The 71,008-nt window shown below is 35.6% G+C and overlaps 8 protein-coding genes across 8 annotated transcripts; 4 read left to right on the top strand and 4 right to left on the bottom strand.

Moving 5' to 3' along the window:
* Positions 1 to 3,563: 3,563 nt before the first annotated feature.
* LOC133333343 (mpv17-like protein) lies at positions 3,564 to 8,216 on the top strand. The gene is made up of 4 exons (XM_061541657.1): positions 3,564 to 3,709; positions 3,779 to 3,912; positions 3,975 to 4,106; positions 8,013 to 8,216. The coding sequence occupies exons 1-4, from the start codon at positions 3,565 to 3,567 to the stop codon at positions 8,214 to 8,216; spliced, it is 615 nt and encodes a 204-aa protein (XP_061397641.1). The 5' UTR covers position 3,564.
* Positions 8,217 to 8,462: 246 nt separating this feature from the next.
* LOC133333346 (chymotrypsin-like protease CTRL-1) lies at positions 8,463 to 8,867 on the bottom strand. Its single transcript, XM_061541658.1, has 2 exons — positions 8,802 to 8,867; positions 8,463 to 8,741 (listed from the first exon to the last, which is right to left on the bottom strand). The coding sequence occupies exons 1-2, from the start codon at positions 8,865 to 8,867 to the stop codon at positions 8,463 to 8,465; spliced, it is 345 nt and encodes a 114-aa protein (XP_061397642.1).
* A 2,025-nt stretch (positions 8,868 to 10,892) lies between these two features.
* On the bottom strand, positions 10,893 to 11,913 carry LOC133333347 (chymotrypsin-2-like). The gene is made up of 3 exons (XM_061541659.1): positions 11,785 to 11,913; positions 11,370 to 11,723; positions 10,893 to 11,309 (listed from the first exon to the last, which is right to left on the bottom strand). Exons 1-3 carry the CDS (start codon positions 11,911 to 11,913, stop codon positions 10,893 to 10,895), a joined length of 900 nt encoding a protein of 299 aa, XP_061397643.1.
* A 449-nt stretch (positions 11,914 to 12,362) lies between these two features.
* LOC133333348 (uncharacterized) lies at positions 12,363 to 15,191 on the top strand. Its single transcript, XM_061541660.1, has 4 exons — positions 12,363 to 12,492; positions 14,610 to 14,692; positions 14,768 to 14,950; positions 15,006 to 15,191. The coding sequence occupies exons 1-4, from the start codon at positions 12,363 to 12,365 to the stop codon at positions 15,189 to 15,191; spliced, it is 582 nt and encodes a 193-aa protein (XP_061397644.1).
* A 2,230-nt stretch (positions 15,192 to 17,421) lies between these two features.
* LOC133333342 (uncharacterized) lies at positions 17,422 to 21,119 on the top strand. The gene is made up of 4 exons (XM_061541656.1): positions 17,422 to 17,516; positions 17,780 to 17,988; positions 20,561 to 20,756; positions 20,819 to 21,119. Exons 1-4 carry the CDS (start codon positions 17,438 to 17,440, stop codon positions 21,103 to 21,105), a joined length of 771 nt encoding a protein of 256 aa, XP_061397640.1. The 5' UTR covers positions 17,422 to 17,437; the 3' UTR covers positions 21,106 to 21,119.
* A 1,743-nt stretch (positions 21,120 to 22,862) lies between these two features.
* Positions 22,863 to 30,309, top strand: LOC133333349 (trypsin eta-like). Its single transcript, XM_061541662.1, has 5 exons — positions 22,863 to 22,938; positions 29,153 to 29,345; positions 29,543 to 29,828; positions 29,895 to 30,120; positions 30,185 to 30,309. Exons 1-5 carry the CDS (start codon positions 22,863 to 22,865, stop codon positions 30,307 to 30,309), a joined length of 906 nt encoding a protein of 301 aa, XP_061397646.1.
* Positions 30,310 to 35,640: 5,331 nt separating this feature from the next.
* LOC133333350 (ras-related protein Rab-27A-like) lies at positions 35,641 to 43,660 on the bottom strand. The gene is made up of 2 exons (XM_061541663.1): positions 43,468 to 43,660; positions 35,641 to 36,174 (listed from the first exon to the last, which is right to left on the bottom strand). The coding sequence occupies exons 1-2, from the start codon at positions 43,630 to 43,632 to the stop codon at positions 35,641 to 35,643; spliced, it is 699 nt and encodes a 232-aa protein (XP_061397647.1). The 5' UTR covers positions 43,633 to 43,660.
* On the bottom strand, positions 39,752 to 41,985 carry LOC133333341 (NADH dehydrogenase [ubiquinone] flavoprotein 1, mitochondrial-like). The gene is made up of 2 exons (XM_061541655.1): positions 41,938 to 41,985; positions 39,752 to 41,251 (listed from the first exon to the last, which is right to left on the bottom strand). Exons 1-2 carry the CDS (start codon positions 41,983 to 41,985, stop codon positions 39,752 to 39,754), a joined length of 1,548 nt encoding a protein of 515 aa, XP_061397639.1.
* Positions 43,661 to 71,008: the final 27,348 nt, after the last annotated feature.

Raw genomic sequence — 71,008 nt, forward strand, 5'->3', positions numbered from 1 at the left:
AAGATTTTTTAAAAGTTTTTTTCTTAAAAGTTGAAAATATGATCCCTGAAAAAATATTCTTTAATAAATCCACTTCTTCCTTGAAAAAATATTCTTTAATAAATCCACTTCTTCCTTGAAAAAATATTATTTAAAAAATCCACTTCTTCCTTGAAAAAATATTATTTAAAAAATCCACGCCTTGTGTTACTTACTTACTTAGCTAGCATACGACCATAACCCGAGCTTACAAAAAGATTTCCAGACGCGTCGCAAATAGTAGCATCTGTTGGCCTACACTACTCTCCTCCGTATTGTTTATGGCGATGCCGAGATATATAAAATCGTTCACTACCTCGAAGCTGTAGTTTTCATGTTCCACAGTTGGTCCGAGTCTATCAAATTCGGCTTTATAGTCGACGAATAGGTGGAATGTGTCGATGTGTTTTTCGTGGGGTTTTCCAGGATCTGGCACAGTGTAAAAATCTGGTCAATGGTGGATTTGTCAGGGCTGAAGCCGCATTGGTATGATCCAATAATGTCATTGACCATTAGCTTCAGTTGTTCACACAGCACGCTGGATAGCACTTTATATGCAATAGGAAGGATACTTATTCCACTATAGTTGGCACATATCTTGTCTCCATTTTTGTGCACGGGATACAGAGAATGTTGTAGTTCCAATCATGCATTCCACTAGCCAAATTTTACAAATGTACAGCTGGTGCATGCTCTTGACCAGCATTTGACCACCGGTCTTGAATAGTTCGGCTGGTAATCCATCAGCACCTGCTGCTTTATTGTTCTTCAGCCGATTAATTGCTTTTCTGACCTCATCTTGGCTAGGTCGTATATACTGTATACCGTCATCTCATATTGGTTCTGGGGAATCTTCTTCACCGCCACTATTTTATACCAGAAGCTTTTCAAAATGCTCTTTCCTCAACACGCTGTCTGTATATGTAACCAGATTTTCATCTTCATCTCTACAGGAGGATGTGTCTGCACCAAGGCATTTGGTTTGGTGTTTTACTTGTTGGTAAAATTTCCGGACTTCATTCTGACTCCTGTACATCTAGATTTGCTCACGCTCACGTTTTTCTTGTTCTTTTTTCTGAAAATATGTTACTCCTCTCTCCTTTTCTCCCTATAATTCTCCATTGCATTACGTGTTGCTACTGTCTGCAGGGTTGCCCTATACGCTGCATTTTTCACATCAGTAGCATTACGACACTCCTGATCGTACCATGGATTTCTTAATGATGGTTTTTGGTACCCAAATGTTGCTTTTGCTGCAGTTTGTAGGGAGTGGGAAATTCGTTTCCATTGTGCTATTATCGGGACAAGTAGTGCTTTCGTCAAACAGGTGGGTAAGTTGAGCGGAGTATGCTTCTGCTATCTGTTGTGTTTGCAGCTTTTCGACGTCGAGTTTTCGTGTTGTTTTAGATCGCATCTTTGCTGCTACATTAAGACGGGTGCGAACCTTGGCTGCTACAAGGTAGTGGTCCGAATCGATATTCGCTCCTCGTATCGATCGAGCGTCTAATACACTGGATAAATGCCTTCAATCTATCACAACATGATCAATTTGATATCTCGTTGCTTGATCGGGAGAAATCCAGGTGGCCTTGTGTATATCGATATGTTTGAATCTGGTGCTGCTAACTACCATGTTTTATGCTGCTGCGAAGTCAACCAACCTCATGCCGTTGTCTGATGTTTCTTCATGGAGACTGAAATATTTTCTCTTCCGATTTTTGCATTAAAATCTCCTAGCAGAATTTCAATGTCATGGCCAGGGCAGCGGTCATATGCGCATATGCGTAAAATATGTCTTTGGTCTTTTCATCTTTGTCTTCCATCGGAGCATGGACACAAACAAGACTGATGTAGAAGAACTTCGCTTTTATACAGATTATAGCAATTCGCTCATTGACTGGAGTGAATCTGGAGACGAGGTCTTTTATTCTCCTATTTTTTTATAGTTCTTATGGGTGAATTCGGGGCACATATCAGCTCACTATTTTTCAATGGATGATAAAAATAGTTACCCCAGGTAACACCGCGGGGTCAGTGTCTACAATTGAGATTAAAGAGGGACCAAGTTAAGCCTGGGCTTCGCCATGTTAAAGCCAATCAGAGTCGTTGCATGTGTTGGTCCTTGAAAAAATAACCTTTAAAAAATCCACTCCTTGTATAGGTCCTTGAAAAAATATTTTTAATAAATCCACGCCTTATATGGTCCTTGAAAAAATATTCTTTAAAGAAAATTAATTTTAATAATCCTTAAAAAATATTCTTTACAAAATCTATGGTAACAGACTTAATAGGGTCTAATCAGTGAATTTCTAATTATTTACAAAATTATTCTGTATCTCTAGACAAAGATATAAATTACCCAACCGGCACCCCAAATAATGACTAAGTGATCGCGATAGCCATTTACATATGCCAGCTTGTATCTATGTATGTAAATCCCACAACTGTTTCTCTGTTTTATTTACAATTTTTTTTTTCAAAAATACACTGCAACTAATGACGTTGCAAGATCATTACGCCACCACCGCCGATCTCCTGCAACAATTGCATCTGTACAAATATATAAAAAATATATTTTACAGAGAATTAGAACTTTTGATCACAAATTGCAATTTAGTCTACGCTCAACTATTCTAGCATTTAGATCGTGGAAAATCATAGCCAAAAAATTTCAATACAATTTCAAATTTAGAGAAGTGAAGTGAACAAAAAAAATACAAAACTGTATACGGAAATCTATTTGTGAGACGTTTGAGACGTTTTGGGTTCTTTCTGTAAAAAGCAAGTATTATGTAAAGAAAAAAATAGAATTGAAAAGATTATTGCCTCAAACATTGACCTGATTTTTTGCAACGAAAATGGCGACCTTGAACTTGAATCAATTTGAGAAAAAAATAGTTTCGGTCGGTCAACTTTGTTGTTGTTGTTTTTTTAATATAAAATCTAAAAATAGTTCTCTGTACACGCTATCTATTGGCGAAGTATCAAAATGTTTGTGCCTATTGTGTTGTGTCATGCAATGCAAGATCTAATGGTGGTGGCGTCTTTTTGTCTAATACAACCGATCAAATTGTGTTTGGAGGTAAAAACATATGTTTTGGGTTTCCTCATTCTACGAAGACCTTCGAATATTGAAATCATCATATAAAAAAATGTTACAGGAAAATTCACATACATATTTACGATCGACATTTTAATAAACATAACTTTGGGGTGGTGCTGACATTATGGAATGCGTCCTTCTTCTCAGGATTTTTGTTACAGAATTTGGTTCTTCTTCTCGGGCTTTTGGTACAGCATTTGATTTACTAGCGTATAATACTATTACTTAGTTTTGTGTTAAAAAATTTAATTATTAATTGTATTTTAAAACAATATCATCTGCTAATAAATCATCAAACAAATTTATTATGGAACACCTTTTGTATTTGGTTCGAAAGTGATTTTATTTATTCAAAAAAATTGCATTTGCCCAGTTTAAGTGAAAATCAAAATTGAAAATCATAAAAGAAAATAAAAATTTGTTCCAGCTCCCATATATAGCCAATGATGCCTTTAAGTATACATGTCTTAAGAACCCAATGGAAAGCCTTTACATCGGCTCATCCATTGCTGAGAGGGGCATTGTCATATGCCGTTCTGTGGCCCACAAGTAGTTTAATACAACAAACAATAGAGGGTAAAAATATAAGTAAGTATACAATCAACTTTATAAAATTATAAAATAAACCAATATTTTTCACCACGCTACCCCCAATAGAAACCTATGATTATATGCGTGCCTTAAGATTTGGCATCTTTGGTGGATTGTATGTTGCACCCACATTGTATGGCTGGGTAAAACTGACATCGGCCATGTGGCCACAAATGACATTACGCGTTGGACTTATAAAGGTGAGTATTTTAAATGAATAGTATTTATATGGAATTGTTTTAATTGTCATTCTTGTTTTTAGGCTGCCATCGAACAATTATCCTATGGACCATTCGCTTGTGCCAGCTTCTTTGCTGGCATGTCTTTACTGGAAGGTAAAACAAAAGAGCAAGCTGTCCAAGAGGTGAAAGACAAATTTGTACCAACATTTAAGGTAAGTACATATATAGTAAATTAAAAAAATAACTTGTAAAGTCGTTAACAAGTGCAAGTTCGGCCAGGTCAAAATTTTTACACCACGAAGAACCAAACATGTTAATATTGACATACATATCTTCACTCTGTGGTGAGGGAGTTGTGTCTTTGCATTTATGATCGGAATTAAATGAAATTTGGCACAGCTCATTTATTTGGCCCAAGGACGAACCCTATTGAAATTGAGGAAAAAAGGTATCTTTCGATTTGCACGAAATTTGGTATTGCATATTTAATTGAGTCTAGAATGATGCGTGCTAAGTTTCGTGAAATTAAGTTCAGATTTAGATATAGCTCCCATAAATATTTTCGTCAAATTTTAGGTTAATGATGCACCAAAGCTCCTATATATCTTTCGATTTGTACAAAATTTGACATGGTGTACTGAATTAAGTCTAGAACGATGTATACTAAATTTTGTGAAAGTCTGTTCAGATTTAGATATAGCCCCATATATAGCATTTCCACATTAAATGAAACCTTTTACAAATTAAATGAACCCTTTTCCAAATTAAATGAAACCTTTTTCAAATTAAATGAAACCTTTTCCAAATTAAATGAAACCTTTTCCAAATTAAATGAAACCTTTTCCAAATTAAATGAAACCTTTTCCACTTGAAATGAAACCTTTTACAAATAGAATGAAACCTTTTCCAATTGAAATGAAACCTTTTACAAATAGAATGAAACTGTTTCCAAATTAAATGAAACCTTTATTTTATCTAAGGAAATATAATATTTGCACTAATTTTAAACCAATATTTGAAAATTAAATCAAAGAATATTAACAAATATAGTTGTATGGCTATGTAATTAACATAAATATTCTTTAATTCGGTGTGATTTCATTTAATATCTTTACTACATAAAACTAAATAAATAGTAATACAGACTGGGGTATTTCTTGACATTTTAATAAATAAATATTTAAGAACAAGAATTGAACACCCGGTCCTAAATGCGAAATACATATTTGACTTAATAAATTGTTGATGATAAGGTAACTGCTTGTCTTAATGAAGGGGTTCCCGACTTGCAGCTTGTGGGATTTTCAAAACCATGTCCATAACGTAGTTAGAACAATCTTGCCGAGTAAGCTTTTGAATACTTCGCTCGATTACATCAACAATGTTATGTTCCATTGAAACGTCACACAGCTCAGCTCTTGCACATAATTTTATTTTTGAAAATGCATTTTCGATTGGATTTAGCATTGGAGAATAAGGCGGTAAGAATTTAAGGTTGCATCTTTTGGATTCGATCAAATTTTTTATGTCATGTCGCTTGTGTATTTGAGCGTTATTTTCCAACTCTGGATTGATTTTCTCAAAAAAAAAAATTCTATAAATAATTTAAATCTGTCTGCATTGACACTGGAATTAGAAACAATTGTGTGATGTACAACTCCCGCGTTGTTTATTGCTGCAATTATAGTGACATTACGACCTCTGACCGTAGGCAACACAATGTGTGCTCTTGTTCCTTGTCTTGAACGGGCTTGGGTTCTTCGTATGTGAAGATTAAATCCACACTCATCAATGAATATAAATTTTTCTCCTTGTTGGGGTATCCATTTTGTAAAGTCTTGAGCATTTTTTGTCTCAAGCCTAATGTTCTGGAGTCATTCTTTCGTTCTATTTCAATAGAGGCCATCTTAAACGTAATTTTTAATTTCCGTAATCCATATTCTATGCAGCTTGTGGAAATATTTATATCATTTTCTCTCAACAGTTTAGTTTTTATGGCTTTGAGGGTAATTCCAGGTTGACTTTCTATATAGAACTCGATCAGACTTAAAACTTGTGGTGTCAACAACTTAGTTCTATTTCCTCCACGCTTATTTTCCTTCACTGTTCCAAAATTTTGTTTGTATCTTCTTATAAATGTTTTTTCGGAATTTATTTTTATGCAGGTTAAATTTGCAGTAATTTTAAACCAATATTTGAAAATTAAATCAAAGAATATTAACAAATATAGTTGTATGGCTATGTAATTAACATAAATATTCTTTAATTCGGTGTAATTTCATTTAATATCTTTACTACATAAAACTAAATAAATAGTAATACAAACTGGGGTATTTCTTGACATTTTAATAAATAAATATTTAAGAACAAGAATTGAATACCCGGTCCTAAATGCGAAATACATATTTGACTTAATAAATTGTTGATGATAAGGTAACTGCTTATCTTAATGAAGGGGTTCCCGACTTGCAGCTTGTGGGATTTTCAAAACCATGTCCATAACGTAGTTAGAAAAATCTTGCCGAGTAAGCTTTTGAATACTTCGCTCGATTACATCAACAATGTTATGTTCCATTGAAACGTCACACAGCTCAGCTCTTGCACATAATTTTATTTTTGAAAATGCATTTTCGATTGGATTTAGCATTGGAGAATAAGGCGGTAAGAATTTAAGGTTGCATCGGGAAGCTCTCATCGGGAAGCTCTTTACATACGAAGAACCCAAGCCCGTTCAAGACAAGGAACAAGAGCACACATTGTGTTGCCTACGGTCAGAGGTCGTAATGTCACTATAATTGCAGCAATAAACAACGCGGGAGTTGTACATCACACAATCGTTTCTAATTCCAGTGTCGATGCAGACAGATTTAAATTATTTATAGATTTTTTTTGAGAAAATCAACCCAGAGTTGGAAAATAACGCTCAAATACACAAGCGACATGACATAAAAAATTTGATCGAATCCAAAAGATGCAACCTTAAATTCTTACCGCTTTATTCTCCAATGCTAAATCCAATTGAAAATGCATTTTCAAAAATAAAATTATGTGCAAGAGCTGAGCTGTGTGACGTTTCAATGGAACATAACATTGTTGATGTAATCGAGCGAAGTATTCAAAAGCTTACTCGGCAAGATTGTTCTAACTACGTTATGGACATGGTTTTGAAAATCCCACAAGCTGCAAGTCGGGAACTCCTTCATTAAGATAAGCAGTTATCTTACCATCAACAATTTATTAAGTCAAATATGTATTTCGCATTTAGGACCGGGTATTCAATTCTTGTTCTTAAATATTTATTTATTAAAATGTCAAGAAATACCCCAGTTTGCATTACTATTTATTTTGTTTTATGTAGTAAAGATATTAAATGAAATTACACCGAATTAAAGAATATTTATGTTAATTACATAGCCATACAACTATATTTGTTAATATTCTTTGATTTAATTTTCAAATATTGGTTTAAAATTACTGCAAATATTATATTTCCTTAGATAAGAATAAAGGTTTCATTTAATTTGGAAAAAGTTTCATTCTATTTGTAAAAGGTTTCATTTAATTTGGAAAAGGTTTCATTTAATTTGGAAAAGGTTTCATTTAATTTGGAAAAGGTTTCATTTAATTTATAAAAGGTTTCATTTAATCTGGAAATGCTATATATAAAAGAAACGCTGCATTCAATACTTTTATAAATATGGCACGAGGCGGACAACAAAATTAAGCGAACCTGGCGCATAGATCTTTCTACTACTAAAGGAATATTTACGATACTATTTATGCCTGGCACTTTTTTACTAGTTTTTGCTTTTAAATTTTTAATCTATGTGGCTACTGAAAATTTGACGATGTTCAACAGTTCCTGAGCTAAGACTTCGTATACTGTGATTAACGCATTTTTTGTCCCTCATTCCTGATGATTGTTTTTTTAACTCCTGTATTTTTTTACAACAAATTCCGAATACTTATTATTTACTTACAATGACAATGAATTGTTATCAGTCATCCATCCCGTGAAAATATCTTATCTTGTTAAAAAAGAAAAAATAAATAAATAGGTCATCACCATGTAACTTTGAATTTAATCAAAAATTAACCGATTTTCTTTTGTATTGCAGGTTGGTATTTGCATATGGCCCATTTTACAGACCATCAACTTTTCCATGGTACCCGAAAGACATCGTGTAGTGTTTGTAAGTATTTGTAGTTTAATGTGGACCACCTTCTTGGCTTACATGAAGACAATGGAAATTCATGAGGAGGAAGAACAACAACAACACTACGATGACGATGTACAACGGGGGAAGGCTTTGACCATGTAAATACGTCTACTGAACCTTAGAATAATTTTTAGTGCAATTTATTATTTTTTTTTTTAATTTTTAAGTGTTATTATAATTTTAGGGTGTTATGATGTTAAATGTGTAAAAAATGAATAAAATGCATTTATTTGTTTGTAAAATAGAACAAAAATGTTTTTTTAATTATTTAATATGATATTTTGATCCAATCTATGTAATATGAAATATTTTTAAAAATGTATTTATTTTTTATTATTATTATTTTACTTATTTAATATGTTCTTTGATCCAATCTATGTAATACGAAATATTTGTAAAAACTCCCGGCTTTTGTCCACAAGGTTTAATACTCCAAGATACCAAACCAATTTGTTTGTTGTTTAGTAATAAGGGACCACCAGAGTCTCCAGAACATTGACCCTTACCATAACCTCCGGCACAAAGATTAGTTCTGTGTATTACAGATAATAACGATAAACGACATTCGGTTAGGGTTATGGTTTTCAATGAGACCTTATGTAGTCTGGGGGTAAGTGTACCCATGGTCTGAAAGTCATAATGAAAATAATTATTTAAATTATTGAATTTGAATCATTTCAATCTCACCTCATTAAGGCCCCATCCAATCAGTGTTACTTCTTTATTTTCATATGATGCCATGGATTCTTCCATTATTTGGACATGTCCTATGTTAGGGAAAAGTGGTAAAGGATTTGCCAATTTCAATAGGGCAATATCATGTATTGCCACAGTCGGATTATAGCCTTCATGTTTGATAATCTCTTCTACATCTTTATATAGTGGAATAAGTGGTTTCAGTTCATTACTTCCATATTGTATTACAATATCCTTGGGAGACCAGATAAATGTAAAACAATGAGCTGCTGTCAAAATCCATTGTGAATTCAATATTGTTCCCGCACAAAAATGTTGTTTGTCTTTGGCGCGCCGCAATGAAACCTAAAATGATAAATTCGGGATTATATAAAGAAACATTTAAAAATATTGAAAATGTTTTATATTTAACAAAAAAAACATTAAGTTCCGACCGGGCCTAACTTGTCATACCAAGAAAATTAAAGATACGGACATTTATTTGCAGTAAAAGTTCAAACTTTCGCTTGGGGTTAAGTGCGAGTTAAATGACCCACCATAAACCAAGTTAGCAAATAAGGAAGATCTTGGCCGATTACATTTATCCTAGTTCATGTCCTAGCTATGTATGTACAGAATAACGTGTTAAAATTTGAAACGTTTTAGATTATTAGTTTTTGAGTTCTCGTGTCCGCCATTCGTAAAAACACTGTTTTAAGAAAAACGCGTTTACAGTTTGAGAAGCACTATTGCCGTCACTTGATGTTAACACAATTAATCGGCTATATCTTCAAGAGTTTTTTATAATTTTACCTGAAATTCTTGAATTAGCATAGGTTCGAATTAAATTAAAACACAAAATTCAATTTTTTGAAATCGAGAATTGGGGGTCCCCTTTAGATCTGACTCAGCCACACTATTTATAACAAAATAAAAAAAATACGCATCTATACAAAGTTCTAACTTTCTCGCTCTATTCTTAAAGACATTCACGTTTTTTGGTTCGGATTAATTGAATATAAGTTTGGATGAATTTCGAATGGATATAAAATTGGGATATCGAAAATTGACCTTCGATTTATTTACAATTGGTATTTCAAGTTTTTTTTAATGAGTTGAGGCGTTGGGTTATTTGTCCACACTCGGAAAACCCCTCCTACTATGAAAAAGCAACGAAAAAGAAAACCAAAATACAAAAGGTCACCTTGATATCTCCTTATCAAGCAACGAGAAATCAAATTGATCATGTTGTGATAGACGGAAGGCATTCATCCAGTGTATTAGACGTTCGATCGATACGAGGAGCGAATATCGATTCGGACCAGTACCTTGTAGCAGCCAAGGTTCGCACTCGGACAACACAACACGGAAACTTGACGTCGAAAAGCTGCAACTTACCCACCTGCTTGACGAAAGCCCTTCTTGTCCCGATAAAAGTCAACAGGAGTCAGAATGAAGTCCGGAAAGCCTGTTGACAGACACAGACAGCATGTTGAGGATCTGGAAGGAGCATTTTGAAAAGTTTCTGGTATCAAATAGTGGCGGTGAAGAGGATACCCCAGCAAAGATGAGATCAGAATAACAATCAATCGGCTGAAGAGTAATAAAGCAGCAAAACTAGTGGTCAGCAGCAAAACTAACGACTACGGTGGCTAGGCCATGTTGTGCGAATAAATGAGTATGCCCCAGCTCAAAAGGCTTATAAAAGAGGGCCTACTGATAGTTCACTCAGAAGGGGAAGGCCACGAATTAGATGGAAAGACCAAGTAGAAGTCAACGTCTCGTAACATGTTCTTTTAAATTGGAGGAGATGCTTATGGAACAACCGTTCTGTAACAAGCGAGCTAAGTAAGTTTCAAGTTTTGGACACTACAATACGAAATACACAAAACGATTTGCCAGACAATTAGCGGTACGATCAATTTTTGTTAATTTTATTCCCCTTGCCCCTCGTTCCTACAAACATAGACTTGCCGCAAGTAAACTCGCCTATTCTTAATTGGGATTTTATCATGGGGGCAAAAAAACTACTTTATTCAATTCTAAAAAAAGAAAAGTTCACTTTGATTTTTAATTCATTTTGAATATTTCGATTAACCACATTTATTTCAATATTTTCTTCAAGAAAGCCAAACGCTTCGAGCCAATAACAATTAAATTTCCACTTAATATACCATCAATACCGCTCAAACCCTCTTGACTGTCACCGAAATCTTCCTCATCTTCAGCATCCAATATGGTTTCCAAAATCCAAGCAACATATGCTGATACCTCAGTGAAAACACCCGGATATGGATAGGCTGTGCAGGGTTTACGTGACCACGACACAATACCAACTTGGGTATTTTTAACAATCAAAGGACCACCAGAATCACCACTGCACTGGCCTTTGCCACCCTCCGGTACACCAGCACAAATATTTGTCGGATGGATATCGATGCCATGTCGACGGCTACATTCGGCATCACTGAAAATTTCTAAATCGACTTTCTGGAGATGTTGCTGAACCACACCACCAGTCTGTAAGGAAAGAGGGAATTTTAAAGAAAAATTATCTTGTCCTCTGTTTTCAGGACTTACCGCATTGAGACCCCAACCAACTAGCGTGGCTGGAGTTTCAGCATCAGTTTGCAAATTAAAATCAGGCAACCGAATGCCCAGAAAATCTTTTTCCACATTAATCGGTTTATCCAAACGCATCAAGGCTATATCATGAATATATTGATTCGAAGGATCATAGCCTTCGTGAACGAAAATCTTCGTAACATTGGAAATGTTCGTGGAGTTACGATCCAATTCATTGCTGCCATATTGGATGTTAACTTGGTGAGGTTCCTGCTTCACCACACAATGGGCAGCCGTTAATACCCAAACACGATTTAACAAAGAGGCACCACATGCATGGCGACCCGAAGAGGCACGTCTCAGAGATACCTTTTTTTATTTGCGGATTATTTTGAGGATAATTTTAAAGGAAAATAATTTACCAACTTACCATATATGGATACTCTCCAGGTAAAGCCACACTGCCATTTACGATTTTTGTATGAAATGCCAGGCTACAGCTGAACAAAGCCCCGAATACGCTGAAAATCAGCAAATAATCCAAATTCTTCAGCTGCATGTTTAAACTTCCGATTCCACTATACGATTGATGTACTATTCGCTTCAAACTCTTGCATTTAAATATTAAAATGGATTTGGCCTTTTGATTTTCGTTACACCATGCTGTTTTCATTAACACTTGGTGTGTGTGGGTGTTCATTCGGTAACGGAAAACCGATAAAAAACGTTTATGTGAAATTTCAATTTCGTTTCATAGTTATGTATGAGTGTTTTTACTTTTCCACAAACATTTTTCTTTTTTGTATGATTAACTAACAGTGAAAAATATCCGCGCCAATATCTGCAAATCAAGGTCAATGTTTGTTAAAAGTTTTGCAAAAAACAAAGGTAATTCGCTTGTCTACTACCCTTTGATGCTCATTATATGTGGGTGATTAATAAAACATTTTCCTATTTCAGTATTTTCACTTTTTTTACGAGCCGCATCGCACATCGTTACACATAACAATGTCTACATTTTTGCTAAAATTCAAAGCAATACTTACGAAATATCCGGTAACACGGGGTATGGTCTCCTACAGTTTGATATGGCCCACCAGCAGTTTAATTCAGCAAACATTTGAGAATAAAGAATTTGGTAAGTATGGAAAAGAAAATTAAACTTTATACTAACTAATCAACTGGCCGATAAATTTTTCATTTTGATCAGATATACAGATTTTTTGAATATTTGTTGCAAAATACATGAAATGTACTGAAGAGATTATAATTATTATTGTCCGGTCACTCCATTATACACTTTTTCACCCACTCAAAAAAATATTCGAAGCACTTTTAGGCACTTCCAAAAATGTTGGGTTAGGTTAAGGGATGTTCGGCTGCTGATTGCAATCGTTCACTCAGGCACATTTGTCCATTGTGTTCATCCCTGATACCTGAAAAGAGAGGATAAAAGAGAATGGAAAATAGAATAAATAGTGGAAGTTGGATTATAAATTATCAATTTCACATTTGCCGAACTGCCACTCAGCGATGGCAGAGTAAATGTTCAATTGTTTCCAGCTCTTCCTCGTCCTCACATAGACGACAATAATTCACTACGTTGACGTCCTATTTTGAAGTGAGAGATCTAATCTTGCAGTGACCTGTTATGATCCCCACAACGATTTTATCTCTTGTTATGGGATAACAGCGAAGAAGTTGTACGGTGAGAGAATTCTGGCCAGATGGTTTTCGAAATCCTGCATCCAGGTTCGGATGACCATCTGATGCCGACTAACTCTTTCCCTTCTATGTTGGTATATAAAATCGTTAACTACTTCGTAGTTCTCAAGTTCCACATTTGGTCCGAGTCTACTGGACGTCTTGCGCGTTGATACCATCTGGTTAGTCTTTCGCCATTTACCACTTGGGCAGGCTCCTTCCCAATTTGTTCAAAGGGGGCTGTTACCGCTCGCAATGTTCGACCCATTATATCGATGTCATCGGCGTAAGCGAGTAACATGTGTTGTTTGGTGTACAGAGTGCCACTTCGGTTTACCTTTGCGTCTCGAATGACCTTTTCAAGCAGGATGTTAAAAAGGTCACACGACAAACTGTCACTTTGTCGGTATTGAGGGGCTCCGATAGGTCCTTTCTTATCGTTCATAGTCGTATTAATTTTTCAGGAATGCTGAACGCAGATATGGCTTTAAACCCCTCTGAGGACGGACGGGGCTTTCGAATGCGGCTTTGTAGTCGACGAAAATGTGGAATGTGTAGAAGTATTTTTCGTGGGTATTTTTCAGGATTATGGCACAGTGTGAAAATCTGATCTATAGTGGATTTGCCATATCTGAAGCTGCTTTGATAAGATTCAATAATATAATTGACCATTGACTTAAGACGTTCACACAGCACTCTGGATAGAACTTTATATGCGATGGGAAGGAGACTAATTCCTCTATAGTTGGCACATATTGTCTTGTCTCCTTTTATGTGCACGGAACACAGGATGCTGATGTTCCAATAATTGGGCATGCATTCCTCTAGCCAAATTGTACTAATCAGTTCGTCCTGATCAGCATCTGACTACCGGTCTTGAATCTCGACTGGTAATCCATCGGTGTCTGCTGCTTTATTATTCTTCAGCCGATTAATTGCTATTCTGACCTCATCTACAATCTAGACCGTAATCTCTTATTGATTCTGGGGTATCTTCCTCGCCGTTATTACTTCATACCAGAAGCTTTGCAAAATGCTCCTTCCAGATCCTACTCCTTCCACGCTGTCTGTATATGTCACAAGGTTTTCATCTTCATTTCTGAATTAGCAGAATTTTAATGTCATTGCTAGGGTAACGGTCATATGCAGTTTCTAGGCGCAAAATATGTCTTTGGTCTGCTCATCTTTGTCTTCGGCCGGAGTATGGGCGCAAATAAGACTGATGTAGAAGTATTTCGCTTTTTTATATTCGGATTATAGCAATTCGCCCATATACTAGAGTGAATCTGAACAATCTACTGCCACATAATGCAATAACATAGTGCTCAAATAAAATTCCCGACCGATTTAAGGAATTTTGAACATATATTCAAAAATATATACCCCACATATATTTTTCAATATTTGCGTGGTATATTTATATGCTATATGGCTTCATTATTAAAAAATCTTCACCAATCACCTGTCGTTCGATATCTTGGACCAGACTATCGAAGGTATACCTGTCATTTAGGAATGATATGAACTTTCCTTCTTTTTCATTTTAAATAGGACATTTTGATTGGTGGCGTTGTTTACGTTTCAGTTTATATGGTGGGCTTTTTGTGGCCCCTACATTATATGGATGGATTAAGGTATGTTAAATCTATTACATATTAATTTAATTATTATATTTTAATTTAATAATAAGTACATTTCTTTTTCTACAGATATCATCAGCAATGTGGCCCAAGACATCCCTTCGAACGGCAGTTATGAAAGCAGCCGTCGAAACAGTATCCTATACACCGGCTGCCATGACATGTTTTTATTTCATTATGAGTTTATTGGAAATGAAAACATTGGGTGAAGCATCGGCCGAAGTTAGTAAAAAATTTTTACCCACATATAAGGTATGTAGCTATTTTTTCAAATGGGAATATTTATTAACTGTTAGTTTTATTTCAGGTTGCTGCCTCTGTGTGGCCCATTGTGGCCACCATAAATTTCTCTGTGATACCAGAGAAAAATCGTGTACCTTTCATCAGTGTTTGTAGTTTAATATGGACATGCTTTTTGGCCTATATGAAGCATTTGGAACATCACGAAATCGATGATGAAGAGAAATTTATATTGGCCAAGAAAAAAGAATAGTAGATATAAGTGTTGTATTATTTATTTTAGGTATATATTTATTTTGTTGTGTTGTATGTGGTGTAACCTCTTAGTTATTAGACTAAATATATAGTAAATTATTTGTTTATTTTTTAAGATTATTTGTTAATAAATGAGTACGATAACAAAAATGAAAATAATATAAAATATTGATGAATAAATAGGATCATAACTTTAGATGTAAGTTAAAATATATACACAATATATTAGTTAACCCTGCAAAAAAATAAAAAAAAAAAACTTATTAAAATTATTGCTTTCAAGTACTAGTAACTTACACAATCTCTAATCAGTTCCATAAAAATAGTTCTGAGCATGGCTTAATAATAATGCCGCCTGATAAGTCCAGATGATTTTACCCAAGCTGTGAAAATGATTTCAATTTTGACGTAATCATCAATTTTGACTTAATCGCCAATTTTAACTTAATGGAAAACATTAAAAAAAAAATTGACAGTACGTGATTTTCAACCAAAATTGTTGATAATATTCGCTTCTTATACGACCTGTTTATTGAACCTTAGATCTGAGCTTAAATTTATCTCACAAGACCATATCGGCCTTACCCAACCATAATTCTGACGATTTATTTCCCATAAAAAAAGTGATTATACTCATGTTACTGTGACCTTATTGTCTGACCCGCATACATATTGTAGTTCCCCGAAACCAAAAAGCAAACTCCAGACCTGGCATACATACAAATTATTGAGTGATTATAATGCAGCGAAAATAATAGTAGGAAATTGGGTCAATGTAGTTTCATTCAAAAAGGCAGGTAATTTGAATATCATTATCATTTGTGGGTAGTAATATGTAATTACTTCCGATATCATATCAATTGTTTTGCACTCCACACTAAAGATATGATTAAAAAACTCCTAGATTATAGGGCAGATTGTCGTGAAAACAACTATTTTTATAAAGTAAAAACGACACTGAGTTCTACGGGTCGAATACGGTGTGCATAAAGACGTGATCCTATAAAAATGTCTTTAAAAATTTTATCGTCAATATAGGCTGAACCGGTATTTTCAGTATCAAACCCTCTAGAAGTAGTAGCCAAATTTACAGGGTCTTCGAAAAATATTAAAAAAAAATCCTTAGTAATATTCATTGAGTCTATTTTATAAATTCCACGCTTAGTGATAGTCCTGGACCGGTAGTTTCAGTATCAAATATTCTAGAAGTAGCGATTAATGTAAAAATTTAGTCTTTACAAAAAAAATTAAAATAAGCTTAGTGATAGTCCTTGAGTCTATTAAAAAAAGCTTAGTGATAGCCCTTGAGTCTATTAAAAAAATCCACGCTTAGTGAAAAATTAAAATAAGCTTAGTGATAGTCCTTGAGTCTATTAAAAAAAGCTTAGTGATAGCCCTTGAGTCTATTAAAAAAATCCACGCTTAGTGATAGCCCTTGAGTCTATTAAAAAAATCCACGCTTAGTGATAGTCTTTGAGTCTATTTAAAAAAATCCACGCTTAGTCTATTTTTAAAAAATCCAAGCTTAGTCTATTTAAAAAAAATCCACGCTTAGTCTATTTAAAAAAAAAATCCACGCTTAGTCTATTTTTAAAAAATCCACGCTTAGTCTATTTAAAAAAATCCACGCTTAGTGATAGTCCTGCATCTATTTTTAAAAAAAATCCACGCTTAGTGATAGTCCTTGAGTCTATTTTAAAAAAATCACGCTAATGATAGTCCTTGATTCTATTAAAAATATCCACGATTAGTGATAGTGACTCCTAATAATAGACATTAAAAAATAATTTTAAAGATCCACTCCTAATAATAGACATTAAAAAAATACTTTTAAAAATCCACGTTTATTAGAAGTAATTGAAATATTTTTTACAAATTTCACCCCACAAATCCACACCCTTATATTTATTATATATATTTTTTTATTTAATTTTTAAATTCAAATCAAGCTAATTATAAACTGCATAATTTACAGTTTGAATATCATACACTGCCTCACTACACCAACAGTGTTGCATTTTTAGTAGCAACACAAAACGAAAAAGTACCCACATACAACAACACTGTATTTAGGGTGTTGTTTTTCTTCTTCACTCTTTTGACATTTCACGACGCTGCTGAGTCTTAATTTTCTTTTGAGCGCAACGAAACATTCCAAAACTATACACTTTTTATTAATGTTTTTCCAATAAAAATTAGTGATTATTTATTTAAATAAATAGAAACAACAAACGACGAAAGAAAATGCATAATTTTCGTAAACAACAATCGACAGATACCACCGATAATGGAGTGGAAAAGAATGATTACCCTCGTGCCACAAGTGAGTCAAGAGTCAAGCCAGCCCCCATTGAATTTTGTTTGTGTAAATGTGGCTGCGGCGCCGACAGCAAATGAAAACAAAACAATTTAGGGAGTGACACTATATTTAGAAGACATCTTTAAGGCAATTGGAAAATGGGAACATTCTTGGTATTTTGATCTAAAAAAGTGAACCATCCTTCCCTCTTCCAACAAGTGGTTTTATATATTTTGTCGTTTTTCTTTAATTACTAAATGTGTTTTTATCTTCTTTCTCTATTTCAGATGGTGTGGTCTTTGGAGCCATAATAACCTTTGTTGGTTATTTCTTTATGATGATGTCGTTCTGTTCACCCTATTGGATTGAATCGTACGAGGAGACACTAAGCAGCTTTAAGAATATGGGCTTGTGGCAATATTGTTTTAAAGACTTCACATATCCCAACTACCAAATACCACGTAAATTTAATGGTTGCCACAACATTTTCAGCTATGTAAGTTATATATTTTATTACAGCACGTTTATTTTGTTTTAGAATTAGATTAGGTCATAGCGGTTAGAATTTAAGTTAATTGGATTAATTACGTCAAATGTCGTTCCCTATTGAATGTCCTAGTTAATGGAATTTTAATTATAGATTACACCACATTGTAGTTGTGATGATAGTGTGTCCAAAGTTTAAGCAAGTAAAGTAATTTAGACTAGAATGGAAATGACAGGGATTAGGAACTTAAAAAATTTGAAGAAGTGAAGTGTAGTATAACTATAATCAGTATGTTGTGTAATGTTTTGAAAATATGTTATGGCTGTTATATTTTTTATGTGTGAAAATATCCATCCTAGCACAAATCGATGTAGTACTATAGTGTACAAGAGTTTCTAATGTGCTTTTATTGTACGCCAGCGGCAATGGACTTCGTAATGAAATTATAATTTGGTTTCCTTCAAAAGTTAAGGATATAAACTTACAGAGAAGACTGCAGTTACTTCAACATGAACTTGAATTATCTATGTTATGGCAATATTTTCTAGGAGTACGACTAAATTACCGTTTACATATTTGATATCAGCTATCAATTTGTCGTATGCTACCCACATAGTTCTCGAAACCTGAAAAGAAGACAAAATGGAAGAATAATGTTTTCAGAATGAGTGAACTTTAAGGGCAGATTTAACTTCAGTCACATGCCCGACATAAGCATGAATTATACCTATGTATAATTACCCAGTTATTTATGTTTTTGTATTGTTTTTCTGTTTTGGGAGCAGCATATGCCGGATTCCTTTAGTTCGTGCCGAGATCGAACATATCCCCGGTCAGTTTCGGGGAGATGTAATGGGTGCACTTCAGGAAATATTTCGGTTTGACTCAATTGCTAGACTACAGCGAACGCAACGTCCACGACGTAATCTTCTTCGGAGTACGAAACTTCACCGCAGTTTCTTCAACAGCAGCTCTAACACCGCACGTTGCTGTTCCTACTCCTGATAGTGCATCATTTCTGAAATTTAATTACAACAGTTTTCAAGGAAAAATAGATAGTATGGATAGTGGCGTTCATGAATCAGACGAATATCTTGGTTACAGTGGTGCAGGAAACCAATCTCAAAGAAAAGTGGTTGCAACGATTTGAAAAAGGATTGCGCCTGAAGTGAAGGTGGGGGCCTAGCATTCCTTATGCCCCACTCTGTTCAATACAAACCTATCTCGCTTGAACTAGACTCTAGTGACCGATACATTGAATATATAGGGGTAGCAGTGTAATGTGGTACTGCGGAAGTAAAGGTGCTAAACGTGTATATACAGCTGATTAATAGCTGCGAACCGCGTTGTTTGCCTAACAGAGGCTTTCTATTGGAGGACAATAACCGTCTACTCACCTGAGTTTTGGCATTCCTTCCTACGTAATGACTAGAAGAGACCGTGCTGCCAAAGAAAATTGATAGTTCCACGTTCTGCGCGGTAAATGATGATGCCCCCACCAGAATAAGGGGAGAGTGTAACCGTTCGCCAGACAAATACATTGTGTAACTTGGTCTTATAAATAACGTCAACTGTCAGACCGTAATTTCTCTTTGGTCGTCCAATTTTATCACCTCTGAACGCCGCGCTTTCCTTAACCTAGGAAAGCCAACTGTCAAGGATTCAGATAGTTCAACAATCAATGCTTCAGAAAACGTTCCATTAAATTCCGGGACAACATTGCAGCTGCAACCGCAAGATTTATACCTGCTGGTCGAATATCTCAGATGAGACCTAATTTCACAGCAGAGGCAATTGGTCTAGCAAATGAGAGTGATGAGCTCCGTCGAGAATAAATGTTAGAGAATCAGAAGAGTTGTAACATGGGAACCGAGTAAACCGTGGGCAATGGTTAAGCTGTCTCGGACCTTGTTAAGAAGGGTGATAAGTCCTCAGTCACATTGAACGAAGAAATTGTTACTGATCCGAAGAGATACGCAAGATATTTTAACCGACAGGTAGTCGAGCATCACGAGAGCGATGGGGCGAAGAGTAATACGTCGTATAAGATCTCTTCCTGTCGTGGAGGTACCACCACAGTTTGCATGTGTCATCCCTAGCGCAGTCATCTAATGCTTTGAGCCCTGGCGGAATATCGATGGTTATGATGGAACAGCTGGACGAGGTCGGAGTTGATTATCTGACAAAATCGATTCACACCTTACAAGGAACCTTTTTTGTCATGTCCAAAACCCCGTATTTATAGGACTCTCATTTTGTGTCACTCAGAGAGGGTGTCCAAACAAGTACGTCATTAATGGAGATAGAGCGACCGATTGTCTGTACGTCCCTTTTCTCCCAGGAAATGTCTTATAATTATCTTAAGACCAAAATAGTCGGCTTAGATTGTTGTATAAGTCTATTCCAATGATCTTTTTTTCAGATGCATCCTAATTTGATATAATTTTGCCATTAAAAATCCGACCATCTTAGATTATGACTCAAAGAGTATTTCTAATTAATAAAATGTTTATTTAATTTGTTTATTTAAAATAATTTTATTTTGAAATTTTATAAATATTATTTTCTTAATTTATTTCAGGAATACTATGTAATTCGTGAATGGCTTCTACCCGGCTGGTTGATGGCTGTACAAGCATTTGTTACATTATCATTCATTATTGTTTTCATAATATTGGTTATATTGGCGTTAACAATTATTCGTCTACCATTGAAATTTGTTTTGCAATATGAATGGTTATTGGTTCGCATCTCCTATTTTGGAACAACAATATCATGTAAGTTTATTTCGATAATATTCTATTAAAATTTAAAATAAAATTCTTACTCTTCATTACAGCTGTCTTCATGTTCTTGGCCGTTTGTATATTTGGCGGCTGTGCCTATCGTCGTGACTGGCTAATGTATCCGAAATTTAATGTACTCGGCTGGTCATATGCCTTGGCTGTTGTCACATTCATTCTGTTGGGCATGGCTGCATTGATCTTCCATCGCGAAGCGCGTGAGGCCTACGAAATGCGCGGTGAACAAAAGAATTTGGTAATGCAAATGGAAATGCAGGAGCCGGGTTATCACGCTGACCGTCATCATCATAGTACATCAAGAAGTCTGCATGGTTATATATAGGCAGGAGGAAGACAAGTCAATACTTTCATTGTCTATATTTTCTGACTTACTTATCAGCAGCATACATTCCATAATTAGCATTTGTTTGTCAATGTTTATGTTTAGCTTATATATTTTGTTTATTTTATTGACAAAACTCGAAACTAATATTCGAATCTCATGTTTTGTTCTTATAACAACAAGAAACAACAGTTTTATACAAACCGTCCAATTTATTTTATACATTACATTATTAACATCAACAACAACAAAAACAATACCTACAAAAAAGTGCCTTAGTATTGTAGTTGAAACATATATTTTAAACTGCAACACCTTTTGTTGGCGCAATACAACAACATATCGTATTTGTATTTACCACACAAAAATATATAACTTTTTTATATAATCCGTCCACAATATTATTTGGCATTCTCGAATAAGTTTTTAATTTTTTACAATATCTTCGATTTTTTTATACAATAATAAATAATAATTATACACTTTTATGTCGTAATTGTACCAAAAAAATATCAAAATTTTTTCTTTCGATTACTTAAAGGTAGGTAAATGGGAAAATATTAAATATTTTCTAGTTTTTTTTAATAAAAGATTTTTTGATTTGGACGATGAAAACCTATGCATATTGATTTCTAGTCTTTGGCAGCGTATCTAAAATCTTATGAGCGACAATAGTGGAAGGCCAAAAAATTTCGTTTTATTTAAAAAATATTCATCTTTCGATTTGACTGAAATTCAAATCGGACATTCCATTCGCTTGATATTGAATTTATAAATATTGACAATTTTGACATTCCTATATGAAAGTGTCCCTTTGCGGGGGAGATACCAGAAGGAGTGGATCAATGAGTCTCATTTTCGGTTTTGATCTAGGCTAGGTAAAGATAATAGGTTTAGCAATGTTTGGGGAAAATTATAATAATCAGCATAATTTTGACCATTTTGTGGGGGAGGTACCAGAAGGAGTGGACCGATATTCCCATTTATTAACTTAGACTAAGTTTGGAGGAAATATTAAGATGTACAAAATGTGGATGAACTCAGTTACACCCTTTGAGAGTTATAGTGCGCACCAGCCGGCCAGACTGACAGAAATTTGTAAATCGAGTCCAAATTGTCTGAAACGGATTTGGTCCAAAGATATATGGGATCTAATATCAATATTTCCATGGGGCACAATTTCACCATATCATTATCCATCGCGTTGAGGGTATAAAAATACCGAATATTCGCATTTACCCTTATATGAGGCCTGTACCAAAACGTTGACCTATATACCATTTTCAATACCAAAACATCCTAGGAGTAGTCAAAATTTAGTATGTGCAACACTTCATAGTTCTATTTTAAATATTGGAAGCACTATCGAGATGTTAACAGACAGAAGGACGGATTGCTAAATCGACATATAATTTTATTCTGAACAAGAATTTATACGCTTTGTGGGGTCCCCGGTGCACATGACAGATTTTATATACACTCCAACGTATGGTAGAGGCTGTAGAAAGCAAATTTTCCCAAACATCGCCAATTTCCAGCAATTGAAAGTCAAGACAACATCTTTTCATATTTACATGAATTTATTATTAGTTGTGCACACTTTTCCTTATAAAATCTACAGAATCTCCTCTAACCACTGGAGAAAGTTTCATGAAAATACATCCATTATTTTCTGAGTTATAGCCATTTGAAGTTGACCTTGTGTCAAAATATTGCAGCTACGCGATTCTGTTTGCCTATTACCTCAAATGGGAAAAATGAAGAATTTGCATTTGATAAAAACCCAGAATAATGCGGCTGGCTGTGTTGCCAGATCGTGTGCTTGTGCCATATGTAAGTTAGAGAAATATATTTTTAGCATACTTTCAGGCGCTTCAATTCAATAGATTACATTTAAAATATCAATGCAGTGGGTTTTTAATGTAACGCCTAAAAGTATGCTCAGAATTTGTAAACTAACAAACATCAAAAACACAAATGGGGGCTACACACACACTCACAGCTATTTGCATGGATTTTTCGGTTTTTGTCAACTAGCAATTTCGGCATTTGTGGTATTAGGCAAACAGAATCGTGTAGCCGCTATATTTTTACTCGGGGTCAACTTCAAATGGCTATAACTCCGTAACGAATGGATATATTTGCATGAAACTTTCACTAAGGGGTGGGGGAAATTCTGTAGTTTCTATCTATTTCAATAAAATAAACATTATAGTAATGCGAACTTAGAAATTTATGGAAATTCAAAAAATTGTTGTATTGAAGCTAAGCAACTGGAAATTAATGAATTTTAGGTAAATATTGATTTTTTTGACGACGCATTAGGCATTATATATCAACTTTCCGTGATCGTTTCGAACTCAAGTAAACATAAATGGTGTTTGAATAAACATTTCAAAATCGTATAATTATTAGCAGCAAATCAACGTCATATCATAACAACAATACTTATGTAGGGTGTAGACAACATTTGCTAATCTTACCGATAAAGAGTTAACGCCAACAAAAAGGGGAATACCTACCTAGCCCCTTTTAGAAAATCCCATCCCATTTCATCATATGAATCAGAAAATTATAACTTTTCACGGGCTTCAATTCTCCAAAGAGCATTTCTCTCTCGCCGCTCCAAAAGCGAGAAGAACAAATACCAAGATAAGATTTCAATGTGTTCTTGGTTGATATACGACGAGGATGTTCAACCATTGATTAGTTTTCGAACCTTATCATATCAATATTCTGGCATCTGGTGGCAAAACAAAAAAAAAAACCAAACCAATATTTAACGTTTACTGATTGGAACCATTAGTCTAAAATCGAAAAGCAAAGTATACTGTTCGGTTGCTCAAACGAAGAAAAAAGCGATATTTATTGGTGTGCAATAAATTTTGAAATATTTCGGAAAACAAATCGCAAAATCGAATAAACAAATAAAATGTGGAAATTTGTCAATTTATGCATTTTACTGTGCGGAATAAGTATGTGAAGGTTTCAGTGTGATAAGTGACATACATACGTAGTATAATTTTAAATTGAAGAAATATTAATTGCGTGAATGGATTCTAAGATAACAAATTTCTCTTTAAAAATTATTTTTTAGAAATCGCAAAATAATACGTACATTAGAGGAATATAAAATGAAATCATTGTGGCATTTGATATAATTTTAGATAAGTAAAAAATGTGAAAATCGGCCCAACATGCATATTTTTGGGACAAAAACATGTTTGAGTTGGAAGTCCGAAAATTGTGAAATTGTCGGTGTCAAATAATGTCTTCGGTTCGCCATTGATATTTTTAGAACATATTACCTTGAAACCCCGGTTAGAAAATTTAAAATTTTCAATATTTAACTTACCTTAAAATAAGTCGTGCTTTAGTAATTCTCGATTTCAAATTTCGACGGTTTTCAATGCGCAATGAACATAAATTTGACTCCAAGGGAGAAAAGTTCTCGCACATCGGTATCCAAATTCAGGAATGTTTAAATCTCTACACTAAACATTTGTAGACATGAGAATAGGTGAAACGTATAGTGTGTCTCTACTTACTTCTTAGCTGGTTTGTTACAAAATATTTGTTCTATAAGCCGAGCTTAAAAAAGATTTCGAGGCGCATCGATCTTGTGGACAGCTTTTCCAATTTGAAATACCATGTTCCGAGATGTTGTCTCCCACTTGATCTATCCATCGAATTAGTGGCTTTTCCCTTCTATATAATACATCAGTTGGCTCGCTTTTATATGTCTTTTGAGCTGGGACATCCTCAACCATCCTCACAACATGGCCTAGCCAACGTAGACGCTGCAGCTCGATAAGTCTGGCTATGTGGATGTTCGAGAATAGATGGTCGACGCAGATCGGCCCATAGATCATTCGGATAATTTTTCTCTTAAACACTTCAAGAGCTGCTCACCTGCTTGTGCAAGTATCCATGCTTCTGATCCATACAACAGCAAGGGTAGTATCAGCGTCTTGTAGAGTGTGAGTTTGGTCTGGCGAGAGGTGGCCTTTTTTCTGAATTGCTTACTTATACCATAGTAGCATCTGTTGGCCAACACTCCGAATTTCAAAACTGATGTCTTTAGTTTTATTTATGGCGGTACCAAGGTATATAAAATCGTTGACTACCTCGAAGCTGTAGTTCTCAAGTTCCACAGTTGGTCCGAGTCTACTGGACGTCTTGCGTGTTGATACCATCAGCTTGATCTTCCCGCCATTTACTGCCAGTCCTGCTTTGGCACACTCCTTCTCAATTAGTTCAAAGGTGGCTGTTACCGCTTTCCTTTTCCAGCAGGATGTTAAAAAGATCACACGACAAACTGTCACATTGTCTGAATCCTCGTTCGGTATAAAGGGCTCCGGTATGTATTTTTCGACTTTAACTGCAGACTAAAGTTATCCTGCATAGCCCTATTTATTTTGCAGGAATGTCGAACATAGACATGGCTTTAAACACGGATAGGACTGTCGAATACGGCTTTATAGTCGACCAATCGGTGGAATGTGTCGATGCTTTTTCGTAGGAAGTTTTCAGGATCTGGCGCAGAGTGAAAATCTGGTCAATGGTGGATTTGCCAGGGTTGAATCCGCATTGGTATGGTCCAATAATGTCATTGAGCATTGGCTTCAGTCGTTCACACAGCACGCTGGATGGCACTTTATATGCCATGGGAAGGAAACTTATTCCTCTTTGGTTGGCACATATTGTCTTGTTTCCTTTTTTGTGCATGGGGCACATGATGCAAAATTGAACTAATCAGCTGGTGTAAGCTCCTGAACAGGATCTGACCACCGGTCTTGAATAGTTCGGTATAGGTTGAACAGATCAGGAGAAATTGTCCAACCTTGCTCCATGTTTCACTCTGGTTGTTTGGCAGCGGTAATTTCCACTCTATGGTACAATACAATTACCCGAGGTTTGAATCACAGCAAATCTTGCTGTCCATATAATAATGGTGTGTGTTCTTAAATCATTGGTGTGGTTTACGACCCTTCCCTTTTTTTAATTCATACAATTATAATTAATTTTGTATTTTTTCCGATTAATTATGAATCATATACATATGTATATACTGACACATACTTATGGAGATTCCAATGTCATTTCATGGTAATGAAATATTTTTTTGAAACTAAGGTATTATTAATTGATGTTTAATAATCAATCGTATCGTCAAAACAAAACGAAATTCTTTTCATCATTGTCGTTATCATCGAAACATTTTCAGATAAAATGTCTGAATCATTTCTTGTTTATAGTACAATAAAAACAGAACATTTACATAGATAATGGTGTGCATTAGGGAGGATTGGGTTTTATTGATACGAAAACCGCATAAAATTCTTTGATTTTTACCCAACAAACCTATAAGTATATATTATGCATGAAAAATGCGTAAGAAAATATTGAAAAAGATTATAGTAGAAAAATCAAAACGGAACTCTCGAAATATGCTTACTCAGACCATAGTAGCATCTGTTGACCGACACTATTCTTCTCCGGATTTCAAAGCTGATGTTATTAGTTTTGTTTATGGCGGTACCTAGGTATATAAAATCTTTCACCAGCTCGAAGCTGTAATTTTCAAGTTCCACAGTTGGTCCGAGTCTACTGGACGTCTTGCGCGTTGATACCATCAGCTTGGTCTTCTCGCCATTTACTGCCAGTCCCACTTTGGCATTCGTTCAAAGGGGTATCGAAGGGATCCGAGAGGTCCTTTCCTACTTTAACTGCTGATCTTGTGCCAGTTTTAGTTATCCTGCATTGCTGTATTAGTTTCGCAGGAATGTCGAACGCAACCATGGCATTAAACATCTCTGAGCGGATTGGGCTGTCGAATGCGGCTTTGTAGTCGACAAATAGGTCGATTGCAGAGTGAAAATCTGGTCAATGGTGAATTTGCCAGGTCTGAAGCCGCATTGATACGATCAAATAATATCATTGACCATTGGCTTCAGTCGTTCATACAGCTAATATCGTCATGTGCCCTTTTTTGTGTACGGGACACAGGATGCTGAGGTTACAATTATTGGACATGCATTCCTCTAGCCAGGCATTCCTTTAGCCTCAGCACGCTGTCTGTATCTGTCACCAGGTTTCCTTCTTCATCTCTACAGGAGAATGTGCCTGCCTTGGTTTTGGTGTTTTACTCGTTGGTAATATTTCCGGACTTCGTTATGTCTCCTCTACATCTCGATTCTTTTTTCTGAAAATACGTTTCTCCTTTTCTCCCGATAATTCTCTCTCTCGCAATACGTGTTGCTACTGCCAGCAGGGTTACGCTGCGTTTTTCATACCAGTAGCATCAGAAATGGCCTGTCAGAAACAATGACGTAAATGACATACATTTCCGACGTATAAAACATACGTCAGAAACGTCGGAAACCTACCCAAATCCATTAGGTTTTTGACAAAATGGCCATTTCCATTAATCAATTCGGAAATTACGCATGCTTTACTCAAATTAGTATAAAATTTAAAAATTTTCTTCTCAAAAAAATTTAGACATTTTTTTCAGTTCTAGGAATGTATAGTCAGATATATGTATATAAAAATAATATATTTTCTTGAAAATAATTGTATATGCTGATAATATTGAAATAAATGACGTTTAATACATTTATTACATTTCATACAGGTATATGACCTTTTCGACGTTTACACCTTTTTGACAGTCGAAAACCTAAAAATTCGTCACACAGTCCATCCCTGAGTAGCATTACGACACTCCTGATCTTGATGGTGGTTTTTGGTACCCAATTGTTGCCTTTGCTGCAGTTTGTAGGAATTTGGCAATTTGCCATTGTGCTTCTATATTATTATCGAGACAAGGAGTGCTTTCGTCAAGCAGGTGGGTAAGTTGAGCGGAGTAGGCTTCTGCTACCTGCTGTGTTTGCCGTTTTTCGACGTCGAGTTTCGGTGTTGTGTTATTCCCAACATTGCTGCTACATTAAGACGAGTGCGAACCTTGGCTACTACAAGGTTGTTGAAAATTATTTCTTAATGGTCCAGTGATTTCCCCAGAAATTGAACACAGTCTCAATACGGGGGCTTGTTAAACTTTATTTACAGCACTTCAAACTTATCAACCTGAGGGGACAACGTTACTGACTGAGCTTATACTTAAGAACTGAGACGATCGGTAACAACTGAGACGGTCGTTAACAACTGAGACAATACTTAACAATTGAGACCACAATTCTCTGTTACAATTTATTTTATTTACGCGTTGCTTATTCTAGATTATTCTGATGATTACTTATGTCAATATCAATCTCTATTCAAAGTAACCATAAATTACTTATACATCATATTGTAATTGATAAACTTAGGGATCACTAAATAAGATAAAATATATGTGTTGCCAATTGCATAATTCACAATATTTAACAATGGTAGTGGTCCGAATGGATATTCACTCCACTGAATGTATGCCTTCCGCCTATCACAACATTATCGATTTGATCGGGAGAAATCCAGGTGTCCTTGTGTATATCAAGATGCTGCTAACTACCATATTTTTGCTCCCGCGAAATCAATCAACTCCATGCGATTGTCAGATGTTTCTTCATCCGCTTTTATACGGATTATAGCAATTCGCTCATGTACTAGTGTGAATCTGTAGACGAGGTATTTTATTCTCCTGTTAACCATAAATCCGCAGCTAAATTCATGTCTTGTTTCATGGCAGCTATAATACAGTGCACAATCGTCTGATTTATTTACTACTGTCCATTTCCATGGCATTTCCTGTAAGGCAATAATAATACTCAGTACGGTTTGATGTACGCCCATGTGTTACAATCGATCGTGTGGTTTTCGCAGACAAGACAATTCCAAAAAAAAAACTCTTCCACTTGAGCAAATTAGGACGGTCAAATCCGAGTCTAGAGCCTACGATCCATATATCTTCTTAAGAAATGCTTACAAGTCTCTCATGAAATATTTATACCACTTGTCAAATGTTTTTACGATACAATATTTTATACCTATGTATATGAAATTAACAAAAATCCAACTTAATATTTCATTTTACTTCTTCTTTTAGCTTTATTCTTTATCTCATCAACATTGGCTGACCCTCGTATTATCAATGGCACCCAAGCTGTGGCGGGTAACACTAAATATGTGGTCTCTATACGATTGAAACGTTATGAAAGTAGTTTTGGCAGTGGTCATATCTGTGGTGGATCCCTGATTGGTCCTAATAAAGTGCTAACAGCTGCACATTGTCTATACAAGTAAGTGGCGATGACGAAAGATCTCTGCTTTTTCGGCACAGACAGTGTGATAATCAATTTTATTATTTATGTTTTTGGATTGTCACCTTTTCGTAATTACATTGTAATAAATATAGTTTTTTGACACCAAAACATATAACCTTCATTTCTTTCCCTCTCCTCTCTCGTCTCTCTCTCTCTCTCTCTCCCCTTTGTAGTAGTGAGAAAAAACGTTATCGCAAACCAAACGAATTTGTTGTTGTCTTGGGTGCCTTGAATCGTTTTGAACGTGTCAATGGCACAATTGTTTCCGATGTCAAATCGATTGCCTATATGAACACCTTCAGCATGGATACAATGCGCGATGACGTTGGTTTGATGTTTTTGAAAACTGGTTTACCGGCAAATAAGACCCATTTGACAGTGGAACCGATTAAACTTGCCAATGCGTCAACACCAACGGGTGTGGTGTGTCAGGTATCGGGTTGGGGTAAAACGGAAAGGGTAAGCTAAAATAAATCAAAGTAAAAAAAATCTTATCATTAAAAGTTCTCTTCTGTAAATGTTTAGGGTTCCCTATCGCCAATTCTGCTCACGGCCAATGTCACAACCATATCGAAAACGGTGTGTTCCATTTCCTATAACAATGGCATTTTGAATGGTATGTTATGTGCGGGTCATCTTCGTGGTGGCACTGATTCATGTCAAGGTGATTCTGGTGGTCCACTGGTTTACAATAACACTCTAGTGGGTGTGGTGTCATGGGGTTCAGGTTGTGCCCAACCTGGTTTTCCGGGTAAGACATTAATTTATATAAATATTAGTGATTTCTATTTAATATTGGTTTATATATTTTGTAGGTGTCTATGCCGATGTCCAGTATTACTATAAATGGATTATGGAACGCAATGCAGCTATGGGCCGATCTTTAAGCATATTTAGCATAATTTTAGCTGTAGTATTAGGATTTGTAAATTGTTTATAATTTAATTAGACGTTTAAGATAAAATATACTCAATAATTTATTAATGATAAGGTTTTTATTGACTTATAATAACTATTACCTGAAGTGTTATTCGTCTCCAAAATCATATCCATCCAACTTCCTTGAAGATAACTGCAATATATCTATATTTTGATATTTGTTCCACCTGTTACTCCTGTGACGAGCATAGCGCTTCTACAAAGCATTACTATCGTCCCCATCGTTAATCATTTCATTATTTGTATTTTATCTAAGTAGATAAATGGACTGATATTGTCTGTTCTATGTGATGACATGATGACATCTATAGTTCATAGAAACAACGCCTCCTTCAATTTTGTGCAATGGTTTGAGTCCTTGCTTGTTAAGTATTGCCATTTTCCTCTTGGTGGCGCTAGCCACTAAGTAGATGATTGGTCTGTTATTGTCTGTTCTCAGTGATGAGTGATGTCATCTATCGTAGCATAGAAAAACGCCTCCTTGAATTTTGTACACTGGTTGGCTTTCTTGCTTGTTAAGTGTTGTCATTTTCCTCTTGGTGTCGCTAGCTCCAGCTATTTTGTGTTATATCCATGTGTTTATGTCGAGATTGGTTATTACAACATTATTTACAAATATTAAAAAATCACGTTTGAAAAAAAATCTTCATCGCTAAGATTCGAACCCTTTGGTTTGTTAACTGGTACTCTATCCACTGCACATAATTGTTTTGAAATAGAACTCAAATATCTACACGATTATCTACATTTAGAAGGTGTTGCATTTTCCAAAAGTTGAAAAATCTTTTATACACCCAAATATTCAATATGTTTGAGAATTATAGGTCCATCGTTCAACCTATACCACATCTTTGCACAAAACATACTTATATATTTTTTCTTTCAAAATAATATAGAATATAGACAGAATTAGTCAGTTGGTCCGGATGCAGATAAGATTACAAATTAAAAACGAAATATCGATTTTTTTAATAACACTACCTTGAACTTCGTTTGAAAGAGATGATCTTATCATCGATATGTCAACAATCATTGGTGCATGATTAAAAACGTGCATCTTATTTGAGTAAAAATTATACTGATACCAAAATTCAGAGACTTTCTTTTGTCTGAATTAAACAAAAGATATTTTCACATAATAAAAATTTAAACTATATAGTGGGATGAGGTCAAATATGAATAGGGCGCTGATGGAATCTTTAGAGTAATGCTGAAACAGCGGGATGAGCCAGGAGTCGAATATCAGAATAAGTCATTTCTTAATTATCATTCACATCTTTCCCGAAACCGGATGGCTTCCCCGTTAAGGAAGCCAGGTAAGGAGGCAGAAAATGTGAATCGTGCAAGTCAAACTTATACACTGTCGTATAGAACGATATTGGTAGCGCTTGACCTATCAATCGTGCCATATTGTTTAAGGACATCGAGAACACTTCCCTCCGATCATGTTTTAAACTTCGGATAATCAATTATATGTCTGAACATCAGTCGTACGTGGAGTTTCGGATCAAGAAGTCCAAATGCTTATAGTGAAACTGGGAGCTCTCCATAATTCCTGTTTTCAACTTTCCTGCATTCGGAATCTGATGAATGTTTGCTCAGCATGATGTGCACACGTTACATTCTTTTAATTCTCCCAAAAGCATCGTCTATAAAAGGAATCGGTCTGTACTTCAACTATAATGGACAGATATACACAGGTCGATCGATAGATAGATATATCTTACAAACTCTTGTAGTGTCAAAAATAGGAAAAGAGCAAAAGAGCAGAGCTAAAAAAGGGCCAGGATGAACCGTAGAAACAAGAGCGCCCTGCAAACTGTTATCTGTAAGGATGAGCCTGACATTCAGTTCACTTTTCGGAAGCGGGGAAGAGGATTAGGTGTCCGGTAGAATAAACAAATGCCCCCCAACTGATACAGAGAGATACAATATGTGATTTCGATGATGGCCTCCTTAAGATTTGATTCGGCATTTTCGTCCTGAAACTGAAAAGCCCATGAAGTTATATGCTGAGAAATTAGCCACCAAGGAAACCTGTGAAGTTAGAATATAATTAAGGAAGGAAATAAAAATTTCGTTTTTTATTTTGAACTCATTGTGAAATATTTGCGGAACTTCTTTAGGTTGAATATTTATACTTCTATGGGTAGAAGAGCCAACATAGGGGTTATTAAAGTAGATCACGTGATATAGGTTTTTAGAAGATATTTTTATGGCTAGAATATCCTATACCCATACAGCGAGTATAACTGTAGCGGGTCTTTTAAAGCTAGAAGAACCTGTACAGGTCTTCAATAGTATGAAGACCCGATATGGGTCCTTTATAGTGGTAAAACCCTATACTACAGGGACTTTTTTATATATTCTTTAGCTACAAAAACTACAATTATTCAATAGATAGAAGTTTTGATTCAAGTCCTCTATAGCTATTCTCCAACTAGAAGAATCTACATAGGACTTCAACAGCCCCGACTGGGGTCTTCTGCCACGAAAAACATCAACTGGGGGCAGAAAATTGGCTCTAGTATTAATAAACGAGCGGGATCGTTTGTAAAATCCGCGAATCCCAAAAAGAACCAACCGGACAGCACGTAAGTCGAAGATTGTCATTTTATGAGAACCTAATCAGGAAGCACCGCAGAGACAAGCCCTGTTACGCTAGGAGAACCACAAGGAGGTTTTGGATGCGGTTAACAACAAGATCGTGGATTATCTACTGCAAGAAGGATACCCTGTCTATCTGTGAGTTTACACGGGAATATTTAATGCTAGAAAACATGCGGAAACTGGTAGGTAGAATTGTGTGACAATTAAAGTCAATGTAATGAGGATGAATGTTTTTTCTCAACTTCAAAAATTAAGAGTCCTAGCCAGAGAATGAGCAGCAATATTAGAACAGCATACCCGAAGTTTTTGGTCTATACAACAATACACTGCTGGAGAATAAGAGCGAAAAATATACAACAGGCGAAGAAGTACGAAGTCATGCACAGGGAGATGGGACTTGGGATGTGGTAGCAAAATAACAACAAAACACATGCTCGAAGTCTTTGGTCTAAAAAACAATACACTCCTGGTGCGGTAGGCATAGACATGTCTTCGATGGCAAATTTGGTCAAGATTAAGAGTAAAGTGTTCTACTTGACCAACGCAGTCTTCTTCGGGATTGGAAAGGTCATGCTCGTAGAAGATTAAGCCAATACAGTGAGGGAGAAACACCCAATAAGAAATGTTAGAGAGTCGAAGAGAAGATCTTCTACTCCCAAGAAACCCCGAAACCGAAGTCACCCGGAGAGGAATTAATTGAAGTAAGACGGCAATATTGGTTCTGATTGAATAAAATAATAAAATATCGTATACACATAGGCTAATCCAGGAACCATAGACTGTTAAAATAAAGTCTCTGGACTAAACCATATAAACCGAATAATATAGCACAGGCTACAATCTGAGAGAAATCGATTAAGATAATCCAAAAACACCTTCATCGGAGTGAGATGGCAACAATGATTTTGATGGAAAAAATATTTAATGATAATACATGGCATAATTATACAAGGTAGTCGCATGCAACCATATGTTTTCAATTTTTTCATAAATTTGCCTTTGACAGTATTTCAAAATTTAAAATTGATAGATGAGTTCCAAATTAAAAATGGTTGGTACCTTCTGTAATTATGCCATGTGATAATATAAAAATCGGACTTAACCAAGAAATAGGGATTGGTAGAAATTGAATCTCTGTATTAAACCGATAATGTTATGGCAATATACAAAAATCGGACTTTTTAATACCAACCATAAAAACCTCCATCGGAGTGAGAAAGCAGCAGTTATTCTGATGGACAAAATAATAAAAATTAATATACATATCATATCTCTAGATTAGATCACATAAACTAGCAACCAACTACTACCAATAATATGCAAACACGGGTTATAAAAATCCGGTAACATAGCTTAATTCGAGATATTTCTTTATTCCTCCCAATCGTATATTAAAAAATTGTACAATTAATAATTAGTAAACAAATATATATTTATATTTTTATACTGATTACAAATACAAAATATCTACATAGTTTATTAACAAACATTCAATTATAAAAATCATTGAGCATTATTTTATAATATACGTAGGTTATTTATGTTTGTTTGATTACACTGTGCAGCACTAAAATCTTGAACCAATCGAGACCCCCAAAATCTTGAAGCTTGTGATGGTGGAAGAAAATCCCTAGCTGGGTTTTGCATTATTAGCTAAGTTTTTTTTTTAAATTAATTTTTAAAATATTCGACTGGGGGTGGATTTTAGCACAATTTTCGAATAATACTATATCTATATCTCGTAAACTATTCGAAATATTGCTTTTCTCTCTTAAGCAATATTTTTCCTCTTAATTAGATCTAAAAATTTTCTTTTGAGATAAAAGCAATAAAACAACACCATCATACTGAAAATAGCACAACTGCAAGAAAATTAAAATTTCGACTTACTTTTTCCATGTTTAATTTTTACTTCAATTTTGTACCTATTTATTGAAAAAAGCATAGCAATTTTAATTTCAATAAACATACAATTGGGAGTGAATTTCTTTGGTTCATTTTGATGAATTTGTGAGGCTATAACTATGTGAAGGAGTCAACCAATGAAATCGGGGTTTTAAGAAGAGTTGTTTGATCTATCTTTTTGTCATATATTTTTTGTCCGAGTCAGTAGCAGTTTCTGAAATAAGTGTGAAAAACATGGAAAAAGTATGTCTAAATTTTAATTTTTTTTGAAGTTGTGCTATTCTCAGTATGATGTTGTTGTTTTATTGATTTTATCTCAAGAGAAAATTTGTAGACCTAATTAAGAGGAAAAATATTGCTTAAGAGAGAAAAGCAATATTTCGAATAGTTCACGAGATATAGACTCAATAATAAGTACGTATTATTCGAAAATTGTGCTAAAATCCGCCCCAGTCGAATATTTTAAAAATTAATTTAAAAGAAATCCTTAGCTAATAAAGCAAAACCCAGCTAGGGATTTTCTTCCACCATCACAAGCTTCAAGATTTTGGGGGTCTCGATTGGTTCAAGATTTTAAAGTTGAAAAATGTGTCACTGTGTTATTATAATTTTTTTGTTAAAAAGCATGACAAACAAACACACACATTTATGTGTAGGGTTATGTATACAATTCTACAAAAAAATAATAATAAAAATATAATCAAACTTACTTAAATTTATTGTACCAAACAGCAGTTCTAACTAAGCTTAAATGTTTAACAGGACGATTATATTATCCTCTGGAACAAACAAATACAAAATTTCACCACCCTCCATTTCAACAACTACAACTTTGTTTAACACCATCTCCCGTCGCCGATGGTTCCTCGCCCTTTTGCAAGGCCAGTCTCAATGTTTGAGGATTAATCGCATTTAATCTTGTATTTGACATTAATCGTGCCAACTCGGCATTCGCTACAGCATTTTCCATACGTTCCATTACTCGGCCGACGAGGAGATCTACAGCATTACTAACATTATAACCGGTACATGCACTCGTCTCTATATATGGTAATTTATAACGTTCTGCCAATGCTGAGGCTTGCTCATGAGAAATTACACGAAAATCGTGTAAATCACATTTATTGCCGCAGAGCACAACATCCGGATCTTCAGAGTAGGCATGTTGTCGCAGTTGTTCAAGCCAATTAGATATTTCCAAAAATGATTTTTCACTTGTTAAATCGAAAATCAACAGGAAACCCATTGCATCGCGATAGAAGGCTGTGGTGAGGGAACGAAATCTTTCCTGGCCTGCGGTGTCCCATAACTGTAGATGTATTCGATGATTACGACCACGCGATGTATAGATCTGAAATGGGAATTGGGAAATGTTAAGATAAAAAAAAAAATTAGAAACTATGTATAAGTTGCTATAGGTATTGACATGTGTTCTAGGACCCTCTGACTACAGAACTTTTTTATAGGGGTTTCTAGATTCAGGATACATGTAAAGGGTAATATATCTATAAAATATATATGTATATTAACTGTAAGACATGGGCACTACTCAGGTCGCCCATTAATTATAACATAGCTATAGAAGACTTGTATCGAGCCGTCTAACTATAAAAAGCCTCTATACATTATTCTAGCTTTTATTCTAGCTGTGTAGAATCTACTAGCTATAGAAAACCTTTTTTAGCTACATAAGGTTCTTCTATTTAAAAGTCTTCTAAATATGGACATACTTGGCATCATTCCGTATTTTTAAGGATCTCTTCACATTTATGCATTTCATAAAGTATGTTGAAGTGTTTTCATGATAAGTGGGTAATGCTTTTAATAGGAGAATGAAAGGTATAACTCGGATAAAAGCGAAGTCTCATTTGCGCACATTCTCTGACAGAATACAAAGATAAGCAGACCATAGAAATATTCTAGAAGCGTCTAGAAATAGCATATGAACGCCACGCTGGTCATACCATTAAAGTCTACTAGGAGATTTTAATGCAAAAAGAGGAAGGGGAAATATATTCAGTCTCCATGAGGAAACATTTGACAACGACAAGATGCTGATAGACGGCGTGGCAGCAGAAAACATGGGAATTAACCGCACCTGATTCAATCATCTTGATACAGACGACACCACCTGGCTTTCTCCCGACCAAACAGCGAGAAATCAAATAGATCATGTTATGATAGACGGAAGGCATTATACCAGGGTATTAGGCTTTCGATCGACCTTAGGAGCGAATATCGATTCGGATCACGTCTTTATGCAAACAAACAGATGCCAGAAGCCCCATCTAAGAGAAGGTCCGAGCATGAGTGTCGTAAGGCTACTACCCTCTGGGTAGTAGCAATGCGTAATACTAGAGAGAATTTCCAGGAGAGAGGAGTGTGTTCAAAACATTTCAGGGAGTCTTCTATAGAATTCTAAGAAATATTTTTCTTACTCCAGCTACTTGACATACTTTGGAAGAAGAGTAGAAGTAGGTCTGCCCCCCGGAAGGCCTTCTATTATAGAAACCCAGAAAATTTTCTTCCATAGTACACAACAAGTTAATCTTCTGCCTCAGAGACCAGAAGGTATATTTCGGCCATAAATGCCATAAAGTTGGCTCGCTTTCAATACCAGAAGGTATTATTCCATATAAGATCCGAAGGATTATCACCACAGATGACCAGAGGTCTGTCGCCAAGAAAACCAGGGAGCCTTCTGCCATTGAGGACCCGGAAGTATTCTGCCTTAGAAGATCAGAAGGTATTCTTTTCTAGAAGACCAGAAGGTCTTCTGCCTAAGAAGATCAGAAGGTCTTCTGTCTTAGAAGACCAGAGGGTATTCTGCTATAGAAGATCAGAACGTATTCTGCCATGGAAGACCAGAAGGTTTTGTGCCATAGAATACACGAAGGTATTCTGCCTTAGAAGACCATAAGGTCTTCTTCCATAGAAATCTGCCATTGGGACCAAAAAGAGTTCTTCCATAGAAGACCTGAACATCTTCTGTCATACAAGACCAGAAGTTATTCTGTCATAGAAGATCAGAAGGTATTCTGCATAAAAGACCAGAAGGTCTTCTGCCATAAAATACCAGAAAGTATTCTTTCGTAGAAAACCACAAGGTCTCCATTCATAGTAGACCACAAGGTCTTTATTCATAGAAGATCAGAAGATCTTTTGCCATACAAGAACAGAAGTTCTTCTCCCATAGAAGATCACTAGGTATTCTGCCATAAAATACCACAATGTCTTCATTCATAGAAGACCACATTTCTTAGAATATCAAAAGTTATTCTTCTATAGAAGACCAAAATGTATTCTTCTGCAGAAGACCAAAAGTTCTTCTATAGAAGAAGTAATCATTTTAGTAGAAAATGTAATAGAAGGTCAAAGGTCTTCTTCAATAGAAGATCAGAAAATCTTCCATAGATGACTCGAAGGTCTTAATAGAAAACCCATTGAATATTGAAGACAGAAAAGGATTTTTATAGAAGTATTTATTCTTTCAAGGAAGATCAAAATGGCTTCTTTCATACGATTTGAAGAAGAACCAGAAAATCTTCCTCCATTGATGAAGAAAGGAAGGAAGAACAGCAAAACGTGAGCAAATCTAAATGTTCAGGAGTCAGAATGAAGCCCGGAAAATTTTCCATTGACTAAAACACCAAACTGAAGGTACATTCTCCTACAGAAATGAAGATGGAAATCTGGTGACAGAGACAAATAATGTGTTGAGGATCTGGAGGAAGCATTTGGCAAAGCTTCTGCTACCAAATACTGGCGGTGAAGAAGATACCCCAGAAGCAATAAAAAATACGTTTTAGATCCAAGTTGAGATCAGAATAGTAAACAATCGGCTGAAGAATAAAAAACCAGCAAGTGTCGATGGGTAACCAGCTGAAATATTCAAGACCGATGGGAAAATGCTGATCAATAATATGCACCAGTTGATTAATACAATCAGGCTAGAATAATACATGCCCAGTGCTTGGAACCTCAGCATCCTGTGTCCCGTGCACCGAAAATGAGGAATTAGTCTCCTTCCCACCGAATGTATGGTGTTATCCAGAGAGAACGACAGGAATTAATGGTCAATGATATTTTTGAACCATACCAATTCGGCTTCAGACCTGGCAAATCCACCATAGAACATATATTTTCATGGGTCAAATCCTGGAAAAGACCCACGAAAAACACATTGACACATTCCACCTATTCGGCGGAGATAAAGCCGCATTCCACTGTAAGGTATTTAATGTCATGTCTGAGTTCGGCATTTTTCAAAATTGATGTGGCTATGCAGGATAACTTTCACTGGCCCAAGATCGCCAGTTAAAGTCTGAAAGGACCTCTCGGAGCCCTTCAACACCGAACGGGGATTCAGAGAAGGTGACAACCCATTGTGTGAACTATTTAACATACTGCTCGAAAAGGTCACACGAAGTTAAAAGGTTATCGATATGGCACTCTGTACCCCAAACAAAACACTTTACTCTCCTACGCAGATGGCATCGACGTCATATGTCGAGAATTGCGAGCAGTAACTGTCACCTGGAACCCATAGAAAACCTTCTAGCCATATATACAACCTTTATAGGGTATTGTAGATATAGAAGATCAGTATAGGCTCTTCTTGCCATAAAGAACTGCTAACTATAAAATAATTTCTTATAGCATCGGTCTTCTGTATAGACATAGAAGACCTTTAACGGGTCATCTAGATATAGTAGATCTGTATGGAGGCTTCTAGCTTTATCTTAGACCCTTTATAGGATCTTCCAGCTATATAAGACTATGGTGTACCTGTATAAGGGTTATCAGTTAGAATCCCTACATACATAGGTTCTTCTACCATCAAAAGAATATATATTCAACATATAAAGTACCAAAAATTATCGTTACATATTTTTTTACAAACAATTCAAAACAAAAAAACTCAATTTTTATTTCCCTCCTTGATTACACTTCCTCTTCACAGGTTTCTTTTGTGGCAATTTCTCAACATATAACTTCATACGCTTTTCAATTTCCGGCCGAAAATGCCGAATCAAACCTTGCGGTGGCCAAGCGGCACCATCACCAAATGCACATATTGTATGACCTTCAATTTGTTTCGATATTTCGTAGAGCATATCAATTTCCACCGGTTCAGCATTTCCCGTTACGAAACGATCCATAATCTTTGACATCCATGGAACACCTTCACGACATGGGGTACATTGGCCACAACTTTCATGACGATAAAATTGACTAAGACGGGCAATGGCTCGAATAATATCTGTTGATTTGTCCATGGCAATAATTGCTGCAGTCCCTAGAGAAGTTTGAGCTGCCATAAGGCCATCATAATCCATAATGACATCATCGCATACTTTTTTGGGTATGACAGGTGTGGAGGAACCTCCGGGTATAACAGCCAAGAGATTATCCCAACCACCACGTACACCACCCGCATGGCGTTCGATAATTTCACGCAGTGGCATTGACATTTCTTCTTCTACCGTACAGGGTCTCTTGACATGGCCACTGATATTGAACAGCTTTGTTCCCGAATTTCGTGTACGTCCAAAACTGGCAAACCATTTACCTCCACGACGACAGATTGTCGGTGACACTGCCACTGTTTCCACATTTGTCACCATTGTTGGGCAACCAAAGAGGCCAACATCGGCGGGGAATGGTGGTTTCAATCTTGGTTTACCCTGCTTCCCTTCTATGGACTCAATTAAAGCGGTCTCCTCACCGCAAATATAGGCCCCAGCACCACGTTGTATGTGAATATCAAAATCATAACCCGAATCACAGGCATTGCGACCAATTAAACCACACTTATAGGCCTCGGCGAGAGCATATTGTAGATTGCAGGTTTCATTGTAGAATTCACCACGAACATAAATAAAAGCTGTCTGGGCCGCTAATGCCCTTCCCGCAATGAGGCATCCTTCTATTAATTTATGAGGATCATGACGTAAAATTTCCCGATCTTTACATGTTCCCGGTTCACCTTCATCAGCATTGACAACTAAAAATCGAGGACGTGCATCTGATGGGCCACTCATAAAAGACCATTTTAGACCACTAGGAAATCCGGCACCGCCTCGACCTCTCAAACCGGATGTTTTAATTTCATTAACTATCCATTCACGTCCTTTGCAAAGAATTTCCTTGGTTCGATACCAATCGCCACGTTCTAATGCCCCACGCAAGGTCCAATCATGGCGACCATATAAATTTGTGAAAATTCGATCGGAATCCGCCAATGGGCCGAATTTTGTTTTCGTTTGTGGTGGTGGAGTTCCAGGCGGAGGAGGTGGTGGAGGTTTAGTATCCGGGGGTTTAGTTGCTGCTCCCTGCGATTTTCCTTGTCCCGGTGATTTGTTTGTCTTATTGGGAGGTTTGCTACTGAAAAATTGGGTTCCAATCCAATGGCTTCCTTGTAGAAACTGATTTTTGAAAAAATTTCTGTTAATTTGAAACATTTATTTTCAATTATTATTCAGCTTTAATTTTCCAGTTTCAAATACTTCCTTTCAAAAACGATCATAGTACTGTGTCGAAAAAATATATTTGGTCTGTTCCCGTACTGCTAGAATCTACTAGATTCTACTATTTTCTTCGATATCATAAAGAAAAATTCATTATCGTAGTAAAATGTAGTAGATTCATGCAGTACGGGAACATACCAATTGTGTATAAACGAATCCAGAAGATTTTAAAATATGGATCTATAGCTACAGAATACCTTTAGTCGGGCATGTATATGTGAAAAAGAAAACCAAACCCCTAATGTTGACGACCCCCGCAAACGCATAAAGGACCACAATCTGTGAATCTGCACTTGGAATGTGCGCACGTTGTACAGAATAGGCGCTGTGTTCGCTTTGGCGGATGTACTCAAGAATTACAAAGCCGATATTATTGCCTTACAGGAAATACGATGGATAGGGTCTGGCGTAAGTAAATCAGATGAGTACGCCCTGTATTATAGCTGGCATGAAATGAGACATGAATTTGGCTGCGGATTTATGGTTAACAGGAGCATAAAAGACCTCGTCTTCAGATTCACTCCAGTAGATGAGCGAATTGTTATAATCCGTATAAAAGCGAAGTTCTTCAACATCAGTCTTACTTCCGCCCATGCTCCGACGGAAGACAAAGATGGACCGACCACAGACATTTTTTACGAGCCCCTAGAAACTGCATATGACCTCTGCATGGTCATGACATTAAAACTCTGCTAGGAGATTTTAATGCAAAAATCGGAAGGGAAAATATTTTTGGCCCCACCGTCGGAAAATACAGCCACCATGAAGAAACATCAGACAACGGCATGAGGTTGATTGACTTCGCGGCAGCAAAAAACATGGTAGTTAGCAGCACCAGATTCAAGCATCTCGATATACACAAGGCCACTTAGATTTCTCCCGATCGAACAACGAGAAATCAAATCGATCATGTTGTCATAGACGGAAGGCATACATCCAGTTAGACGTCCGATCGATCCGGGGAGCGAATATCGATTCGCACCATGGCGATCTAATGTAACACGGAAATTTGACGTCGGAAAACTGCAAACACAACAGATGGCAGAAGCCTACTCCGCTCAAATTACCCAATTGCTTGACGAAAGCACCCCTTGTCCCGAAACAAAACGAATGACATCAGTTTTCAAATTCGGAGAAGAATAGTGATGGCCAACCGATGGTACTATGGTCTGAGCAAACAACTCAAAGGCAAAACCATCTCCCGCCAAACAAAAGTCACACTCTACAGGACGCTGATACTACCCGTGCTGTTATACGGATCTGAAGCATGGGTACTAACGCAAGCAGATGAGGCAGCTCTTGAAGTGTTTGAAAGAAAAATTCTACGAAAGATCTATGGGCCGATCTGCGTTGACGGTGAATATCGCCGTCGAATGAACCATGAGTTGTACCAGCTATTCTCGGACATCGACATTGTTAGACGTATTGAGCTGCAGCGACTACGTTGGCTAGGTCATATTATGAGAATGGATGCAGATGCCCCAGTCCAGAAGGCATATAAAAGAGAATCAGCTGATGGTTCGCGCAGAAGGGGAAGGCCAAGAATACGTTGGTAAGATCAAGTCGAAGACAATATCGCCGAAAATGGTCTTTCAAACTGGAAACATTGCGCAAAAGACCGACGCGCCTGGAAATCTTTTCTAAGCTCAGCTTATGGAACGTAAGTTCTGTCACAAGCCAGCTAAGTAAGTAATATAAGTAACTAACTACAAGACCTAAAATTTTTTATAGATTAACCAACCATTTTTAAAAATATTTTTCAAAGACTAACCATTGGTGTGGATTTTTTATAAAAATTTTTGGGAGTACCCAATTATTTAAAATTTTTTGGAGTACGCAATTTTTTAAAATTCTTTGATTTTTTAAAAATATTTTTCTCAATGACTAACCACAGGCGTGGATTTTTTTTAAATATTTTTTTCAATGACTAACCATAGGCCTGGATTCTTTTAAAAATACTTTTTCAAGATTTTCCCATTTCATTTGTGTAGGATATTCAAATGTCTGACAGGCCTATTAGATCCATAATTTACATTTAAATTAATGGCAACATTTACACAGCACACCTGTAGTCGAACAATCACACACAAACACACTCATACCCATATACTTACCAATCTCTTCTCTCGGAAATCTATGCCAACTGTTGATATAAATTGTGAATGAAATCGTCCATCTGTGTATTGATACAAAAAGCTCGTCTTTCCAACACCCGAATCACCCAGGGCCAGGAATTTCATTAGGTAGTCATAATCGATGTTATTGGGCAATGATGACATGATGTTTATGGCGATGCTGCTGCGGATGGTGTTGTTATGGAAGGTGTTTTTCGATGACTGAGACGGCAGGCTACAATGATAATGGGGGTCCCCCAGTCAACCTTAAGTGTCGGTAGCGGTGAAACCTCAGAGTTGAAAAGTTTTTCTCTGCTTGTCAATGTCAAGCTGATTTTCTACTTCGCATGTATGGTGACAACGAAGAAGACGACTACAGTGTCGATGTGGATGTCTGGCATTCCCCAGAGGGTGGTGTTTAAATAATAACCACACTCACATAAAACACTCAAATGTTGAGGCAATGATTCGTCTCCTGTTGTGTGCATGCAGAAGGCAACTGTAGCTATTTGTGCTGGAAATACAAAAAAAAAAGAAAACAGAGAAAGCAAGAAGTATCATTTATAGATGCTATCATTAAATAATTTTGCTTAGTAATGGAGAACGGCAAACATGATGGCAAACAATACTGTCTGCTCTGCATGTGAGGACAATGACTTACATAGGCCTATCTCTCTACCAACATACTGGGGACATGTAGGCTATAAACAAGTGTTAATAAAATTTTATTTTTAACAATAAAATAAATATTAATACGATATATGTTTTGTACAAGACAAGAAATTTTAGGTGTTAACAGATGATAATTGGGTAATAAAAATATAAATTGATAAAAAAGATGTGTTGTACCGAGTCCTTCACCGCGACCGAGTTTATGAAATAACTTTAGTCGGGAATGCGTCTAACCTATTGAGCTTGAGGTAGTTATTTGGTGGCTTTTATCTTAAGTAGTATAGTTCTAATATGGTTAAAATACAGTCCATTTGGTTGCAAAATGCGCCTAAATAGAAAAAGCCTCTGAAAATATCTAAAAGTTGACATATATTGCAAATTTTTACCTGGATACTTTGCTTGGTTATTGAAATAAAATTAGGACATTCAAAATATTGAAAATGGAGCGTAACTAAATTGAAAAATGTTCTAAAGAAGAATTTTATCCTCTCACCATCTGATGTTTCAAATTGGAAACGAGGCTAGGACGTTCTAAATACCTCAAATGAGTCAGGAACTTAATATAGCGAGCTATCTAAAAACATTGACATATATAGTGGACATTTTCTACGAAGAGGCCTTTCATCCTCTGAAATGTGTAATTAAAAGCACATCATTAGGCCTATGGCCATGAAAGTATTTAAAGTGGACCGGGACCTTTATAAGGGCCTATTTTAAAAATATTTTGCACTGTATTTTTATACCCTCAGCTAATGAGGGTATATACACTTTGATACGGTAAAAATGTGTCTCATCTAAATGTTGATTTTAGACCCCATGTTTCTTTGGACCAAAGCCGTTTTAGACAGTTTGGAGTCGATTTACAAATGTCCCTCTGACCGCCTGGTGCGCACAATAACTGTCAAAGGGAGTAACAGATTTCATGCAAACTTTACACATCGTAATATTTATTTGAAACTTAATTCAAGTTTGACGATGGGGAATACCTGTCCACTCCTTCTGGTACCAACCCCACAAAATGGTCAAAATTGTGCTGAAAATTAATTTTCCAATATCATGTGAACGAACTTTACGATTTGAACCAAATTTTGCGCAACTTAATATTATAACCATGACTGTATAATATTGTAATATGTGGGACCTACCGGCCCACACGTTCCAGTACCTTCCCCAAAAGGGGGTCATATTATATCCGACTCATCGCTCTACTCCTTCTTGTACCTCCCCCACAATATGCTCAAGATTTCGCTGAAAATAAATTTTATATCATTATGTGAACGAACTATCCTATTTGAACTAAACTTTTCACAACTTAATATTTGTAACCATGACTGTGAAATGTTGTAAAGTTGAAGATGGGAACCTGGTGACAGATACAGATAGCGTGCTAAGGATCTGGAATTAGCATTTTGAAAAGCTTCTGGTATCAAATAGTGGCGGTGAAGAAGATACCCAGAACCAATAAGAGATGACGGCATAGAATGTATACCACCTAGCCAATATGAGGTCAGAATAGCAATCAATCGGCAAAAGAGTAATAAAGCAGCAAGAGCCGATGGGTTACCTGCCGAACTATTTCTGACCGGTGGTCAGATGATGGTCAAGAGCATGCGCCAGCTGATTTGTAGAATTTGGCTAGAGGAATGCATGCCCAATGATTGGAATCTCAGCATCCTGTGTCCCGTGCACTAAAAAGGAGACAAGACGATATGTGCCAACTATAGAGAAATAAATCTCCTTCCTATCGCATATAAAGTGCCAATGGTCAGCGACATTATTGGACCATACCAATGCGGCTTCAGGCATGGTAAATCCACCATTGACCAGATTCTCACTCTGTACCAGATCCTGGAGAAGACACACGAAAAACACATTGACATATTCCACCTATTCTACTATAAAGCCGCATTCGATAGCCATATCCACTCAGAGGTGTTTAAAGCAATGTCTGTGTTCGTCATTCCTGTAAACTTAATACGGCTATGCTGGATATCCTTAACTGGCACATGACAGCATTTAAAGTCGGGATGACCTATCGGAGCCCTTCATTACCGAACGAGGATTCGGACAAGGTGACAGTTTGCTGTGTGATCTTTTTATCATCCTGCTGGTAAAGGTCATACGAGAGGCAAAGGTGAAGAGAAGTGTCACTTTGTACACCAAACAACACATATTACTCGTATACGCCGATGACATCGATATAATAGGTCGAACATTGCGAACGGTAAGGGCCACCTTTGGCCAATTTGAGAGGCCAATTGAGAAAGAGTCGATCAAAGTGGGTTTGCCAGTAAATGGCGAGAAGACCAAGCTGATCAATGCGCAAGACGTCCAACGGTGTAACTTGAAAACTACAGCATCTATGTAGTCGTAGATTTTATAAACCTTGGTACCGCCATAAATAAAACTAATGACATCAGTTTTTTTAATTCGGAGAAAGATAGTGTTGGCCAACAGATGCTACTATGGTCAGAGTAAGCAATTCAAAAACAAGGCCACCTCTCGCCGGACCAAACACACACTCTACATGAAGAAGCTGATATTACTCGTGCTGTGATATGGATCTGAAGCATGGCTACTTACGCAAGCAAATGAGGCAGCTCTTGGAGTGTTTGAGAAAAAAATTCTCCGAAAGATCTATTGGCCGATCTGCATTGACGGCGAATATCGCCGTCGAATGAAACATAAGTTGTACCATCTATTCTCGGACATCGGCATTGTCAGTGGTATCAAGCTGCAACGACTACGGTGGCTAGGACATGTTGTTCGAATGGATGAGAATGCCCCACCTCATAAGGCATATAAAAGCGAGCAGAAGGGGAAGACCACGAATTCGATGGAATAATCATTTAGAGGATGACATATCTTTCAAATTGGACAAATTGCGCACAAGATCGGCTTATGGAACAAATGTTCTGTCTCGAGCCAACTAAGTAAAGTAAGTAATTACTTCAGATTGTTTCGATCCGCCTCTTCTTGTGACACCAGTCATTTCAATAAATGGGAATCCAAAATATAAAATTACCACCAAAATGACTGAAAAATGTGCGCAATTTACCCTTGGGGACTTCTTTAAAAAGTTGGTTTTTGGTAGGAAGATTTGCTACCCAATTAGAACCTCATATACATAGAGTTTAAACAGCGTACCAAATTCCAAAAAAATTCAGAACTAGTCCAATATTGATCATTTTTGTATTTTCTATAAAACAAGAATCCAAAATACCAAATTATAACCAATTCGTTTGAAAAACGAACCCAACATCAGATTGTTTCGATCCGCCTCTTCTTGTGACACCAGTCATTTCAACAAATGTGAATCCAAAATATAAAATTACCACCAAAATTGCTGAAAAATGTGCCCCACTTATCCTTGGGGACTTCTTTAAAAAATTGGTTTTTGGCAGGAAAATTTGCAACCCAATTAGAACCTCATATACATACAGTTTAAACAACGTGACCAAATTCCGAAAAATCAAAACTAGTCCAATATTGATCATTTTTGTATGGATATTTTCTATAAAACGAGCATCCAAAATACCAAATTATAACCAATTCGGTTGAAAAACGAACCCAACATCCCCAAAATACCTAACATGAAGGGGTCGTGGCTCACCCATTTTTTCCCAAATGCATTTTGTCTGAAAATATTTTATGCCGATAAATCGCAATGGGGTGTTACCTTTTATATGGGAGCTATATCTCATCTCATTTGCTATGCCAAAGATCCTTTCAATGGATGTGTAAAAATTATCAATCTTAAATATTGAATATCCTAAGATTTCAACAGACGGACAGGACATGACAAAATCGGGTGGTACCTTTTATATGGGAGCTATATCTAATCTCATTTGTAATGTCAAAGATCCTTTCAATGGATGTGTAAAAATTCTCCATCTTAAATATTGAAAATCCTATGATTTCAACATACAGACATGATGAAATCGAAATAGAATTTTATTCAGATGAATAATATATATGTATATACCTTATGGTCTCCAACGAAATTCCATGTACTCTTGTAATAATCTTCGCTGATACACGATGGGTTTTTTTTAAGCTCATTGATAAGAAGCCAAATTGCCAGCAATTGTTCACACTCTTCATTTTTCAAAGCGAACCTATTTAGACAGATGACCAGCCCTTGAGTAGAGGTATTTCATAATTTAAGGGAACCCCACCCATTCTCGATTTTAATTTTTCAAGATTTTCAATGGGCTGGTAAATCAATACCAATGCTTGTTAAGGTTTGTAACTTTGCATATATATTTGAAGATTTAAAAGAGAAGAAAAATAATTTACAAAAAATGTTTGTTATTGTTTTGTTGTTGTTTTTTGTAATTAAATAAAAGTCCTTATTTTTGATGGCGGGCATGATAACTCCTCACTGGAACATCGGAATCCGAAAATTCCAACGGTGTTAGAAAGAGTACATGTCTGGCTCTCGTATGAACTAGGATTATTGACTTCGGCGATTTTTAACCAAAAACAAAGTTAAAAAATAAGGAAGATCTTCACCGATTGACTTTATCCTAGTTCATACGATAGCTACACACTCACAGAGAAACGTGTAAAAATTTGGAATCGATTGGGTTATTAGTTTTTGAGTTATCGTGCCCGCCATTCGCAAAAGAGAAAAACGCGTTTAAAGTTTTAGAAACCCTTTAGCCGTCACTTGATGCTGACACAATAAATCGGCTATATTTTTAAAAGCTCTTGAGATTTTCACTTGAAATTTTGTAGGGACATTCTTGAATCAGTGTAGATTCGAATTAAATCAAAAAAAAAATGTTGACCCCGAGAATGGGGGGTCCCCTTAAGTAAAGTATCCTTGCACTCTTAATAGTCACGTACATTGACTATAGTCGTATCCTATTTAAATATTCATATTGAATACCACTCAAATGTTGCCAGAACATAATATTATTTGTATTCATAATAGACTCTCGTTGTCAAGGATACAAAAAGACATTAATCTCACTTGAAGCATTTTTAATTTCTGCTAAATACTCTTTTTACAAACAAAATCATGTTTACCCCAAAGGCAATTATTTGTAATTTTGGTTAAAAGGATTCCTAATTATATTTGATTATTTAAAAATTAACCCGTAAATCACAAAAAACTAGCAAAATTTAAAATTTAATTTAATTCCCATCTAGCGGATTAAGGTTTTACGCCCCACGTTTGTGTGGACCAAAAAGAAATACAACTTTAAATTAGCCTGTTGAATAAGAAATATGTAAGCAATTTTATATTCCAAATAAGTTTCTCCTGTTTAAAGGCACCTCCATTAAGGCTATTACCACAAACGCCTTACAACAATGTTCCATACATTAAAACTTTTATTGATTTGTCTCCTTCAAGGATTTGGAATTTAAATTGAAACTTTATCGAAGATACTCCACATAAAAATACATTTCTTCAAACACAAATGTATTTAAAGTGTCTGGAAATCCGTTAAGGAAACGGGTCCACACTCACACACACACACTCTTTTAAATACAAACAATCTTATTTGAATACCCTTGTCAAATATGTACATTCCTTTAAGGGTTCAAAGTGGCTACAAGAATGTTCTTGCTTAAATAACTTTGAGAAAAAAGGGTGAAATACTTTTGTGGTCATCATCACCATCATCATCTTTGTTATGTTTGTTTCCTTGTTCCCTGTTAGATTTATGACATTCTTGGAGATTTTTATTGACATTTTTGTGAAAAGCTAATTTTTTTCTGGGTGGTAGGAGGAAGGCGTTGAACCATAAAAATGTTAATTTGTAAACAAATTAAAAATGCCATTTTAAAAAAGAGAAAGAGAATATTTAAAAGGATATTTTCCAGCTCTATATAAGACTTGGATTTTTAAATAATACTTTTTCCATGACTACATAAGGCATAGATTTGTTAAAGAATTTTTTTCGATGACTATCCTAGGGAATGTGCCCACTCTCGGAAAACCCAACCTACTATGAAAAAGCAAAGAAAAAGAAAACCAAACCCCCTAATGTTGACCCCGCTAACGCATAAAGAACCACGATCTGCGAATCTGCACTTGGAATGAGCGCACGTTGTACAGAACAGGCACAGTGTTCGTTTTGACGGATGTACTCAAGAAGTACAAAGCCGATATTATTGCCTTACAGGAAATGTGATAGAAAGGGACTGGCGTAAGTAAATCAGATGATTACGCCCTGTATTATAGCTGCCATGAAACGAGACATGAATTTGGCTGCGGATTTATGGTTAATAGGAGAATAAAAGATCTCGTCTCCAGATTCACCCCAGTAGATGAGCGAATTGCTATAATCCGTATAAAGGCGAAGTTCTTCTACATCAGTCTCAATTGCGGCCATGCTCCGAGATTTTAATGCTAGGAGATTTTAATGCAAAAATCAGAAGGGAAAATATCTTTGGCCCCACCGTCGGAAATTTCAGCCTCCATGAAGAAACATCAGACAACGGCATGAGGTTGATTGACTTCGCGGAAGCAAAAAACATGATAGTTAGCAGCACCAGATTCAAGCATATCGATATACACAAGGCATATCGATATACACAAGGTCTTGTGGCACCCAAGGTACGCACCCGTCTTAATGTAGCAGCAAAGGTGCGATTTAAAGTAACACGGAAATTTGACGTCGAAAAGCTGCAAACACAACAGATAGCAGAAGCCTACTCCGCTTAACTTACCCAACTGCTTGACGAAAGCACCCCTTGTCTCAATAATAATATAGAAGCACAATGGCAGAGAATTGCCCAGTCCCCACAAACTGCAGCAAAAGCAACACTTGTTTACCAAAGACCACCATCAAGAAATCCGTGGTACGATCAGGAGTGTCGTAATGCTACTGATATGAAAAACGCAGCGTATAGGGCAACCCTGCGGACACACGTAATGCGATGGAGAACTATCGAGAGAAAAGGAGAGAGGATAAAGGTATTTTCAGAAAAAAGAAGAAAGAGCAAGAAAAAACGTGTGCGTGAGCAAATCGAGATGTACAGGAGCCAGAATGAAAACACCAAACCGAAGGATTTAGTGCAGGGACATTCTCCTGTAGAGATGAAGAAGGAAACCTGGTGACAGATACAAACAGCGTGCAGAGGATGGATCTGGAAGAAGCATTTTGAAAAACTTGTGGTATCAAATAGTAGTAGCATACCCCAGAACCAATAATAGATGACGGTATAGAGTATATACCACCTAGCCAAGATGAAGTCAGAATAGCAATCAATCGGCTGAAGAATAATAAAGCAGCAGGTGTCGATGGGTTACAAGCCGAACTATTCAAGACTGGTGGTCAGATGCTGGTAAGGAGCATGCACCAGCTGATTTGTAGAATTTGGCTAGAGGAATGCATGCCCAATGATTGGAATCTCAGCATCCTGTGTCCAGTGCACAAAAAAGGATACAAGACGATATCTGATAACTATAGAGGAATACGTCTCCTTCCCATCGCATATAAAGTGCTATCCAGCGTGCTGTGTGAACGACTGAACCCAATGGTCAATGACATTATTGGACCATACCAATGTGGCTTCAGACCTGGCAAATCCACAATTGACCAGATTTTCACTCTGCGTCAAATCCTGGAAAAAAACACACGAAAATCACATCGACACATTCCACCTATTCGTCGACTATAAAGCCGCATTCGACAGCCCTATCCGTTCAGAGGTGTATAAAGCCATGTCTGCGTTTTGCATTCCGGCAATATTAATATGGCTATGCAGGATAACTTTAAGTGGCACAAGATCAGCTGTTAATGTGGCAAAGGACCTCTCGGAGCCCTTTAATACCGAACGAGGATTCAGACAAGGTGATAGTTTGTCGTGTGACCTTTTTAACGTCCTGCTGGAAAAGGTCATACGAGAGGCAAAAGTGAGCAGAAATGGCACTCTGTACACCAAACAATACATGTTACTCGTCTACGCCGACGACATCGACATAATGGGTCGAACATTGAGAGCGGTAACAACCACCTTTGAACAAATTGAAAAGGAGTCTGCAAAAGTGGGTCTGGCACTAAACGGCGAGAAGACCAAGCTAGTGGTATCAACGCGCAAGACGTCCAGTAGACTCGGACCAACTGTGGAACTTGAGAACTACAGCTTTGAGGCAGTCAAAGATTTTAAATACCTTGGTACCGCCATAAAATAAACGAATGAAATCAGTTTTGAAATTCGGAGAAGGATAGTGATGGCCAACCGATGCTACTATGGTCTGAGCAAACAACTCAACAGAAAGGCCAACTCCCGCCAGACCAAACTCACACTCTACAAGACGCTGATACTACCCGTGCTGTTATACGGATCTGAAGCTCGGCTTATGGAACGAAAGTTCTGAAACAAGCCAGCTAAGTAAGTATCCTAGGGATTTCTTAAAGAATATTTTTTTTCAATGACTATAAAAGGCGTGGATTTTTTAAAGAATATTTTTTTTGTAATGTTTTTTGAATGGTTCATATAATTCCTCTTTAAAGTTATTCAATTGTTGCCTTATATAACAGAGTTATCTGAAAGAGGAAATTATATTTCATAACTCTTAACGGTAACCTATGTAAAACACTTTCCATTGTCCTTGTGAGATAAGTAGATTAAAAGATTATCCTTTGGAATGGATGAACAAAAAGCCAAGTACAAAAATATAAACCTTTTGCACATGCCAACATATTCGATAAGGAAAAAGGAAATGTTTACTGTAGCAACATCAGCTTGGACATATACTGACACATATGTATTGTTCAAATATGTGTATGTAAATATTATGACAATCATATGTAGTGTTCATATGAACATAATAATTTTGTAAAAAATCTACACTAGTATCCTTACAATTTGTTAACTACAGTGGACCGCAGATAAATTAATTTTATAAAAGTTTCTAGTGAGGATATTTTTAATGTTAGTGCGTTACAATTATCGATAGTGAACTGTAACATAAAACCCAAACTTCTTATGCCTCAGTACTTATGAATTCCATTCAACATTCACCTGTTAATGAAAGTTTCATGGAATTTGTACACAACTAACACATGCAGTGTATATTTTTGATCTTCAGAACTAAGTTAATTAGTGTTGTAGGACTTCATTCAGTATTTCATATTCACAATGACAATCAAACAATAACTTCTATTGTTTAGCACTCACACACACACACCATGAACATTAATGTGCCGACCCCAACATAATAATACACATACGAATTCTTGAATATATGTGTGTGTGTTTGGGTGTAAAAATCATCAAATATCATATCTAAGAAATTGATTATATCATTTGAAGCTCTAGAACGTGACACACAAAGACTTCATTGTGTGTTAGTTGGGAACAATAGCTAATGGAATTGGTTGATGAAAATATGAAAGAAAAATGTTGTGTTATACAAAATGTATTCAACTTACAAACGTATGTTTCGAAATATATATTGTATTTCAATTCAAAGAAATATATATTCTATAATAAAATGAAAAAAACTTTTTCAATAAATATGGATTATGAAATGAAAGGGAAAAAATTGAAAAGGAATTTCATTTGTATTCAAAGGCTTGTAAAAACAATTCTGTTAAATTTGAATATAGTAAGGATTGCGTCCAAGGACAATTTAAGAACGACAATTTACAGGTGAGGATTTTCTAAAAATTGTTCTTCATAGCCTATATAGGAGTGGATCTTTTAAAGAATATTTTTCCATGACCTATATATAGGCTTGAATTTTTTAAAAATATTTTTTCATGTCCTATATGCCCGCAACTTTTTTTTAGCGAATATAGGAAATATTTAAACATGTATTAACATATTATTTTATTTTCACAGCAAACTGCACATGTCAGAAAAAAACAATCCACACATTAATATCGACCATAAATTAAATTTGACTACCACTTAGTACCAAATTTCATGATTCGAGCTCTAAAGGTTCACACAAATCCAAATTTTCTATTTAGCACACAATATTTCCATAAGTACCCTCTCCAACCATCCAACAAAACTTCACGCATACCCCGATCCTACACCCCTACAATGATTCCAAATTCACATTTCAGGATTCAAATTCTATGGGTTCACCCACAATTTAAATTGTACCACATTTAGTACACAGTAGTACGAATTTTCAAAACTTCCTACATACCCCAATCCTACACCCCCACAGTGATCCTAAATCCATGTTTAAGGATTCTAACTATATCGGTTCACCCACAATTCAATTGTACCAAATTTAGTACATAGTAGTACTTATTTCCGAAACCTCCTTTCTACCCAAACCTACACTCCCACAGTCATCCTAAATCCAAGTTTCAGGATTCCATTTCCATTGGTGCACCCGCAATTCAAATTGTACCATATTTAGTACATAGTTGTTCCAATTTCCAAAACTTCCTACATACCCCAATCCTACACCCCCACAGCCATCCTAAATTTAAGTTTCAAGATTCCAACTTTATCGGTCGACCCACAATTCAAATAGTACCAACTTTAGTGCACAGTAGTACGAATTTCCAAAACTTCCTACTTAACCCAAACCAACACCCCCATAGTGATCCTAAATCCAAGTTTCAGGATTCCAACACTATCGGTTAACCCACTATTCAAATTGTACCAAATTTAGTACATAGTAGTACGAATTTCCACATTGATACTAAATTTCATGATTTCAACTCTATCACTTCACCCACAATTGTAATTGTACCAAATTTAGTACATAGTAGTACGAATTTCCAAAACTTCCTACATACCCCAATTCTATACCCCCACAGTGATCCTGACTCAAATTTTCATGATTCTAGCTCTATTGGTTCACCTAAAATTCAAATTGTACCAAATTTAGTACCATTTAGTACCCATAAGTATTAATTTGTTAAACTGAATCCTGACCCTAACCCTACATCCCTACAATGATCCTAACTCCAAATTTCATTTTTCCAGCTCTAACGGTTCACCCAAATCCAAATTGTACCAATTATAGTACTTTTCGTACACATAAGTAAAAATTTTCCAAAACTACGTACATATCCTAATCCTACACTCCGACGGTAATATTACTTTCAATTTTCAGGATTCCAGCTCGATTTGTACCTTTAAATCAAATTTATACCAAATATAGTACTTTTCGTACACATGAGTACACGCTTTCCAAACTCTCCTCATATCGACCCTACTTCTCAACCTTAATTTGCATTCCAAATTTCAAGTTTTTAGTTCAATCCATTCACATGCTACGAAATTGTACCAAATTTACTACATCTCAGTACTTTTCGGATATTTATAGATCGAATATCCAAAATTTGGTACATCCTATTCCTTTGCTACATCTACACTCCATCAGTGACCCTCAATCCAAATTTCAGAGTTCTAGCTCTACTGGTTCGCAAAATACAAATGATACCACATTTAGTAGGGGAGACTGGGGCACCTTCGGCATTGCGGCACATTCGTCATTCGCGTTTTCGATATGAAGCTCTTACCGTGCATCACTAGCAAATTAAAACAGAATATAACCTTTAGAGGGTCTGAATTCCAACCAGACTGATAGCGGTGATAATTACCAGTCAATGACTGTGGTGCCGAATGTGCCCCATCAAATGCCGAAGTTACCCCGCGTAGGTTTAAAGAACATTTTTGAAGGAACTATCCTAAGGCGTGGATTTTTTAAAGAACATTTTTACAGGAACTGTCCTAAGGCGTGGATTTTTTAAAGAACATTTTTGCAGGAACTATCCTAAGACGTGGGTTTTTTAAAGAACTTTTTTTGCAGGAACTAAAAAAGACGTGGATTTTTTAAAGAACTTTTTTTAAAGAATATTTGTATATAAGGCATGGATTTTTTAATGAATATATTTTGTACACTAAAACCTTGTTTCAAAAGTATAACAATTTATGTTGACAATGAAAATCCTTCCGTATTTATTTACCAAAACTTTGTACAGCATTGTACAAATTTTCTTTCCAAACTTATGAATCGTGTTTATGTCTTCTCATCTTATTTACCAACTTGTAATTTTATTTATGAAGAGACGGACTTAATTCGACATGCTCCAGCTGGAGGTGGCAAATGAAGTACCAAAGTTTCAACGCAAAAACAATGTCTCTATTTTCCACCTAGAATATTATTAGAATTTATTTGTTCCAAAGTGGAGAAAACATCACCTTGCCCGCCTTTTTTCTGTTTAACTTACAAAGTCCACCAATGAAAATAGACATTTAAGATTTTTTGCAAAAAAATATTTCACAGAAGTAAACAACGTTTTCAACAATTTTTGAAATGTTGTTGATGTATAGATGCGTGTGTGTATGTGTGTTGGGTTCTTTCTACTTCAATCCTGCCTTACAATGAAATGCCTCAATGTCAGTTTTGTGTCCGATGTCTATTTTTAGTTTTAACCAAGAGAACTTTGACGTTAAATAACTATTGATTGTTGGCTAAAGTTGTCAAAGGAAGATGGAAAGAATGGAAGAGCGAAATAGTTAGAATTCACCCGGTTGAATGATTCAAAGTGTGTAACGATGGGGTTTATGTGGTTCACCAAGAAATACGAATGTGAGTTGGATTGGGAAAGGGTTGGGTGGGTGTTAAGTTGTAACTTGTTGCAAGATTATTTTTATTACTCTGAATCCAATCACAACAATCTTTCGTCTTTTTTTCTTTACTTTTGTTTTGTTGCATGAGAAATCTGAAGAATTGCGGCTTAGGAAAATGTTAACATGCAAACAGTAGATTGTGAACGTCTGCGACATAATGTCGTATACGTTATGCATTAAATGGATGTCGTTTTACATTAATCATACTGACAGGTGTACCAGTGTAACAGACGGTGGAAAATGACCTACTACTACTTTGAAGACAAAGTTGGAAGATAGATTGGTAACATTAAGATTATTGAATTTTTAAAGTATAACAAATAAATATTTAATATAGGTAGCTTGGAAATCTTAAAGGATATTTTTTCAATGGCTATTCTAAGGCGTGGAATTTTTAAAGTATATTTGCTTAAAGGACTAGCCTAAGGCGTGGATTTTTTAAATAATATTTTTCAAGGACTAGCCTAAGGAGTGGATTTTTTAAACAATACTTTTCAAGGACTAGCCTAAGGCGTGGATTTTTTAAAGAATACTTTTTAAGGACAAGCCTAAGGCATGGATTTTTTAAAGAATACTTTTCAAGGACTAGCCTGAGGCGTAGATTTTTTAAAGAATACTTTTCAAGGACTAGCCTGAGGCGTGGATTTTTTAAAGAATACTTTTCAAGGACTAGCCTGAGGCGTGGATTTTTTAAAGAATACTTTTCAAGAACTAGCCGAAGGCGTGGATTTTGTTAAAGAATAATTTTCAAGGACTAGCCTATGGCGCGGATTTTTTAAATAATACTTTTCAAGGACTAGCCTAAGGCGCGGATTTTTTAAATAATACTTTTCAAGGACTAGCCTAAGCGGCGGATTATATAAATAATACTTTTCAAGGACTAGCCTAAGGCGCGGATTTTTTAAATAAAACTTTTCAAGGACTAGCCTAAGGCGCGGATTTTTTAAATAATACTTTTCAAGGACTACCCTAAGGCGCGGATTTTTTAAATAAAACTTTTCAAGGACTAGCCTAAGGCGCGGATTTTTTAAATAATACTTTTCAAGGACTAGCCTAAGGCGTGGATTTTTAAAGAACACTTTTAAAGGACTTGATACTTTAATATTCCTACATTTGATTCGATACTCAACTAATATTGTTCGAACCCTTAAAGGATCTCCTTCATACTTTTATAAAATAAGTCCCAATTACTAATATAGGTTTAATAGGCAATATTGCTGAGCTAACTAAATATTTGCTCATGAGCCATATATGTACATAGTCCTGAAAATAATTCTTGGAAATTATCATCACAATTTTGTAAAATAAAACTGGCAATGTCGTGGAAAAACCACACCACACACACATACATACATTTCGACAACACAATTTTTCCCATATATGGCAAAATTTATTCATGTGTAACGAAGACAACAACAAAAACAAGCATGTCGAAAATTTTGTTGCAATGGCATTGAAATAAATTCCATAAAAAATTATGTTTGCGTATTTTTTTGCAAGGTCATAAACATGGTTTTTGTTGTTGTTCTGGTCGTTGTTTAAACGACGTCATAGTGCTTTGTAAAATATGCATCAATCTCTAATTTTGTTTAACATTTCAAATCTATTTTTGGATAATTTTATATTGGGAAAAATAACATGGTTTGGATAAATTTAAACACAGGTTGAGTGGCTGCAGGCAGGCCGGCTGGCGTTGTTGGTACATTGTGGCGTATTTGTGCGTATCATAATCATACACCATCGAGGCATTTTAGAGGAGGTGCGATGAAGATTAGAGAGATTTTCTACACACTCAGCTAACCACAGCAGATAAATTCAAGGACGCAAAGAATTAATGCTTATTTAAGTAAATTTTAATTTGAGGCATTGAATTATACGAGCTGGTCATATTGTCGGGCAAATAGTGAAGTACTGAATCTACAAAAACAAGCAATTTAATAAATTTATTCCTTTATAAAATATTATTTTAAAAGTCCACGCCTTGTAGCAGTCCTTGCAAAAAATATTCTTTTAAAAATCCGCGCCTTGTAGTTGTCCTTGAAAAATATTATTTTAAAAGTCCACGCCTTGTAGTAGTCCTTGAAAAAGTATTCTTTTAAAAACCCACGCCTTGCTTAGTAGCCCTTGAAAAACTATTCTTTTAAAAATCCACGCCTTGTAGTAGTCCTTGCAAAAAATATTCTTTTAAAATCCACGCCTTGTAGTAGTCCTTCCAAAATAAATATTCTTTTAAAAATCCACGCCTTGTAGTAGTCCTTGCAAAAAATATTCTGTGATGATCCTGGAAAAACTATTCTTTACAAAATCCGCCCAATGATTTAGCCATCCTATTCAATGTCAGTGACTGGGTAATTGAACTCCAAACATCCGTAGATTGTCCATGTGTGTGTACATGTTCGTCCTGCAGTTCCACTATATTAAATGATTAAACAAACATAGAAAGTAAACATGCCTGCCTGCCAGTGTGTCACACTGGAGATAGGCATCGAACGGAAATTGCACACCATAGACCAGAAAATGAATGTCCTATTGCCTAGAATGCAAGCATGTGATTTGTGGCTTTTATCATCATTGAGAGAAATACTATTACAATTACATGTCACACATACACACACAAATACACATATTACATCTGCTACTCGTATTGCTGATTGCATGTTTACTATTTCAAACAGAAACGCACACACACACGCACATGATTGCTTGGCCAATAGACAACTCCCTTTGGAAACACGCACTAAAAGCAAAAACTTTAATATACCAGCAGACAATGAATGGTCAACATGGACGGGTACGTTTTCATTTGGACAAGAAATTCTATTACGCCACGGTTCCATTTCGTTGGTGGTGAAAAAAAAACTCGCCTAAGTGATTTGTTTGTTGCCGCATCAACACCCCGCCAGTGAGTGGTCAACCAACCATCAATTGTAATTTTTATATTTTTAATGGAAATTAATTTTCAATTTAATTGAAAAACAAAAGGATTTCTTAAAGAATATTTTTCCAGGACTACTACAAGGCGTGGATTTCTTAAAGAATATTTTTTTAAGGACTATCACAGGGCGTGGATTTCTTAAAGAATATTTTTTTAAGGACTATCACAAGGCGTGGATTTCTAAAAGAATTTTTTTCAAACACTGTCACAAGGCGTGGATTTCTAAAAGAATATTTTTCAAGGACTATCACAAGGCGTGGATTTCTTAAAGAATATTTTTTAAGGACTATCACAAGGCGCGGATTTCTTAAATAATATTTTTTTAAGGACTATCACAAGGCGTGGATTTCTTAAAGAATATTTTTTAAGGGCTATCACAAGGCGTGGATTTCTTAAAGAATATTTTTTAAGGACTATCACAAGGCGCGGATTTCTTAAATAATATTTTTTTAAGGACTATCACAAGGCGTGGATTTCTTAAAGAATATTTTTTAAGGGCTATCACAAGGCGTGGATTTCTTAAAGAATATTTTTTAAGGGCTATCACAAGGCGTGGATTTCTTAAAGAATATTTTTTTAAGGAATATCACAAGGCGTGGATTTCTTAAAGAATATTTTTTTAAGGAATATCACAAGGCGTGGATTTCTTAAAGAATATTTTTTTAAGGAATATCACAAGGCGTGGATTTCTTAAAGAATATTTTTTTAAGGAATATCACAAGGCGTGGATTTCTTAAAGAATATTTTTTTAAGGAATATCACAAGGCGTTGATTTCTTAAAGAATATTTTTTTAAGGAATATCACATGGCGTGGATTTCTTAAAGAATATTTTTTTAAGGAATATCACAAGGCGTGGATTTCTTAAAGAATATTTTTTTAAGGAATATCACAAGGCGTGGATTTCTTAAAGAATATTTTTTTAAGGAATATCACAAGGCGTGGATTTCTTAAAGAATATTTTTTTTAAGGAATATCACAAGGCGTGGATTTCTTAAAGAATATATTTTTTAAGGAATATCACAAGGCGTGGATTTCTTAAAGAATATTTTTTTAAGGAATATCACAAGGCGTGGATTTCTTAAAGAATATTTTTTTAAGGAATATCACAAGGCGTGGATTTCTTAAAGAATATTTTTTTAAGGAATATCACAAGGCGTGGATTTCTTAAAGAATATTTTTTTAAGGAATATCACAAGGCGTGGATTTCTTAAAGAATATTTTTTTAAGGAATATCACAAGGCGTGGATTTCTTAAAGAATATTTTTTTAAGGAATATCACAAGGCGTGGATTTCTTAAAGAATATTTTTTTAAGGAATATCACAAGGCGTGGATTTCTTAAAGAATATTTTTTTAAGGAATATCACAAGGCGTGGATTTCTTAAAGAATATTTTTTTAAGGAATATCACAAGGCGTGGATTTCTTAAAGTTTAAATGTGTTGAAACTTTAAAATGTGTTGAAATACCATTGTGTGTGTTTGTGTTTAGTTCACATCCTGAAAAAAATAGAAGAAGACTAATGCTTCAAACATTTGTCAATTACACATTTAACACCAGCCAGTCAGTCATTCAGTCATCAAAGTCAAACATCATCCCATATCATGAATGGATGGGGCAAACACATTGCCGCTGTTCATCATGTTCATTTCTGTTGTATGGCAACAAAGATTGGAAAGAACATTCTCCATCCCCCCGTCCCCTCAATCCTGAACCGCCATCAATCAAAGAGACAAAGAAAAAAAGGAATGTTATTAGAATTATTGGGTACGTTGTTAAGTTACAAATCATAATGCCAATGGCAAGGAAGTTTTTCAGTTTTTTTCCAGTGCAGATGATTCCATTGTAAAATGTTCCTAAACTATAAGTTACATACAGTACACACTGGATATATAATATTTGAGTTTTATTTATGACCAAAAAAAGGATGTTCTAAATTTTGTTATCCAAAGTTCTCAATTGACAACTTCTTGAATATGTTGCACTTTTTTATGATGCCATGTTATTTTTTCACTGGTTACATTTATCCAACATTGACTGTAGGAGAGATTCTGTTTTTTTTTTTTTTTTTTTGTATATTAGTTCATCATTGTAAATTCATACAAAAGAATCCCATTACATGGTATAGCTATAGTTCGATATGGCTTTTTAGAATTGGATAGGGTTTTCTATTTCTTCGAAGTGGAAATAAGAACTACAACCATTTATAAGAAATGCATTTAGCGTTGATAAGGGTATGGCTGAGGAAAGGACATCATCCTTTGACAGCAACACGTTTACAAATTGTTCAACTTCAAAGTGAGCGATAACACAAGATTTATGGGTTTCATTGGAAACACAAACTCCGTATAGGTTGTGGATTTTTTAACGAATATTTTTTCCATCTCGTGGCGTGGATTTTTAAAGAAAGAATGAGCGAGTTGCTATAATCCGTATAAAAGCGGAGTTCTTCTACATCAGTCTCATTTGCGCCCACGCTCCGATCGAAGATAAAGTGGACAGACCAAAAATATATTTTACGAGCACATGACATTAAAATTCTGCTAGGAGATTTTAATGCAAAAATCGGAAGGGAAAATATCTTTGGCCCCACCGTCGGAAAATTCAGCCTCCATGAAGAAACATCAGACAACGGCATGAAGTTGATTGACTTCGCGGCAGCAAAAAACATGGTAGTTAGCAGCGCCAGATTAAAGTATCTCGATATACAAAAGGCCACTTGGATTTCTCCCGATCAATCAATGAGAAATCAAATCGATCATGTTGTGATAGACGGAAAGCATTCATCCAGTGATGTAGCAGGAAAGGTGCGATCTAATGTAACACGGAAACTCGACGTCGAAAAGCTGCAAACACAACATGTGGCTTGACGAAAACACTTCTTGCCCCGATAATAATATAGAAGCACAATGGCAAAGAATTGCCCACTCCATACACATTGCAGCAAAAGCAATACTTGTGTACCAAAACCCACCATCAAGAAATCCATGCTACGATCAGGAGTGTCGTTATGCTACTGATGCGTATAGGGCAACCCTGCAGAAATTAGCAACACGCAATGTGATGGAGAATTATCGAGAGAAAAGGAGAGAGGAGAAACGTATTTTCAGAAAAAAAGAAGAAATAACAAGAAAAACGTGAGGGTGAACAAATCGAGATGTACAGGAGTCAGAATGAAGTCCGAAAATTGTACCAACGAGTAAAACACCAAACCGAAGGCTTTAGTGCAGGCACATTCTCCTGTAGAGATGAAGAAGGAAACCTGGTGACAGATACAGACAGCGTGCTGAGGATCAGGAAGAGGCATTTTGAAAAACTTCTGGTATCAAATAGTAGCGGTGAAGAGGATACCCCAGAGCCAAGATGAGGTCAGAATAGCAATCAATCGACTGAAGAATAATAAAGCAGCAGGTGCCGATGGTTTAAAAGCCGAACTATTCAAGACTGGTGGTCAGATGCTGGTAAGGAGCATGCACCAGCTGATTAGTACAATTTGGCTAGAGGAAAGCATGCCCAATGATTGAAACCTCAGCATCCTGTGTCCTGTGCACAATAAAGTAGACAAGACGATATGTGCCAACTATAGAGGAATAAGTCTCCTTCCCATCGCATATAAAGTGGTATCCAGCGTCCCGTGTGAACGACATTATTGGATCATACAAATGCGGCTTCAAACCTGGCAAATCCACCATTGACCAGATTTTAGCTCTGCGCCAAATCTTGGAAACCTTACGAAAAACACATCGACACATTCCAACTATTTGTCGACTATAAAGTCGCATTCAATAGCCCTATCCGTTCAGAGGTATTTAAAGCCATGTCTGCGTTTGGCTATGCAGGATAACTTTAACTGGCACAAGATCAGCAGTTAAAGTCGGAAAGGACCTCTTACCTCGGTATTAAACCGAACGAGAATTCAGACAAGGTGATAGTTTGTGTGACCTTTTTAACATCCTGCTGGAAATGGTCATACGAGAGGCAAAGGTGAACAGAAATGACACTCTGTACACCAAATAACACATGTTACTCGCCTACGCCGATGACATCGACATAATGGGTCGCCCATTCTTTATAAAATCCACGCCTTATTGAGTTTTTGAAAAAATATTCTTTATGAGTCCTGTTTGAGTCCTTAAAAAATATTCTTTATAAAATACACGCCTTGATAGTCCTTAAAAATATAAGTTAAAACAAGTCAGGCCTTTGGTGGTCCTGAAAAATATATTGAAAAAAAATTACGCTTTGAGACTCCTGAAAATATTAAATCCACTTTTTGTGAATATTTTTCTTTTAGTCTCTGCTTCAGAAAAATATCTTCAAGGTGAAATACAAGTTATTTTCTTTTAAAAATATCCTCAGAAGGACTAATTTAAATTTGCATAATTTTCAAAATTCATAATATGCGTGTGTACGTGTGATTTTAGCATTTACATAAAAACACATACACACACTCACACAAATATTACCTCACATTAGAGGATCATAAAAATACACAGCACGTTATAATTTTTTTCCGTTTGTTGCGTAACATTGCATGGAAAAAGACGCAATCCTAGAGCAGAGAACATAAAAATTCTCAATGTCCTTGTCATAAAAACGCATTAATCCACAGCTTCTGGGAAATGCACACGAAAACAACAAAACAAAAAACAACATTGACTTCTCGTCAACGTTGTTGGTCCTGACTTTGATGTGGGAATTTCTCACATTAACGCAACAAGACACTTCGCACAACAACAACATCCCACAACCGACCTCATTTTTTGTTCTAATTATTCATAATGGGTGCAGAAACGTCTGGCCGAAGCGGACGGACGGACAGCCGACCTACGTAACAAATTGCGACCATAAACAATTTTGTTACAATTTTTTTTTGTTTCATTGGAAAAATGAAGGATTTTTTATTGTCTTTTTGCTCGAATTTGGTTTTTAGGGGCACGCTTTTTGCTGCCGTTTTGCAAAAAGATTTGCATGAGGCCGACCGGCGAGGACCGAGACGTGTGCTCGACATTTTCGGTGATCTAATTTTTTTCTTGGCAATTCTATTGTTTTAGGTGGCGTTTTGGTTCCTTTGTTTGGAATTTTTGCGACAATTGTTCTGCTTTCCATAAAAATTGGTTCATGTTTTTCTGGCCACATCATTTATTTTTTAATTATGAGGTGATTTTTTTGGGTATTACCTGGCGTATGTGATGTTTTGACTTTTGTTGTAAAAATTAGGCACGTGGAGAGGATTTTTTGGGTTTCGAGTTATTTTAAGGAACATTTGATTTTATTTATGGATTTTAAAGTATTCCGATTTTTTTGCAGAATATATATAATCTACTTTTTTAGTACCCAGTACGGGAGTTGTGGATTTTTTAAAATATATAAGGACAAGGCATGGATTTTATAAATAATATTTTGTCAAGGACTATTAGAGGCGTTGATTTTTTGAAGAATATTTTTTCAAGGACTTTATAAAGAATATTTGTTTTCAAGTACTAAATCAGGCGTGGACTTTATAAAGAATATTTTTTTCAAGGACTAAAACAGGCGTGGACTTTATAAAAATATTTTTTCAAGGACTAAAACTGGCGTGGACTTTATAAAGATTTTTTTTTCAAGGACTAAAGCAGGAGTGGATTTATAAAGAATATTTTTTCAAGGACTAAAACTGACGTGGACTTTATAAAGAATTTTTTTTCAAGGACTAAAACAGGAGTGGATTTATAAAGAATATTTTTCTTCAAGGACTAAAACAGGCGTGGGCTTTATAAAGAATATTTTTTTCAATGACTCATATAGGCGTGGACTTTATAAAGAATATTTTTTCAAGGACTAAAACAGGCGTGGACTTTATAAAGAATATTTCTTTCAAGGACTAAAACAGGCGTGGACTTTATAAAGAATATTTTTTTCAAGAACTAAAACAGGCGTGGACCTTATAAAGAATACTTTTTTCAAGGACTCAAAAAGGCGTGGATCTTATAGAATATATAGAATATTTTTTCAAGGACTCAAACAGGCGTGGACCTTATAAAGAACATTTTTTTTAAGGACTCAAACTGGCGTGGATCTTATAAAGAATATTTTTTCAAGGACTCAAACAGCCGTGGACCTTATAAAGAATATTTTTTAAGGACTCAAACTGGCGTGGATCTTATAAAGAATATTTTTTTCAAGGACTAAAACAGGCGTGGACTTTATAAAGAATATTTTTTTCAAGGACTAAAACAGGCGTGGACTTTATAAAGAAAATTTTTCCAAGGACTAAAACAGGCGTGGACTTTATAAAGAATATTTTTTTCAAGGACTAAAGCAAGCGTGGACGTTATAAAGAAAAACAGGCGTGGACGTTGTAAAGAATATTTTTTCAAGGACTAATATAGGCGTGGATTTTATAAAGAATATTTTTTCAAGGACTCAAACAGGAGTGGATTTTATAAAGAATATTTTTTCAAGGCCTAAAAAAGGCGTGAACTTTATAAAGAATATTTTTTCAAGGACTAAAACAGGCGTGGACTTTATAAAGAATATTTCTTTCAAGGACTAAAACAGGCGAGGACTTTATAGAGAATATTTTTTTTGAAGGACTCAAACAGGAGTGGATTTTATAAAGAATATTTCTTTCAAGGACTAAAACAGGCGAGGACTTTATAGAGAATATTTGTTTGAAGGACTTAAACAGGCGTGGACTTTATAAAGAATATTTTTTTCAAGGACTAAAACAGGCGTGGACTTTATAAAGAATATTTTTGCAAGGACTAAAACAGGCATGGACTTTATAAAGAATATTTTTTTGAAGGACTTAAACAGGCGTGGACTTTATAAAGAATATTTTTTCAAGGTCTAAAACAGGCGAGGACTTTATAGAGAATATTTTTTTCAAGGACTAAAACAGGCGTGGACTTTATAAAGAATATTTTTTTCAAGCACTAATATAGGCGTGGATTTTATAAAGCATATTTTTTCAAGGACTCAAACAGGAGTGGATTTTATAAAGAATATTTTTTCAAGGCCTAAAAAAGGCGTGAACTTTATAAAGAATATTTTTTCAAGACCTAAAACCGGCGTGGACTTTATAAAGAATATTTTTTCAAGGACTAAAACAGGCGTGGACTTTATAAATAATATTTTTTTCAAGACCTAAAACCGGCGTGGACTTTATAAAGAATATTTTTTCAAGGACTAAAACAGGCGTGGACTTTATAAAGAATATTTTTTTCAAGGACTAAAGCAAGCGTGGACGTTATAAAGAAAAACAGGCGTGGACGTTGTAAAGAATATTTTTTCAAGGACTAATATAGGCGTGGATTTTTTAAAGAATATATTTCAAGGACTAATATAGGCGTGGATTTTATAAAGAATATTTTTTTCACGGACTAATATAGGCGTGGATTTTATAAAGAATATTTTTTTCATGGACTAATATAGGCGTGGACTTTATAAAGAATATTTTTTTTCAAGGACTAAAACAGGCGTGGACTTATAAAGAATATCTTCTTCAAGGACTCAAACTGGATTTTAAGGATTATTGAAGATTTTTAAATAGCATTTTTCAAGGACTAACACAGGTGTGAATTTTATAAAGAATCCAGAGGTGAATTTTTTAGGAATATTTTTTCTAGGGCCATTACAGAGATTGATTTTTTAAAATTATTTTTTAAAATATTTCAGACCCAATACTTTAGTGGATTTTTTAAATGTAATTTTTTCAAATTTTTACAAATTATAGTTTTGAAGTAATAAATGTTTTTTGAAGTCCCTAATCTGAAACAAACATTAGGACTGAAAATTCGTCCCCTACCTTCAAAACATCTAACCTAAAAATCTCAATATGGAAATAATTGTTGTAAAAGTGCAATGTTTTTGGAAAAAAAATCATAATCCTCAACAACAACAACAAACAAAAAATGTAAAACAATCAAGCCATTTATTGCTCTTCATAAAATTACGTAAGCATCGGTCGTACAAGGACATGCGACCGAATGAAAACGATACAATTCATTGTTATGTAAGAGCAGAGAAGTGCGACCACCGCGATTATTGGCGGCAATGATGTTGTTGTTGCTGTGGTATTAGTTCCTTGAATTATACGCAACAATTTTATGTCCGGCTGTGTGCCTGGCAGGCGAGATTACGCAACGCAATTATTCGAACGCATTTACAGCGACATATAGGCCACATGACAGGATGCTAGACAGCCAACCAGGATAAGAACGCAATGTTATGTAACAATTTTTATGATATGACGTAAGAAGTAGGTAGGCCGGAGGTGGGGGATTAAGTGTAATGCATTACAATTAAGTGATCTCTTTATGACAGGGCAGTTAAAAAATTCAGGACATTCAGGACAACCAGGTCAATGGTATGCAGAGTCCTTCGTTGCTTTGGTCATGGTCTCATTGTTCTCAAAAAACAGCAGAGTTTCTATTTTATTTATGATCCGAATGTTTTTGTAATGCGGGCTGGCGTAAAATTACGTCAAATTCTTGGCAAAAAACAAGGACATTTTTCGTTTAAAAGGTAATTTAAAATTCGGCAACGCAACTATTTTTATGTAACGGAAAATATGTTTTTCTGCGAAATTTTCGACAAATTTGGTGGAAGTAATTTTTTTGTTGGTTTTGTTATTATCCACAAGAACACACTTCGCTATGGGCTGTGCCGATTTTTTTTTTTGTTTGGGAAAAACAAAAATTTGAACTAATTTTTTTTTTCTGTGGCCATCACTTCATTAGCATATTTGGCCAAAGAAGACGTCAATCTCTTGATGTTGTTTGTTTGTTTGCTGCTTGCTTTCTTCGATCGTCGTCATCATCATAATTATGATGACCTCAGCACCAACCTCATCATCGTCGATGAGGCTGGTGATGGGTTATTTGTTTTGTGTAGAAGTCCATGGATGTATGGCGTGGAGAATTCTATTTTATGCCATCACTCTTTCTTCGCTCGCTGGAGAATGAGTAAAACGCGTCTGTGTGTGGGTGGTTGGCTTTTCTGTTTATACAGCGTGGCCCACATAGTTGTGGGAACATACCGGCAGTGGCCGTTCCTGGAGGAGTATTTTTTTCGAAAATCTACTACCGCCAAATGATGCTGCTGCTGCTGTTGTTCATTCATACAAAAATAACTTCCAGTAAGCATGTTGTTTGTTCGATCGCTTGTTTGTTGTTGGCTGGCTGGCAATGGGGTTTAGGTCATCATCTTGGGATAGCATTTATTGCGCCTCAACATTAACCATTTCGTATTAAAAAAATATGTTTGTATAAAACAAAAAATAAATTCCGACCCGTCTGTTCCGGTAAAAAATAATTTGTATATGGAACAAAGGTCTCTGCAGCAGCCAAAACGACCAATAAAAGAAAACATGCATCGAACTACGTTCAGAACGAACAAGCGAACAAACAAATATATTAATTTTTAATGACGTTATACAAAAATTGTTTTCCATTCATAATCAATGAAATTCAATGGACAGACGGTCTGACGGAATCTCTGGCCGTTTGGCTGGAGGAAAATGGGGAATATTGTGATCATAGTGGGTGGCTATACCCTACACTGTAGCAAAGGGGAAATATATATTGTTTCATAACATCTTGTAAGACAATTTTCTTTTAAGAATATTTTTTCAAAAAAATATTATTTTATTTTTCGCAAAGAGTAAAATTTTTTTAAAAGGAACACCATAGTGTAGATTTTTAAAAATATATTTTTTTATAAGTTACAAATTTCGTGAATATTTTAATTTAATTTTAGGACCTTACAGGCATGGATTTTTTAAATATGTCATTAAGAACTGCAAAGGCAGTCAAAGACCTCCAACGGCTTTTGATTGTTTTAACAAGTAAGGAAAGTAGTAAAGTCGGACTGGGCCGACTATATGACACCATTTACCACTTTGGGTATATTCTACATAGTCTCCAAACAGCCGTCGCCTATTCGAAAGAACATTGACATGAAATTGAACGAAAGATATTTAGGGACTTTGGCACACCATTTACCTTAAATCGGACGAAAATATATATATGGGAGCTATATCTAAAACTGAACCGATATTCACGAAACTAAACACACATCATTCTAGACTTAATTCAGTACGCTCTGCCAAAATTCGTGCAAATCGAAGGATATATAGGGACTTTGGTGCACCATTAACCTTAAATCGAACTAATTATATATGGGAGTTATATCTACATCTGTACCGATTTCCACGAAACTTAGCACACATCATACTAAACATAATCCAGTACGCTATGTCAAATTTCGTGCATATCGAAAGATTTTTAGGAACTTTGGCGCACCATTTACCTTAAATCGGACGAAAATATATATGGGAGCTATAACTAAAACTGAACCGATATTCACGAAGCTTAACAAACATCATTCCAGACTTAATTCAATACGCTGTGTCAAATTTCGGGCAAATCGAAAGGTATACATATAGGGGCTTTGGTTCACCATTTACATTAAATCGAACAAAAATGTATATGGAAGCTATATCTAAATCTGAACCGATTTTCACAAAACATAGCACACATCATTGTGGACCTAATTCAGTACTCTATGCCAAATTTCGTGCAAATCGAGGGATATATAAGGACTTTGTTGCCTATATCGGTCAAAAATATATATGGGATGAATATCTAAATCTAAACCGATTTTAAAAAGTGACTTGTGCCAAATTTCATCCAAATCGGATAATAAATGTGACCTATAATTTGAGAATATTGGATGAGGCGTGGATGTTAAAAAAAAAACAATATTTTTTTTTCAAAGCCCAACAAAGGCTTTGATATTTAAAAAAAAATATTTTTTCATAGACCAACAAAGGCGAGGATATTAAATTTTTTTTTCAAAGACCGAAAAATTCGCCGATTTAAAAAAAAAGTATTTTCCAAGGACCACTAGTTTTCTTAAGGAAAACCCCACCCCCATTCTCGATTTTAATTTTTCAAGATTTTCAATGGGCTGGTAAATGAATATAAATGCTTGTTAAAGTTTGTAACTTTGCACATATATATAATTGAAGATTTAAAAGAGAAGAAAAATAATTTACAAAAAATTTTTGTTATTGTTTTGTTGTTGTTTTTTGTAATTAAAGAAAAGTCCTTATTTTTGATGGCGGGCATGATAACTCCTCACTGGAACATCGGAAACCGAAAATTCCAACGGTGTTAGAAAGAGTACATGTCTGGTTCTCGTATGAACTGGGATTATTGACTTCGCTCTAAAATTAACAAAATGGTGGACCTTTGAAAAAATATTTTTGGAAAATCGCCGATTTTTTACCAAAAACCAAGTTAAAAAATAAGGAAGATCTTCACCTATTGGCTTTATCCTAGTTCATACGAGAGCTATACACTCCCAGAGAAAATTTGGAAT

The sequence above is a fragment of the Musca vetustissima genome, unplaced genomic scaffold, assembly GCF_032173495.1.
Source record: "Musca vetustissima isolate MV318-11 ecotype Yass unplaced genomic scaffold, APGP_CSIRO_Mvet_v1 utg109262, whole genome shotgun sequence".
Lineage (NCBI taxonomy): Eukaryota > Metazoa > Arthropoda > Insecta > Diptera > Muscidae > Musca > Musca vetustissima.

Coding starts and splice junctions, on each gene's coding strand:
- LOC133333347 (XM_061541659.1), bottom strand. CDS start 11,913: ATGCAGCTGAAGAATTTGGATTATTTGCTGATTTTCAGCGTATTCGGG. Junction 11,724..11,784: donor CTGGAGAGTATCCATATATG/GTAAGTTGGTAA, acceptor AAATAAAAAAAG/GTATCTCTGAGACGTGCCTC. Junction 11,310..11,369: donor TTGGTTGGGGTCTCAATGCG/GTAAGTCCTGAA, acceptor CTTTCCTTACAG/ACTGGTGGTGTGGTTCAGCA.
- LOC133333342 (XM_061541656.1), top strand. CDS start 17,438: ATGCATAATTTTCGTAAACAACAATCGACAGATACCACCGATAATGGA. Junction 17,517..17,779: donor TGATTACCCTCGTGCCACAA/GTGAGTCAAGAG, acceptor TCTCTATTTCAG/ATGGTGTGGTCTTTGGAGCC. Junction 20,757..20,818: donor TTTTGGAACAACAATATCAT/GTAAGTTTATTT, acceptor TCTTCATTACAG/CTGTCTTCATGTTCTTGGCC.
- LOC133333343 (XM_061541657.1), top strand. CDS start 3,565: ATGATGCCTTTAAGTATACATGTCTTAAGAACCCAATGGAAAGCCTTT. Junction 3,710..3,778: donor AATAGAGGGTAAAAATATAA/GTAAGTATACAA, acceptor TACCCCCAATAG/AAACCTATGATTATATGCGT. Junction 4,107..8,012: donor AATTTGTACCAACATTTAAG/GTAAGTACATAT, acceptor TTTGTATTGCAG/GTTGGTATTTGCATATGGCC.
- LOC133333349 (XM_061541662.1), top strand. CDS start 22,863: ATGAAGAATTTGCATTTGATAAAAACCCAGAATAATGCGGCTGGCTGT. Junction 22,939..29,152: donor ATCGTGTGCTTGTGCCATAT/GTAAGTTAGAGA, acceptor TTCTTCTTTTAG/CTTTATTCTTTATCTCATCA. Junction 29,829..29,894: donor GTTGGGGTAAAACGGAAAGG/GTAAGCTAAAAT, acceptor GTAAATGTTTAG/GGTTCCCTATCGCCAATTCT.
- LOC133333346 (XM_061541658.1), bottom strand. CDS start 8,867: ATGGAAGAATCCATGGCATCATATGAAAATAAAGAAGTAACACTGATT. Junction 8,742..8,801: donor TTGGATGGGGCCTTAATGAG/GTGAGATTGAAA, acceptor TATGACTTTCAG/ACCATGGGTACACTTACCCC.
- LOC133333348 (XM_061541660.1), top strand. CDS start 12,363: ATGTCTACATTTTTGCTAAAATTCAAAGCAATACTTACGAAATATCCG. Junction 12,493..14,609: donor ATTTGAGAATAAAGAATTTG/GTAAGTATGGAA, acceptor CATTTTAAATAG/GACATTTTGATTGGTGGCGT. Junction 14,951..15,005: donor AATTTTTACCCACATATAAG/GTATGTAGCTAT, acceptor GTTTTATTTCAG/GTTGCTGCCTCTGTGTGGCC.
- LOC133333341 (XM_061541655.1), bottom strand. CDS start 41,985: ATGTCTGTGGTCGGTCCATCTTTGTCTTCCGTCGGAGCATGGGCGGAA. Junction 41,252..41,937: donor CCGTCGGAGCATGGGCGGAA/GTAAGACTGATG, acceptor TTCAAAAATCAG/TTTCTACAAGGAAGCCATTG.
- LOC133333350 (XM_061541663.1), bottom strand. CDS start 43,632: ATGTCATCATTGCCCAATAACATCGATTATGACTACCTAATGAAATTC. Junction 36,175..43,467: donor ATTTCCGAGAGAAGAGATTG/GTAAGTATATGG, acceptor TTCCCATTTCAG/ATCTATACATCGCGTGGTCG.